The 72,089-nt window shown below is 42.7% G+C and overlaps 1 protein-coding gene and 1 pseudogene across 1 annotated transcript; one reads left to right on the top strand and one right to left on the bottom strand.

Moving 5' to 3' along the window:
• Positions 1–36,027: 36,027 nt before the first annotated feature.
• On the bottom strand, positions 36,028–51,231 carry LOC118835616 (zinc finger protein 501-like). The gene is made up of 3 exons (XM_036742815.1): positions 51,204–51,231; positions 50,247–50,399; positions 36,028–37,403 (listed from the first exon to the last, which is right to left on the bottom strand). Exons 2-3 carry the CDS (start codon positions 50,281–50,283, stop codon positions 36,028–36,030), a joined length of 1,413 nt encoding a protein of 470 aa, XP_036598710.1. The 5' UTR covers positions 50,284–50,399; positions 51,204–51,231.
• Positions 51,232–51,581: 350 nt separating this feature from the next.
• LOC118835614 lies at positions 51,582–52,784 on the top strand (annotated as a pseudogene).
• The last annotated feature ends 19,305 nt before the right edge of the window (positions 52,785–72,089 follow it).

The following is a 72,089-nucleotide window of genomic DNA, read 5'->3' as shown; positions in this document are numbered from 1 at the left end:
ACCCAATGACACTGGCCTCCTTGTCACTCCAGAAGAAGACAATCCATATGTCAGTTCAGAGCATTTTCTCTGGCTGTCTGGAGTTAGGAAGAAATGAGTCCATATGCTGTCTCAGTCACTAGGCCAGTATAGAGACTTCCCTCTCAGGGTGCCCCCCATCTACACTGCAGAGAGCTAGTTTGGACAAAGCTGCTGACATGTCTTCTCCCCCATTAGACTGGGAGTTCCCTGAGGCCAGGGAATGGTTTTTCCTTCCTTTGTATCCACAGTAGGTTAGAACAGTGTCCCTGCCCTTTCTAAATACTTGTGAACTTCACCCAAGAACATGTAAATGGGAAGCATTCAGAGGGACCAGGGAAGATATGTGTGACTGAGGCAGGAGGACATGAGCAGCACCAGGAGGACAATCTCTGCTCTGCTGACAGCACTGCCAAGGACCAGGGCTGGGGGAGCCTCCAGGGCTCTGCTCCAGGTCTGGCCAGGCAGGACTCAGGGTTGAGGCCTTTCCTCGACCTTCAGGGACTATAAGGGAGAGGTGGATTAAAAGACACAAAGAGGAGGGGGAGAAGGGGTGTGTGTGTGTTTGTGTGTTTGTGTGTGTGTGTGTGTGTGTGTGTGTGTGTTAGGCCTGCAAAAAGAGAGCAAAGACACCATGTCAAAGGAATAGTGACTAAAGTGGCCGTCCCTGAGGTGACTCAGTTGTAATAAAGATAAACTTAAAACACAAACACAGGAAGGCAGCAATTTGGGGGTGGAGGGAGGTTAGTGTTCCAGATCCCAAAGGGCCAATAAATCAGTTTAAAACAGCAGAGAGCAGGGCAGGGTTGTTACTCCTGCATTCACCTTCATACCTACTTTGGTAAAGAAACAATCCGTAGGTGAGGTATTACCAGCCTCACAGACAATCCTCTGGGTCTCTGGAAATGGCCTCTTTGGCTGATGTTGGCCAAGTCTGAGGACAGAGTGCACTCACCTGGGCTGGGGGTCTGCAGCTCCCAGGGGCCATTGTCTCTGGCTCCAGGCTCCCTGTTGGGGCCAGGCCTTGGTCCTCTGCAGGCTTAGCAGGGGAGGCTGAGGGATTCCAGAGTGGGTGAAGTCTCTTCTCTTCCAGAGCAGCAGGCTGGCAGATTTAGGCAGGGTGGAGTCCCACAGGAATTACAAAGGCTAGGCCCTGCCCTCCAGGGAGAGACACCAACCTACAGAGGGGGCAGGGCAGCAGAAAGGGTAAGGTTTGGGAATCGAGATGGTCTAAACAGGAAGACTACTCCCCTCCCCATCCTCCTACCAAGAACCAAGAGGCAGAAGGGGCATTGGGATCCCAGGTGGGAGAGGACCAGCCACAGCCTCAGTGGCACCAGAGCCAGAGCTCTCCCTCCAACTGGTCCTCTGCCCTCCTGCCTCCCCTCTCCCAACAAACACACAAACAGAACCTAAATTCTCCCTCATTACACCTGCCTGACACTGATAACCACTTAACTCATTCTGTATTGCCTAGGGGTTGTGTCTTGGCTTTCTTTATGCATGACCAGCACCTCCACACCTCCCCTAGCGCCCACCAAGCCCCTTCTCCCCCTTCTCTTGATATAAGAGGAAGGGAAGGTTTGAGGCCAGGGAGGGCTCTGGGATGGAGCTGCCAGGAAGGACCTGGGGTAACCTAAGGAGGGAGACACAATCCTGTCAAGCCGCAGTGGGGCTTTGAGCTCAGAAAAATATGGGGGCAGGGCAGGAGGCCCAGATAAGGAAGGCTCTGGGAGGCCTGACACTGTAACAACAGTGGGGGGAGGAGAGGGGACATCAGAGTGACAGAAGGGTCCCAGGAGGGCAGCTGAGTCTGGGAAAGAAGAATGACTGTGTCCTGGGTCCACCTAGGAGCTGGGGAGGGCTCCTCGGATCCTCTTTGGGGCTTAGGCTTGCAGGCTGCTCATCTGGGTCCACCTAGGAGCTGGGAAGGGCTCCTGGGACCCTCTTTGGGGCTTACGCTTGCAGGCTGCTCATCTGGGTCCATCTAGGAGCTGGGGAGGGCTCCTGGGACCCTCTTTGGGGCTTAGGCTTGCAGGCTGCTCATCTGGGTCCCTGGAGGGAGACTGGGGGCAGGGAAGAAAGGCCTGGGATCTGACAGGGAGCCAGCTGGAGAGCGCAGGTCCAGGAGAGGGAGGCCAGCCAGGGCTTTGGTGTCTGGGGAGGTCCTGGGGGCGAGGAGGCAGCACTCCTGGTCCTTACAGGGAGCCAGCGCTGCTGGGGGGACATCCGAATCTCTGAACGGGAGCTGGGGGCAGGGGGACAGGACACTGGGGTCCTGATAAGGAGGCTGAAGGAGGTCCTCCTGGGTCCCTAAGGGGAGGTCTTCAGGTCGGCCAAGTGTGACTCAGTGGTAAAGCTGGGGAAGGGGCCCCAGGACGTTCGGGAGGGGCTGGGGAGCCTGGACAGAACGCAGAGGCTGGGAGCTTGCCAGGGAGCCGGCTTTGGGAGAGGAGGGCTCCTAGCAGCGCTGGAGGACACTGAGCACGAGGCCACATGGGGAGGAAAGGGCGGCCAGCGGAAGCGGAGGGCTGCATACATTCCGGACTCAGACCTACCTGGAGCAGCAGGCGCAGGGCAGGCTTCCGGTAGGAACGCGGATCTCAGCTCCAAAGGAAGCAGGAAGTGTAATCACAGCTCCAAAGAAAGAAAGCAGCCTGACGTCAGCCCCACTGGCTCCACCTTCCAGCCAGCCCATTCAGGCCGGGTCCTCCCAGTCCCAGAGCGCCGCCCTGTCCTAGCCTGCTGAGGCCCGGGATCTTCCCCTGCCTCCGATGGCTCCCAGAGCCAGGTCCTCACACCCTGCCTCCCTCTCCTCCCCAAGCCCTGTTCTCCATCACGAGGAATGCTTTGGCCACCGCATTAAGTCCTTTCCACTCTACGCCCCTTCCGAGTCTCCAGGCTGCACCCCGGGGCTCAAATTCCACCTGGACCTCCGCTCACCCAGCTGGTCGTCTGCAAGACTCCCTCTCCCACAACCTCCCTTCTTCCCACAACCTCCCTCCCTCCCTCTGCTCTCGGACTCAGACCCTCCTCCTTCTGAGCAGAATCTCCTGGTCTTCTTCAGCTCTTCCCCCACACTCCTTCCAAACCTGGATACACAGACCCTCCCTTCCTCCCGACTCTCCCAACCATTCCCCTCCCCCACCAGGCAGGTGTCCCCTTCTTCCCTGCAGTCTCGACCCCAGAGCTGCCCACCCCAATTTAACCCTCTCCTCCAGCTTGGGAACATTTGCACAGCCCTGGGGGCCTTTCCCTCTGTCTCCTTATTCTTCCCTAAGGGACATTCTCTCACTGGAAGACATGTGGAAGTCAGGACCCCTGGGTGCCAAGCAGGTGCTTGTAAAATGAGCCCTTCTGCCTTTTTATGTAACCAGAGAGACATGTTAAAGCAGGGAAAGAAAACCGTCTTTTAAAGTTTATTCACAATGTATTAAAGTAATTTTATATGAAAAACCTTGATCCAATCTTGAGATTTTATAAACAATTATTCAAACAAACAAAGCCTGTATATCCCAGGTAAAAAAATCAAATTCCCCCAAATGTCATTCATCTCTGTATATATAGTCCTTGGATATTCTGGAAGTTCATTACTTTGAGCTAATTTGTGGTCTTGTGCTTTACTAGCTTCAGGATCAAAAGAAAATGTAAGTATTGAGAATCATTTAATAATAATTTAGTAACATCGGTAAGGGCCAGAGCCTGAACTAATCAACCAGAAGAAGAGCCTGGACCTAATGATGGGGGTGTTTGGGTGCTTGTGCTTGCACCCCAATTCTAACATTTCTCCTAAGCCTCTGCTTGAGTGCCTGTGCCTGGACCCCAATTCCAAAATCACATCTCTCCCTAGCTTCAAAGCATTGGCCCTAGCAGTTCCTCTCCAATTCAAGGGCAGCATGCCTTAGCAAAACCCTTATCTCTCCTCCTGATACTGTGGCCAGTTGCACCTATAGATTTATTAGTTTGGATTCCTTGTGTACTAATTCTGTGCTAATTGGCTGTGCACTGGCATATAACAATATTTACTACTTACTGACCTTACTGATATGTATCCTAGACATGGTCAAATGCATACTCCTATACATTCATCTTATCTAACAAGATGTTTGATGAGAGCCACCTGGATATTTCCAGTCAGCCCTGACTTTCAGGGTCAAAACCATACCTCTTCCTAGCCCTGCCCCCTTGGGCTATTTCCATTGAACGCTGGGTAAGGTACCTGAGCAGTAGGTACAAAATGTGCATGTTCCTTTAAGAACTGATCACCCCTTAACCACTCCATAATCCCACCCCAAAACACCTAATTGACGTGTTTTACCCCTAAATCTCTTATATAAACTTTTCCTGCATCCTTGTAAGGTTGCAGGTTCCCTAAGAATTCTTGCCCACTCTAAAGCCTAATAAATCTTTGCCACCTTGACTTAAAGAATGCTTGAGATTGTGAATTCATTCCAGATAGCCCTGACCCTCTCCAGTACTCCTGTCATTGAGGGGCACTCTCCCTCAACCCTCAACACTAACAGCCTCTTTGTTTTCTGAATTTGCTCATAGAATACCTCTTACTATGTCAACAAGGCCAGATGGAGCTGACTTAAGAGCATTCTTTCCTCTATCTATGGCCATTAAGGATGAGTCCCTTAACCAGAGACATTATCTTAAATAATGTGACTTTTTCTTATTCTAATATTTGGTGGACATATACTATGTTATGGCATGTTAATGATAAATAAACACAGAGATCCTGGGTTGTGATTTCAATGGACACTTTGTCAGCTCTCTTGTTTTATTGTATTTACAACCTATTCAATTAGGAAAGTCCTTTTCTTGTATCATGGTTAAACATACATGGAGATCATAAATTTAAGTAACACAGACATGCTGAGTTGGAACTGTTCTAAAACATATTTAAGCCTTCTCAGCCTTTTATTCTGTAGTCAGAACTTATGATCTGGCTCCTTGTACCTACAAGTCTGCTAGCTTTGCTAGCTTTAAGGAAATAAACAATATGAATTTACACATCACCTAGCTTTTCTTAGTCCTTTGACCAAACTTTCTGGTTGACACCTTGTATTAATCACGAAAAAGTTTGGAAACTGGTTAGTTGGAATTTTGGGAGAAAACTCCTGAAGCTTTAGGTAACTCCAGGAACTCACTCATGCTAAAAACCTCCCCCTAATCCTGATCACTTATCACTCCCCATTTCTCCCCAGAGTTAAGATGGTATCTCGGTGTGGGAATTTTTAACAGCCATAAGGGTTCTTGTTAACTCCTCTCATCCCAGATCAGATTAAGAGAACGCTGTAGAATTGTAGGGAAAACTTAAATCACCCTTCCCCATCTGGCAGAAGGAGGGGAGGGGCAGCAATTCACAGACTGGCAGTAGCTCTGTGCCCCTGGGCACCTTGTAGCTCACCCTTCTCAGCAAAGCTTGGAAATGTCACACAGTTCTTAGACATTCTGCTCACCTTGTCCCAGCAGCTGCAAACCACCCCAGGCTCAGTGAATTCTGCAGTTGTGGGGGAAGGGAAAGGTGGATGGATTGGGCCTGTGGCTAGCATTCCCTAAGCCCAGCCTCCAATAATTATCGCCACTGGGAAACCAGCCTCTGCTCTTGGTAAAGTTCACACTTCTCTGTTCCAGTTGCAGAAAATGTATTTTACCTCTGTCTAAGAACTGGGTGACTGTGTTGGTAAGCAAAATGGGCTCTTAGCACTTAGTTCACCCAAGTGCCCTTGAAGAGTTTGGCTTTGAATGAAATTATTTTGATAGTATTGTGAAGTACAACATCTAACTCTGGTGATACTTTTTGGGCTACAAGTGCCTCCTGTTGGATGATACAGTGTTCATTGCGATCAGCTTTAACTTTTACAATAAATCCAACATTCTCACCCATCATTGCTCCAGCTCAGTCTGTACAGCCTCCCATACAATTTTTCCACTGTAACTTCATTATGAAAAATTCATCTACTCTAAGATATATATCTTCCTCTCTTATGTGCCCTTCCAAAGGGTGACAAAAGAATAAGTCCTTCTGTATGCTTCCTTCTATGAACATAGCTTACATAAAGTAACAACTGTGCCATGTTAGAAATATCAGTTGTTTCATCTAACTGAATTCCAAACTTTGGCCTGCCATTAAGCCTGGTAATAAGTGGCTGGAATTGGTCATTACTAATTTCAGAAATTCTTTTAGAAACAGTGTCATTCAATAAAGGTATTTTATGAATTTCATCCCCATACTTTATCCTAGGAACTAATTCTGATATTTTAATAGCAGCAGGTAACATGAGATTTCTCCTATCCCATAGGGCTTTTTAGTTTTTGCAATTAAATAAGTTTCATAAGATGCAAATACATACTTTCTGTTGAGAGTAACAAATTTCTTAAAACATTGTCTTTCTTTGTTTGAAGGTTTTAAAAGTAGTTCAAAATAATCCTTTGGTTTATTGCAGCATGCTGCATGCTTGGTATTAAGATGTTTTAGTTTGGCTGGTTTCATTCTCTCTTTGGCCAAAACTTCATTACAAATTAAGCAAAGAGGTTTTTCCACACCATCATTATGACTAGAAGTAAATCCATATTACAGAAATGAAATGATTCAACATATTTTCTTTTTCTTGCCAAGTTAGGTGTACTACAACCTAGTAGCAAAAGACACTGCTGCATTGTCATCAATATAATTACCTCTTCTGTCTACATTTAGCCACTTATCCATAACCAAAAAATGTTTTTGTCCTAAAATACAAATCAATATTGCTAATAATTTCTCAAATAAATGCTAGCTTTAGCTTATGAAATTACATTTCTTTGTGCTTAATTTAAAAATTGATGTTCATTTTTACATACACATACAGTGGTGATGGTGGAGAAATATTACTAAAGGGCTTTTGTCTTTACTTATTATAATTAAATTCTTATGTTTCTGTAAAAGAAGGAGATTTTTAAAATCAAATGTTCTAACATAATACAATCCAAAGAGATAGTAATTTAATACTTACATGCTGAGAAATCATGGTAGGAAAATATTAAAAGTCTTTATTTTTCATAATTAAACTATTATGTTTCTATAAGAGCAGAAAACTTTGTATGTACAGTAAAAGCACTCAATTCATAACATACGATAATCTCAAATCTGAGCCAAAGTGGTTCTGGCAGGCTTTGCTGGCGTTCTGTAGCATGATAGCATATACAGTGCAAAGTGCACATGTTGTGTGTTCAGAAACAAGGCTACAGGGAAGTCATACAATGCAACATGGGCAAACACTGCCAGATACACCTTGGATACATTATGTGTTTGATTTTGAATTAATTTTGGGTCATTGTGCATTCACGAACCTTTCACTGTTGCCAGATTTTTCACGACCCCACCTATTCAGTTATGTCACCCCATATGGAGTCATGAACCACAATTTAAGAAGCTCTGGTATGGAACACCATCTAACATTGTAGACTAAGATCAGCTTTAACTGACTACATGCTTTAGATTGAAAAGCTCACCTCAAACAGATGAGAGGAACCATGAAGAAGATACATTTTGCTATTATGGAGAAGGGAAGGGTTCATTCCCAAACAAAGGATAGGGGAGATCATAGAATATAAAATTAGCAATTTTGATAACACAAAAATAGCAAGGCATCTAAAATTGAGAGGGAATCAATTGGGGAAAAGATTTTCAGGAATTTTCTTTGGTAGCACAGCCTTCCCTCAATCAAATCAAATACAACTGCAAGTCATGTTATCATTTCCCTGATGCCATGGTCCTCCTCAAAAGAAGGACAAACGCGACTGGTGAGTAGACCAAGTTGCCTGAATAGTGACCCAGTTAGTTGGATAACTCAGCTTGTCTTCTCCCTCTCCTTCTCCTCTCCAAAGGAAGGTAAATTTTGATGGCCAGAAGCTGCCCACTTTACTTGGGGTTTACTGGTTGATTTCTTTCTTTCTTTCTCTTTCTCTCTTCCTTCCTTCCTCCCTTCCTTCCTTCCTTCCTTCCTTCCTTCCTTCCTTCCTTCCTTCCTTTCTTTCTTTCTTTCTTTCTTCCTTCCTTCCTTTCTTCCTTCCTTCCTTCCTTCCTCCCTCCTTTCCTTCCTTCCTTCCTTCTTTCCTTCACAAAACATTAAACCCAGTTCACTCTGAAGCTCAAAGATTGGACCACAATAGGTCCTTGTCCAAGCTCCACTTAATGGCTGTATTTTGGGACTTCCTGGCTTAGAATGAATGTCAATGGTAACTGTTTCTCTTTGCAACAGCAACCTTGAGGGTCTTCCCCTCCCAGCTTGAGGTTTTTATCTTTTTTTTTCTAATTAAAGGGGCCATCCCTTGATTCACTTCTTAAAGAGGTCTGTTCACTGAATGGGCATTATCTCACTCTAAGTGAGTACATGAAAAGGCCTGAACCTAAAAGGGTCAGGGTCTTCCATTGCATCCTGGCTCATCTCCAGTCATCCTGGTGAATATCAGGTCCCTGGATCCAGATGGCTCTGGAGGAGAAAGTGAAGCTGGTGACCTTGCACAGCCCTCCCTCACTCAGATCCAAGTCAACTTCAAGTTATGTCATCATTTCCCTGATGTCATGGTCTTCTTTGAGAATGAAGTGATGGGGTGTTTGAGTGCTTGTGGTTGGACCCTAATTCTAACAGCCTCTGCTTGGGTGCCTGTGTTTGAACCCCAATTCCAAAACCACATCCAGTTCTAAAATCACACATCTCTCCCTAGCCTCAAAATACTGTCTCTCTAGTTCAAGGGCAGCATGCCTCAGCAACACACTTATCTCTACTCCTTTCGCAGTAGGCAGCCCTGTGTACTGATAATGGCTGTGCACTGGGTCAAGACTATATTCACTACTAACTGACCTTACTGACATGTATCCCGTATATAGTCAAATGTATACTCTCTTACATTTATTTTGTCTAACAAGACATTTAATGAAAGCTACCTAGATATTCCCAGTGAACCCTGATAGCTATTTAACTTAGTGACATTTCACAATCAAAACGACACCCCCTAGTAGTCCCACCTTGGGCTGTTTCCCACTGAACTCTGGGTAATATGCCTGCACAGTAGATACAAAAAGTGCATGTTCCTTTGAGAACTGACCACCCATTAACCACTCCCTAATCCCACCCCCAAACACCTAATTGACATGTTTCATCCCTAAGTCTCTTATAAAAGCTCTCCCTGCACCCCTCCAAGGTTGCAGGTTCCCTAAGAACTCTTGCCCACTGTAAAGCATAATAAATCTTTGCCACCTTGACTTAAAGAATGCTTGAGATTGTGAATTCATTCTGGACAGCCCCAACTGTCTCCTGTACTCAGGTCCTTGAGGGGCACTCCCCTCAACTGGGAACTCCAATCCTGGGAACTTTAGTTTTGGGATTCCTGAATCCCTGGCTTTTTCTCCCTCAACAGAAGGACAAACACAACAATAATCAATGTATATAAAAACAGATGCAACTTTATTTAAATGAACCATTCTCCACCAGAACTCTGGTCAAAAGCCTCAAACAGGCAGTTTTCTTGTTTTTTTAATTTTTATTTTGACTTCCAAGTTCTCTTCCTCCTTTCACCCTCCCCCACCCATTGAGAGGGCAAGAAATACTTGAGACATTATATATATAAAGTCAAGGAAAACATTTCCATGTTAGCTATTTCAAGAAAAATTATAAAGACAAAAAATATGCTTTAGAGTCCATGACTCCTTTCCCTGGAGGTGAATAGCGTTTTTCATCATGAGTACTTGCTAAACGTCATTTATCTTTATATTAACCTGAGTAGTTGAGTCTTTCACAGTTGATAATTGTTGCAATATGGCATTTACTCTGGACAATGTTCTCCTAGTTTTGTTCACTTCCTTTGCGTCAGTACGTATAAGTCTTCCCAGGTTTTTCTGAAACCATCCTGCTTGTCCTTCTTACAGCTGTTAAACTGAAAATTCATTTTAATTCTATTTTTAAGACTTAAGCTGGCTTAGGTTTAAGACTCTCCCACACCTGTGTAAGTCCAATCTCCTTAGTTTTCTAGCCCTGTCCTTCTCTTATATTCTGCGAAGTATATGGGGTTAGGGTTAGGGTTAGCACCTCTGCTCTGAGGTGCTTTTCAGGGCTGTTCATCCACCTTTGGTGTCTACCTCCCACTCAGCTCTCACCTGTGGCTCAAGGAAGCTGTGCCATGTGCACAGGGCACATCCTGGTAAACCCTCATGCCAGATGGACTAAACCAGGTTGAGGGTAATTGATAGAACTCAAACCGTTGGTGAGTACATACGTGAAGACTTCTCTCAGTGGAATGGATGGGTGAGAACAATTTGTCCCAGTGGCCCTGAGGGTGGCTGAAGCAGGTATTGTGGAGTGCTTAGAGCTTGGTCAGATATCAAAGACACCAAGGTCATCCACTGCATCCAGGGCTATGGCCAGTCGTTTGACTTTTGTCTTGGCACTGGACTGTTACGACTCTGGGTGAGTGAAGCCCATAACTTTGTGTAGCTGTGCCTCACCACAAAGCCATCCACACAGGAGTCTCTAGATCTGTGATGTCATTGGTCCTCTTTGAAAAGGAAGGACCAACAACAACAATGACAAGAGCATTGCACTGCGGATGGAATCTTTGTCCTTGTATGGTCTCTCTTTGTAAGCTCACCCCCTCACTAAGCACTCCCTCCAATTCCATTTGATTCAATCAAAACTTTCATTACAGACTACACCCAAGATTTCAGACTAATCCTCCCATGAAGGAGTACTCCCATCTCCTAAGGAGGAAGTAATGAGGAGGAGCTAAGGTGACTTTGAGCCAACTTTCTCATTGAAATGTCTAACACTAATAAAAGACCCTATGAGCCCTCACTCAGAGTTTTTGGGCATTGAGAGAGGCCATTGACCCAATTTATTGGTTACTACCAGCTTCACTAATGAGTTGATCACACTCAGGACCTTGTCTCTGAGTTTACCTTTGTTTCAATCATAACACAGCCCAATAGTATTCCACCACAATCATATGCCACAACTTCTTTGGCCATTCCCCAATGGATGAGCATCCCCTCAGTTTCCAATTTTTAACACCACAAAAAGAGCAGCTGTCAATATTTTTATACATACAGGTCCTTCTCCTTTTCCATGATGTCTTTGGGATACAAACCTAGTAGAAGCATTTCTGGGTCAAAGGGTATGCCCAGCTTGATAGCTCTTTGGGAAGAGTTTGAAATTGTCCTACAGACTGGTTAAACCAATTCACAGCTCCACTAACAGTGCATGAGTGTCCCTATCTTTCCACATCTCACCCAGCATTTGTCCTTTTCCTTTTCTGTCATATTAGCCAATCTGATGGGTATGGGGTTGTAACTCAGACTTGCTTCTCATTTGCATTTCTCTAATTCTTAGAGCGTTCTTTCATATGAGTATTGACAGCTTGGATATCTTCCTTTGTAGTTTTCAAAGGAAGAAAGCCAAGTTATCAACAACCACAGGAAAAAACGTTCCACATCTTTAATCACTAAACCCAGTCACCAATAATTAGAAAGATAATCAGATTGGCAAAGATGACAAGAAAATAAAAATTAGAAATGTTGGCAGGCCTGAGGAGTCTTAGCTATGTTGACACTGTTAGTGGAACAGTGAACTGGCCCTGTCATTTCTGTAAAAACAATTTGGAGCGATGCACAAAAAGTTCCTAAATTGTTCATACTCCTTGACCCAGGAATGTTTCTATTAAGCCGGTGTGCCAGCAAGATCAAGAAACAGGAAAAGAAGGCAAGTGTTAAAAATATTTTCAGTGACTCTTTTTGTTATAGGAAAGAATGGGGAAAAGGAGGTGGCCATGATGGCTGAGAAAATTATGACATGTTAATGGAATGGAATATAATTTTATAAGAAGAAATTCTGAAAGGGGCAAGTTGGAGAAATTTATTAAAATTTGTATGAACTGAAGAGTGAAGTGAGGAGGACCAGCAGAACTAAACAGAGAGTGGTAACATTACAAACCCAAACAACTTGAACAACTGAAGAACTCAGATAAATGCTACAGTAGCCAATGGGGGAGGTCCTTCCCACCCCCTTGCAGAGAGGTGATGGACTTCCTGCATACTGAGGTAGGCATTTTTGGATATAGACAGCTGGAGAAATTATTTTGCTTAACTATATAACTGTTACAAGGGTTTCATATTTTTTTTTGTTTTTCACTTGGGGGAGGCCAGGCCAGAGAGAGAAAAAATAAATGGTTGTTAATTTAAAAAGAAAATTAAGTTTAAAAACAAGCTAAAAAAAAACATGCTTCACATAATTAATACTTAACCTCTAAGGTTCTCCCTCAAATGCATGTGATTGATGAAGATGACAAGAAGAGAAAGTAAGTGTTGGAGGTCTTTGGGAAAACAGGCCCATTTATTCACTGCTGGGGAAGCTGTGACACCCAAAGTCATTAAATTGTGTATCTACTTTGACTCAGTAACAGCAATAATGGGCACATTCCCCTAAAGAAATCAAAGAAAGAGGAAAATGAGCCAACTATATGAAAATATTAATGACAGCTCTTTTGATTATGGCAACGTACTAGAAACTAAGGCACAATGTCCTTCAATAGGGGAATGACTGAATTAATGTTGTTATATGAATGGAATCGAGCATTAATGTGCCAGAAACAACAGGCAATTTCAGTGAAACATGGGAAGAAATATATGAACTGATGCAGAGCGAAGTGAGTAGAGCCAAGGGAGTAATTGCTATCAACTGGAAAGATATCACAGGTCTGACTATTGCAATGACCAACCATTATCTCAGAGGACTTATAAATAGCCAACATTCTAACTTCCTTTTAGGTCACACACAACAGAACGCATGTGTTGATTTTATTACAAAATCTGGCTTTAACCACACCACTGGCCCCAGACTCAATACAGCCACTGCCCCCAAATCCATTTCACATATTTGCACAGTTGTGTCCTTGTACTCAACCACAATCACTTCATCCATTTAGCCCAAGATAGGAGGACCACAGTACCTATCTATCCATCTTCACCAGACAGGACCGTAATAAATACCAATCAGAAAGCAGGGTGACCAGGATGTTTGACCAGGGTACCACAGAAGGGACCTCTGTCCTATTATCTAATCCCTTAAGAAATCCCTCCTGCTTTTTTAATATTCATAATTTGTGTTGTGTAATCAGATGTACACCATAAAATTGCTTGTATTTTCTTATTCAGTTGCTGGTTCCTCTTGGAACTCAATCCACTTCATGAGAGGTGTCACTCTCAATAAATGCCTATGCTTGGATTAGAAATGGCATTACCGAATTCTTTGAGATACTGCTCATCCCCCCTGCCTGGCCCTCTTCACCATCCCCCCCTACCTGGTTCTCCTTACCATCCCCCCCTACCTGGCTCTCCTCACCATCCCCCCCTACCTGGCTCTCCTCTTCATCTTCACCCCTCTTGTCCTCCCTGGTTTCTTTCAAGTCTCAGCTAAAATCCCACCTTCTCCAGGAAGCCCTTCCCTGTCCCCCTTAATTCTAGGACATTTCTTCTGTGGGTTATCCTCAGTTATAGCGAATGTCACATCAGAAATGAACAATAAAATCATTGTATTCAAGAGAGAGAGAATGCCCTCAAAACTGGCAAAAATGATGGAAGAGGAAACTATTGATACTAGATTTTTTATTTTAAAATTCACAACCATGAAATAAAATGAGCCCATTCTATTAAATTTATTATAGCATTTAATATTAAATATAATACATGCAATGTGCATGTCCCCACTGAGCACATTCACAGGTTTTCACCACTATGAATCATCTGATATAAAGTGATGATCTGTGAAGGTCTTCCCACATTGAGTCAATATAGAACTTGTCCCAAGAATGAATCTTCTGATGTCTAATGAGCTCTATACTCCATTTGAATGCCTTTCCTCGTTCAGGACAGTGATGAGATTTCTATCTATTATGAATTCCTGATGGGAAATAAGGGATGACCATTGTTGGAAGGTTTGACCACACTCATTGCATTCATAAGGTTTCTCTCCAGTGTGGATCCTCTGATGTAGAGCAAGTTTGGAGTTGAAGATGAAAGCCTTTCCACATTTATCACATTCATAAGGTTTCTTTCCAGTGTGGATTCACTGATGTTCAGCAAGACTGGACTTTTGTCTGAAAGTTTTTCTGCAATGATTATATTCATAAAGTTTCTTTCTAGTGTGTCTTCTCTGATGAAAGTTAAGGTATGAATTTTCACTGAAAGTTTTACCACATTCATGACACTCGTGAGAATTCTCTCTAGTATAAATTCTCTGAAGACAAAAAGGGATGAGTGTCGGTTAAAGGCTTTACCACATTCAATACAACCATAATGTTGCTTTCCATTTTGAATTTTCTGGTGGTCAGTGAGCTTTGAATTATGACTGAAGGCCTTTTCACCTTCATTAGAAATACAAAGCATTTCTCCAGTATGACTTTTCTGAGATCTAATTAGCTCTGAATTCAAGCTGAAGGTCTTCTCACATCCATAAGTTTGCACTTTAGGAAGCTTCTCATGAGACTCAACTACCTCTACTGGTTCAGTAAAGCTCTCCCTATATTTATGATCCTGTGAACAGCAGTTCCCTGAGGTCATTTTCTTACACTGAATTAGGGCTGAACATTGTCTAAAACTCTTTCCATCTTGATCAAATGCACAGTGACTCTTTTGTTTTTTCTCCATCATGATATCAGAGCCCCAGACACCATTTTTCATGAATCTTTGCTGTCGTGATTCTTCTGAAGAAATGTTCAACTTGGCAGTAGCCTTTCTCACTTCAAGCCTTGTCTCTCCATCTGAAGCAAACAAAGAAATATAAATAGTGACACATACTCATATACACAAATACATCCTCTTCCCTCCATTGACACAAAGTAACTGATCTGTAATCTGTTTCCCTAGGGAAAAAGAAGTCCTCAGTCATTTGAAAGTGCCATTAGTTCACATGCACAGGATGATTTCATTGACAAAGAGCTTGACACACAATAATATTGGATACTCACAACAAGCCTGCCACACAGGCAGGACCAGCATGTTTATGACATTCCCAACTCAAGCCAAGAGCTCATGATGACAGAGTGGCCTGGCCAAAAAATCTAAAAAATTTAAAAGTCTAAACATTTCTTATCCAAAAGCAGTAACTCTCATAAAGGGCCCTGATTCTGTCATCCTTCTCTCAGGAAGTGGACAGCACGCTTCACTATTGGTCCTATTGAAGCCTTCGCTTTTTGGTGGCTGAAAACCCTTTGGGTCTTCATCATAATGGTCTATGGGGTTTGAGCTAAATATTCTTTAATGGAACCTTGAAGAGGAAACAATTGCCCAGTTTTGTTATAAATATTCTAAGATAAAAATAGAAGACATTTTCCTCTTGGACAACAGGCATACATATGTTTACGTATAATAGTTTTCTTTCTGCAGTGATTCCAAACTATAGTGATCAGGCACCCAGTGATTACACCAAACCCTGACCACTTCTAAGTGCAACATGTTCCTTCAGATTTTCAATCCAACAGCAAATTGTTTCCCAAGAGCCAGAAAGGTCTGAAATTCAAGTGCAAATTGATTCCCAGTGGATGGTCCCAGGCATGCACTTGTGGTCATTTGATTGCTGTCACTACACTACAGTAGCCATTTCCAGGTGACCTTGTAAGCAGATATCATCAGCAGGGTCACCACTAGATCAAGGTGTTACAAATACTTGCACAGATGGCAGGCTCTTTGGAAGCCATGACACCAACATGGACCATCACAACCGTTCTACAAAAACAGTCCTTATATTGGTCCTCACTACAGTCTCACAGCTATTTTCTGATTTGGATTTGGCCTGTACTTAAGTTAACACTCTTCCATAGAGCAGCTTTCCAAAGGAATTCGTTGGCACCATGGGTCAGTCATCTAGAAGAGTTTACGTGAGAGCAGAGCCCGTGTGCCAGTGGTAGAAAGAAGGCAGTTATATCTGAAGAGATTCTTTCCTTAGAAAAGTACTTGTTTTCTTTTTTTACATATAAACATTGTTAGAAAAAAAACCAATCCATGCAATTGACCTTCAGGTACATTTAGCATTTAATACAATACTTATCATTGGCCAGTAGAAAAACAGCTTTCCTATAGCACCTCACAATCCATGGTGTTCATTTTGTTGACTGCATAGAGCCAAAAATCAAACATTCCCAACTCTCAGCAAGATAACTTATAAAATTCTCCTGCCATTTCCCACCTCATTCACGTCTGAAAGAACACTTTCACTGCATTCTGCTTATAAACCTAAATACAGCTGGTGGTACAATAGATAGAGGGTGGGGCCTGAAGGCAAGAAGACCCAAATTCCAGATCAGAAACTTAGTAACAATGTGACCATGGACAAGTCACAGTGTGGCCATTTGCCTCAGTTTCCCTATCTGTAAAATGGGGATGACAATACCACCTACTTCCTAGGATTCTCACAATGATCAAATCAAACAATATTTGTAAAGTCTGGGCACAGATGAGGCTCTACGTAATTGTTGGCTATTATTATTGTTTTCACTATCTTCTCCTCAGCTCTGCTCTCCTTTGTGAATTGCCAATGTCTCTGCTTGCATATATTTAAGTCCCTGCTGAATTTCATGTGTTTCCTCACCAAAATACCCTCTTTTCGCAGGATCAGCTAAGACTGAGGCTTGTGATCTGTTGCTTCTTCTCAAACCATCTCCATTTTCCTTACTGGATTGTAAACACCTTAGTAGGGATGGGATTTTGCCTTTCTTTGTATCCCCAGAGCTTGGCACAGTGCCTAGAACATAGTAGGAACTTGAGGAATTATAGGCCCAGGCCTCTACCACAATCCCTGGAATCTAGTCTCTCCCCTTTGGTCACATGCAGGTTCTGGCCTCAGTCCTGTCTTCTGTCTCCTTCTTTCACCTTATAACCTACAAGGAATTACTTTTGTCTGGTTATAATGCAAATAGGACCTGAGCAGACCCAATACTGGAGATCCAAAGGCTGCTAGAGGGTGTCCTGCTCTGGGACACCTGGGAGTCTCTATCTGCCTTCTCCCTAAACTGAGGGTGGAAGTCACCTACATGGACCTGGCTAATGATTCTCCAAGAATGGATACAAAGACTGGACCATAAAGATCATGAAAGGAACTTAGGTAGATGACTTATGCAAGCCTCAGCCTTGGATCACTTCTAGGTAAGACACTGGTCATTGGTCCTACTCATGTGCTGCTGAACGAAAAGAGAGAAAACCATGAAACCAGGTTGCCTGGGTCTACTACAGATTTTGGTAACATCCTCTCAGCTGGGCCCTGACTGGGAAAAGGCAATGGAATCCTCTGACACCTCCCTGACTCCCATTCCCACTCACCATACCAGACCTTTTCATTCCTCTCAAACCGCCCCACATGGCTTGCTCCCACCAACCCTCTCAGCTGAGAACTTGGCTTCCTATTTCACTGAAACAAATGGACACTGACCAACAACTCTCCTTATCTCACAGAAACCAGACGCCTTCTTTTCCTCCTTTATCCCTTTCTCTCACGAAGAGGGCCCCCTCCTGATTGACAAGGCAAACATTCCCCAGTGATCCCATTCCATCCCATCGGCTCCTCCAGCACATTCCCTAATCTACCACCTCAATTTTCTCACGAATTTTCAGTCTTTTACTTTCTATTGGCTGTTTTCCTACTCCCACAAATGAAACCATTTCTCCTTGGGCCTCAAACAACCCTCACTTTATCCATTTCCAGTAGATATCATCCCATGTCTCTTCCCTTTCATGGTGTAACACCAATCAACACAGCACACTTGAGGGCTGCTGCTGTGAATATATACATATTAATTTAGGGTTGAATTTCAAAATATAAGGAACTCTTTATTTACTCAAAACTAAACCTTATTCAAGAAACTAAAGCATTCACAGTTGATAACAGCATAACTTATCTCCAGGGTGGCCATATGACCTTAAAGAGAAACAAAGTATATAACATAATATAGCATACCCCCCACCTTATCCTTATGTATACAATCAGGGGATTCCAGGCCAGGGTCTTCCCTAACACAGGACATCCTCAGTGGCAGCAGAGAACACAGCACACTCCACCCCAGGTGACAGTAGATCACAATCCGCCCAATTCAAAACAAAATGTGGCAGTAAAGTCCTCTTGGGGGTGTGTCCTCCCCACACTGCTGTTGCAGTCTCCCACCTGCCAGTGTCAGGTACGCACATACTCGAATAAGACAAAGAGTTCAAATCCCAACACTGCTCCAGCCCTGCTTCCAAGACCTGAGGGGTGGTTGAGCAACAAAGCCAACAGGGTGAGTCCCAGGGGGCCACAGCACTTCCCCCATCCCACCATAGACAACTCTACGCCCTGGGTTGGTATCAGAGGTCCCCTCTCTATCAGAAATCCCAGTGTTCCAGTGTTCTCACCAGGGTTGGTATCAAAGGTCTCCTCTCTCTATCAGAGGTCTCCTCTCTCTATACATTAATAGATTGAAAGACAGCAACAGCACCTACGTTCAAGCTAAAGGGGAGCGGGGCTCTTGATAACAGCCAAATGTCCCTCCATAAGTGAGCATCCCGACTAAGCAACCTTCCTCCCAAGTAAGCTTCCTCTCCAAAGGCAATATAAATCTCCCTTAATATATATATTTTTCACCTGATGGGCTCTATGTGACTCAGCATGGAATGTATCACAACTGTGAACTGGGCCAGAGTTCAAAGCAGTAAGACATCCGTGACTGAAATACCTGCATACCTTTAGACCTGGGAACGTACCAGTTCCAAAGAATAAAGGGAACACAAGTGGTTATGCAGAGCTATTAATGTACAGGGAAGATCTTATATTCCCTTAACCCTTCACATGGCTTAACACTTGGAGATGGCCATCTACACTTGGGGTCTCCAACTCCTTTCCTCTTACTTCCTATAAAATTCTGCATTCTGGCTCTCAACTTCACTGGTCATTTGAAACTCGTCCCTCCAAAGTGACTGGTGATCTCCTCACTGCTAAACCAAAGGCCCTTTTCTCAGTCCTCATCCTTCTTGACCTCTCAGCAGCTTCTGTCACCATCGCTCACCCTCTTTACCTCAATACTCCCTTTCTTATAGCTTTTGGTGACACTCTTCTCTTTGGGTTCTCCTTCTACCATGAGCCAAACTAACCTCATTATCTTTCCCCTAATCCTCCCATCTTCCTACTTACCTAACACTATCCAGGTCACCCTCCCCATTGTCCAGACTCATAAAAGAGATGTCATCCACTGCTCACCATCTCTCACATTCACACCATCACTCTCCCTTCATCTTCAATCTCTTGGAAAGTCCTGTTGATTCCACCTTGGTAACATGTCTCATATACATCCCCCTTCTCTCCCAACACTGCCACTTTCTACATTCAGGCCCCAATTACCTCATACGTACAGTGTGGAAAAAGCCTGCTGTCTCGAGTCTGTCCCTAGACTAGTCAATGCTCTACCCAGCTGTCAAATTCACCTTCCTAGAGCTCACATCTGACCACATCACTGCCTCCTGAATGAACTGCAATGGCTCCCTAGCACCAGGGTGACATGTAAAATCCTCTTTTGGGCTGTTGGGGCCTTCTTCATCACCCCTCCCCTCCCTTTCCGGTCTTCTTTCATCTTACTCCAGTAGCAAAGGCCTCCTTTCTATGCCTTGAACAGGAGAAACCATCTCAAGTCTCCATGAGCTTTCCTTGCCTGCCCTTTATACCTGGAATCTTCCCCCTGGCTTCTCTGAAGCCCCAGCACAAACCCAACATTCGTAATAAGGCTTTTCCAGCCCTCTTTAATCTAAGTGCTTTCTCTCCCTTGACCAGCTCCAAATTAACCTATATATAGCTCTGTATATGGCTCTGTCCATGTTGTCTTCCTCACTAGCCTGGAAGCTCCTTGACACTATGGGATGTCCCTTGCTTTTTTTTGAATCCTTGGAACTAAGCAGGAGGCCTGTCACATAGTAGGCACTTAATAAATGCATGTTGATTTGAAAGCCTAGGAAAGAGCCTGTAGCAGACAGCCTAGGCCCTTTCTGGATAACTTCAAGAAGGCTCCATAACCCCTCAGTTCAAACAATGGATCTTACGGGATCATAGTTTTATCACTGGAAGGGAAGAGAAAGGCCATGGAATCCAACTGCTTCGTTTCACAGATGGGGAAACTGAGGTTAAAAGGTTCAATGACATTCCCAGGATTCCACTGCTAAAAATGTCAGAAAGAGCATGGCAAGCCAGGTCTTCCTGCCACCAAGTCTAGCACTCCCTTCAGTGTGACATGTAGCTACCCTTTGTGATAACAGCTCTCACAGACCTGTTCTCCCCTCACTCACCTGGACAGGAAGTCCTGGGGTCTTCTTGCTCCAGGATCATGGTGCTTCCCCTTGTCCTAAATGGGAGATCAAAACTTCTCTGGGAGCTGGAAGTCCTGGGCATGGGATACGGAAGGGAGGAGGATGGAGAGACATTGGTAACTTAGCTCTCTAGGGAAAGGGGGAAGGAAGGGAAGGTCATAGGAGGTTCCAGGACATCACAAGAACCTCTGCCATGATATTTATTGCTGGGAGCCATGGTGGGGGAGGGGAAGGAGATCATGTGGAAGCCAGTTTGGAAACAGGAAATTCTATTTTCTCTACTTCCTTCATAGAAGGATGGGCTGAACCCACAGATTCCATTATCCAGAAGTTAAGAGGCAGCTGGCAGTGCAGTGCAGAGGGACTTTGTCCTGAATTCAAGAAGTTCTGAGTTCAAATCTGATCTCAAACACTTATCAGTAAAGTTCCCAAGGCAAGTCACTTAACTTCTGCTTGCCTCAGTTTCCTCAACTTTGAAATGGGGGAGATAATAGCATCTAATTTACAGGCATGTTATGAGGATCAAATCAAAAAATATTTTGGCACAATGCTGGCACATAGTAGGTATGCATAAATGCTTATAGTCCCTTCCCTTCTCTTTCCATCATTTGTGCTAGAATTCTGAGGATTTAGGAAGGAAGCCCAAGGACACCTTGGCTATACCCGGCATCTGATGGTAAGGCCAGGAGCTGTGAGGCCCAAATTTGTGTTTGTCAACAAGAAGGACCTTCCAAAGACCACATCCAACCCAAAGAGGAAGAGGCTGCTTTGGCAGGAAGGGGCTTCCCTTCATTTCCCCTCTCCAAGGAAAAGGTGCCTCAGTAGTTTTCAGCTATTTGGCAGACCTAATACATGTTCAGGGAGAGGTCAGACTAGGTACAACCTCTGACATCACTTCCAAGTCTAAGATTCTTCAACACTGGCTTGATCTTTGACCTCAGGCTTCCTAGAACCAGTAAGAACCAGTAACCACCAGGGGCAAGAAAGGAAACCCTCAGCTCCCTGTTACACACTGCTAAGACCTTTTACAGGAAACCAGGCAGCAGGAGGACCCTGTCTCTTAGACACAAGAGAGCTACATTTTGGCCTTTCAATCATTGAAAAATGCTCCAAACCCTGAACACTAGGGAGACCAGGAAGGCAGTTCCTTTGATGGTCAATTCATAGCTCCAGGGGAAGTGTCCTTACCCAGGGACAGCAGGTTCTGGGCATTCTCCACCATGACCTCCTTGTACAGCTCTTTCTGAGAAGGGTCCAAGAGGCCCCACTCCTCTGGGGTGAAGTCCACAGCTGCATCCTGGAATGTCACCAAATCCTAAACCATCAAAAGCCACAGGACTTAGAGCTGAGAGACACTTCAGAATTGATCTAGTCCAACTGCCTGAGTGGCTGAAGTAAGGTCTCATCCAGATGAAAGCAGAGAAACACCAATCACAATCTGTACTAAACTTAGCAGCATGAGACTGTTGCCAGCCAAGGGGAAAACAGCCATCAATTTTTATATGGAGGATTGAGGTATCTCTGGGTACGAGGTGTCAGGGCCAAAGCATCTCCTGCCTTTGCTGGATGGTTGCTTTCATTTGTTAATGGCATATATTCATTCATTGTGTGGTATTTAGTGATAAAGAAATCAGTGATCAGGAAGGGGAAAGGAGGTTTTCTTCACTTATTATGAAGGTGATATTTTATTAACCAAAGTTAATGAGAAATGAGGAAGACATTGCCAGTTTCCTTATGAAAAATGAAGGGTGTTAATAGATCCCCCAAACTCTGGAATCTGGGAGAACAAGAGTCAAGAGAATGGATCAGAGCAGACTGATGAACAGCACACAGGACAGCTTGGCCAGATCTGAAAATACACTGACACATGGGATATCTCATCCTTTTTCCAACGTCTTCAGTGTAGAACATGTGTTGGGCCAATGTGCTAGGAATCTCATACTCTTCCATCTCCTTTTCTTCCACTTCCATTATGCAGTGATCTGACTCACCTTCTATTACTTTGCCTCATTCTCTATCATGCAGATAAAATTCTTTTCACTTTTTTTATCATTATGCTATGTTCTTTAAAGCAACAGATTTATGCTTCATTTGGAATCTGTATTTCACTTTTAACTTCCTTTACTTCCATTATGTATCTGCTGAACAATTAGGGAATTTACAGACATTTCCCACTTTTGGAGATTCCTAAAAATTTCCTTTTCTCTAATCTCTTCACTCCCTGATCTTCCCTTCCCATCATTTATTCAGAGTGTGGGCTCTCACTGGAGGATGGCAGGCTTTTGCTGATTGACAATTGGCTCCCTAACTGACTCCCAACAGAAACCTCCAAGCTTCTTTTCCTTCTCTTCTCCACCCTCCCATGCTCATCCTTTACCACTGTGGGGTTGGGCCATGAACTTTTACTTAAGGAGCGAGCCCAGCTGGCCCACCTCATTTCTGACATGGCTACACCACTTTGGGACTTAATGAGACTGGCTTCCCCACAGGGCCCCAACCTCTGGGACCTTCTCTCATCCTGTAGACTTTTCAGCTTCCTTTTCACGTAGTCTTCCTTAACGAGATTGAAGGCAGGGACTGTCTTTCACTTTTTTTTATTCCATTTCCCAGCCCTCAGCACTGGGCATGTCACACAGTAGGTACTTAATAAATGGTGAATTGACTATTGACCTCCCAACCACTCCCATGTCAGCCCTCCCTCCTTACTGTCCTTTCCCAGCCAAAGCCATCCAAGCTGACCTAGCTCTGCTCCCAGCTGCGTTTCAGACCTGTGACTAGCACATTGCAACAGCTCTCAAATTTACCCCCTTCTCTCCTCTGATACTGCAACCACCTGGGTACCAGCTCGCATTGTCTCACTCTTGGACTATGCCATGGCCTGCTGCTGGTCAGCTAGTCTCCAGACTCTTCCCACTCCAATGCATCCCCCATTTGGTCAACAAAGGAATTTCCCTAAATCACAGGTCTGGTCCTATGACTCCTCTATTCAGTAACCTCCAATGGCTCCCTATCACCTCCAGGATCAAGTACAAAATCTCCTGCATTCAAAGCCAACCATGGCCTAGACATCACCCGGTATTCCAGTCTTCTGAAAGCTTTAGTTCCTGCCACCTCCTCAGTGACTCAATGACACTGACCTCCTTGCCACTCCAGAACAAGACACTCCATCTGTCAGTTCAGAGCATTTTCTCTGGCTGTCTGGAGTTAGGGAGAACTGAGTTCAGATGCTGCCTCAGACACTAGGCCAGTATAGAGTCATCCCTCTCTGGATGCCCCCCATCCACACTGCAGAGAGCTTGTTTTGACAAAGCTGCTGATATGTCTTCTCCCCCATTAGACTAGGAGCTCCCTGAGGCCAGGGACTGGTTTTTCCTTCCTTTGTATCCACAGGAGGTTAGCACAGTGACCCTGCCCTTTCTAAATGCTTGTGAACTTCACCTCAGAACAGGTAAATGGGAAAGATTTAGAGAGATCAGGAAAGATGTGTGTGACTGAGGCAGGAGGACATGAGCAGCACCATGAGAACAATCTTTGCTCTGCTGACAGCACTATGAATGACCAGGGCTAGGGGAGCTTCCAGGGCTGTGCTCCAGGCCTGGCCAGGCAGGACTCAGGGTCAAGGCCTTTCCTGGACCTTCAGGAGCTATAAGGGAGAGGGGGGTTAAAAGAAAGAAAGAGGAGGGGGAGAAGGGATGTATTTGCGTGTGTATGTGTGTGTGTGTGTGTGTGTGTGTGTTCTGTCTATGCATGTATGCATGCTAGGAATGCAAAAGGAGAGCAAAGATACAGTATCTAAGAAATAGAGACTAATGAGTGAAGTGGATGTTCCTGTGGTGACTCAGTTGTAATAAAGATAAACTTAAAAGGCAAACACAGGAAGGCAGCAACTTGGGGGTGGAGGAAGGTTAGTGCTCAAGATCCCAAAGGGCCAATAAATCAGTTTAAAACTCAGGAGACAGCAGGGCAGTCTTGTTACTCCTGCATTCACCTTCATACCTACTTTGGTAAAGAAACAATCCGTAGGTGAGGTATTACCAGCCTCACAGACAATCCTCTGGGTCTATAGAAATGGCCTCTTTGGCTGATGTTGGCCAATTCTGAGGACAGAGTGCACTCACCTGGGCTAGGGGTTTGCAGCTCCCAGGGGCCGTTCTCTCTGGCTCCAGGTTCCAAGCCTGGATCAGTCCTTGGTCCTTTGCAGGCAGAGCTGGGGAGGCTGAAGGATCCCAGAGGGACAGAGGTCCTTCCTTTCTCTTCCTTTGCAGGCAGCTGGGCTACAGGGATTTAAAGAAGGTGAGGTCCTGCAGGAGTTACCAAGACCCTGGCCCTGCCATCTAGGCAGAGACTCCAGTCACCTGAGGGAGGGAGGAAGCTGGCAGGGTGTTGCAACAATCTGGCTGGCAGCTTCTGTGGGGGTATAAGATTCACCCACAGCCAGCACCCAGAAAGCTGCCAACAGCACAGGTTCTTGCAATCTGCTTAATTAAGGAAAGCAAGGTGAAGGTTGACAAGCTTACTTTTAATTCAGCATTCAAATATCATTCAGTTACTTCAGGGGAAAAAGCCAGCACCCTGAACTTCAAAACAAAATGCAAACAAATTACAGACATCAACAGACTTTGTCTGATTCAAATCCCAACACAGAGTTACCAGAGTTCAACAGAGTCTCAGCATCCGGGTTTACAAGCTGGAGGGCTCCTTAGCTACAGCTGTCCGAAGTCTCTTCATCAACACCATCTCCAGAGCCCGGGCACAAATGGCTCTGTCCTCCCTTCTTATAGGGCTTCAGACATCATCAAACATCATCTGAATCACCAGAGCTCAGGCTCTGGTGATTGGTTCTTGAGTTGGCCCCTCACCTTAGGACCCTGGGATGTTCACATCCACATGGATTACGTTAACACCTAATGGGGTTTGGGCCTGGGGCTTAGCACCTAGTAAAGCTCACTGAGATAAACTGAGTCACTCAAAGAAAACAAAGGCCATTCTGGTTACACAGGGTCAGGCTTGGAAATGAAGGTGGTCAGAACAGGAAGAGTACTCCCCTCCCCCTCTTACTGATTCTCTTCTGCCCCCTCCTCCTGCAGAGAGCCAGGAGACAGAAGAGGTTTTGGGATCCTGAGTGGGAGGAGAGCAGCCAGAGCCTCAATGGCTCCTGAGCCAGAGCTCTCCCTCCAACTGGTCCCCTGTCTCCCTGCCTCCCCTCTCTCCAACAAACACCCAAACAGAATCTGAATTCTCTGTCATTACAACTGCCTGACAAGGACAATCACTTCACTCATTCATTTATATTCCCTAGGGGCCATGTCTTGGCTTTCTTTTATACACACACACAGACACAGACACAGACATAGACACACACACACACACACACACACACACACACACACAGACACACACACACACACACACCCTTCTCCCCCCTCCTCTTGATATAAGAGGAAGGGAAGGTTGAGGACAGGGAGGGCTCCAGGATGGAGCTTCCAGGAATGACCAGGGCAAGCCTGAGGTGAGAGACACAATCCTGTATGGGATTCAGTCACTTGGCAGGGGACCAGGGCAGGGAAGGCTCTGGGAGGCAGCATACTGTAACAAAGCTGGGGGGAGGAGAGGGGACATCTGAGGGACAGAAGGGTTCCAGGAGGGCAGCTGAGCCTGGGTAAGAAGAATGACTATGTCCTGGGTCTACTTGGGAGCTGGGGAGAGCTCCTGGGACCCTCTTTGGAGCTTAGGCTTAGAGGCTGCTCATCTGGGTCTCCAAAATCTACAGGGAACTGAGCCAAATATATAGGAATACAAGTCATTCCCCAATTGAGAAATGGTCAAAGGATATGAACAGACAGTTTTCAGAGGAAGAAATTAAAGCTATCTATGGGCATATGAAAAAATGCTCGAAACCACTACTGATTAGAGAAATGCAAATCAAAACAACTCTTAGATACCATCTCTCTCCTGTCAGATTGGCTAAAATAACAAATCAGGAAAATGATAAATGCTGGAAAGGATGTGGGAAAATTGGTGGAGTTGTGAACTGATCCAGCCATTCTGGAGAGCAATTTGGAACTATGCCCAGAGGGCTATAAAAATGTTCATACCCTTTGACCCAGCAATACCACTTCTGGGATTGTATCCCAAAGAGATCACACAAGTGGGAAAAGGACCCATATGTACAAAAATATTTATAGCGGCTCTTTTTGTGGTAGCTAAGAATTGGAAATCAAAGGGATGCCCATCAATTGGGGAATGGCTGAACAAGCTGTGGTATATGAAGGTAATGGAATACTATTGTGCTATAAGAAATGGGGATGATATGGACTTCATAACAACCTGGAAAAACCTACATGACATAATGCTGAGTGAGTGGAGCAGAGCCAGGAGAACATTACACACAACCACAGATGAAGGGATTCTGTGAGAACCAACCCTGACAGACTTTGCTCTTCTCAGCAACACAATATGCAGAGACAGCTCCAAAGGACTCATGATGGAGACTGCTATCTACATCCAGAGAAAGAACTATGAAGTATGAATGCAAATCGAGGCACACTCCATGCTTGCCTTTTTCTCCCCCCCCCCTTTTTTTCTCTCTTTTGCATTTGTTGTTGGGTTGGGGTTTTTTTTTTGGTTCTGTTCTTCTTTCTCATGATTCATTCCATTGGTCATAATTCTTCTCCACAACTTGACTAGTGTGTAAATTAATTCAATGCGAAGTTATACGTGGAAGTTATATGGGATTCCATGCTGTCTTGGGGAGGGAGGGGGGGAGAGAGGGAAGAAAATCTGGAACTCAAAATTATGTAGAACCATGTGTTGCAAACTAAAAAGAAAAAGAAAAAAAAAGAAAAAAATAATGAATTTTAAAAATCATTTTTACATGTAACTGGGGTAAAATAAAATACTAAATACTAAAAATAATTGCAAAAAAAATGTCTTGTTAGACAAGATGAATGTAAGGGAGTATACATTTGACTGTGTCTAAGATACATATCAGTAAGGTCAGTAAGTAGTAAATATCATGATGACCTAGTGCACAGCCAATTAGCATGTACACAAGGAGTCAGACCAATAAATCCTTTTTTATTTTTGTTTCAGACCAATAAATTCTATATGTGCAGCTGGCCACAGCATCAGGAGGAGAGGTAAGTGTTGTTAAACCTGAAAGTTTGGTTGAAGGAAGCAAACAAGCTAGGTGATAGAAAAATCCATGTTGTTTATTATTTTCCCTTAAAGCATAGCTAAGCTAGCTTACTTGTACATACAAGGAGTCACAGCATAAGCTCTGGCTGTCTGAACAAAGGAATGAGAAAACATATATACGTTATTTTTAGCGGACTCAACAAGCCTGTGTTACCTCACTTTTATGATCCCCATGTATGTTTAACCATGATACAAGAAGAGGATTTTTCCTCAATGGAATAGATTTGTAAATACAGTAAGATAAGAGTGTTGACAAGGGTCAGTTGAAACTACAACCCAGCGTCTCTGTGTTTCATTAACATTCCATAGCATAGTATATACCCATAGAATATTAAGTGAGGTAGTCTCTCGGGATTAGGGTCTCATCTTTTAATGGCTAACAGAATGTTCTTAGGTCAGCCGGACCTGGCCTTGTTGGCAGAGAAAAGATTCTCTGAGCAACCTTTAGAGAACAAAGAAGCCCAGGTCCAGCTGATCATTAATTCGGGCCCTGGCCCTTGATTGAGATTACAAAAATGATATAAAATGGTATAAAATGTTCCACAGCGTTTTGCTAAGGTATGCTGCCCTTAACCTGGAGAAAAACTGCCTGAGACAGTATTTTGAAGCTAGGGAGAGATATGATTGTAGAACTGGATATGGTTTTGCAATTGGGGTTCAGGCACAGGCACCCAAGCACCCCATCAGGTAGGTCCTGGGGACAAGGAGATAGGTCTCCTGGTCCTCGCAGGGAGCCAGTGCTGCTGAAGGGACCACCAAATCTCTGAACGGGAGCTGGGGGCAGGGGGACAGGACACTGGGGTCCTGATAAGGAGGCTGAAGGAGGTCTTCCTGGGTCCCTAAGGGGAGGTCTGAAGTTCGGCCAAGTGTGACTCAGTGGTAAAGCTGGGGAAGGGGCCCCAGGACATTTGCGAGGGGCTAGGGAGCCTGGACAGAAGGCAGAGGCTGGGAGCTTGCCAGAGAGCTGGCTTTGGGAGACAAGGGCTTCTAGCAGCCCAGGAGGACACTGAGCACAAGGTCATATGGGGAGGAAAGAGCGGCCAGCAGAAGCATTGGGCTGCATAGCTTCCTGGCTCAGACCTGCCTGGAACTGCAGGCACAGAGCTGGCTCCCTGTAGGAATGCAGATCTCAGCTCTGAGGGAAGCAGGCAGTGAAGTCACAGCTCCAAAGAAAGAAAGCAGCTAGATCTCAGCCCCACTGGTTCCTGCTTCCAGACAGCCCACTCTGGGTGGGTCCTCCCAGTCCAGAGCCCTGGCCCCACCCAGTCCAGCTGAGACCCCAGGATCTTCCTTTTCCTCCAATGACTCACCGAGCCAGGTCCTCAGACCCCCCGCCTCTCCTCCCCGAGCCCTGCTCTCCATCACATGGAATGCCTTGGCCACTGGAATAACTCCTTTCCACTCTAGACCTCTCCCAAGCCTCCACACTCCACCGCAGGGCTCAAATTCCACCTGGGCCTCCACCCACCCAGCTGGTCATCTGGGAGAATCCTCCTCCCACAACTTCCCTCCCTCTCCTGCTCTGGGACTCAAACTTCCTTCTGAGCAGAATCTCCTGGTTCTCTTCCAGCTGTTCCCCTGCTACACTCACCTCCTTCCAAACTAGGACACCCAGACCCTCCCTCCTGAAGAGGTCAGGGAACTATTTGCTTTTAGGGGTGCTCAAGACCCCAAAATACCAGCATGCCGGGTCATGCTCGAAAGAATTCGACTCAAGCCTTCTCAGAGCCAAAGAAAAACAAAGTTTATTAATTGTTCACCATATTGGGTTGTCTTAAGAAATCTCACCCTTTGTGATGCTCCTTTTCACAAGTGCGCCAGATTCCATCTGAGGTAGACGGAATCTGAGCACCTTTCTGGAGGCAACATGAAACTTACATACACAAAGATCGTGGGAGGGATCTGGGGTGGTCCTGGGATTGATGGGAGGAGGGGTTTAGGGAAGGTCTTGAGGAAGAGCTTGATGGGACTGGGATCAGACTCCAGGAACCAAGAGAATGAGATTAGAGGTGGGAAGTAGCTGAAGGCAACCTGGAGATAACAGACAATGTATGGTAGGCTAGTTTAAGGGTAACAGATTTGGGCATGGACACTTTGACAAGATCAAGAGTGGAAACTAGCCAGGCAATGGAGTGCTAGGCTAGGATAGAGTAAAGTAGCCTAGAGATTTGGCCCTAGCAATAATGAAAGGCTTATGGCCTCAGGCAAATGTCTCATCTAGTGGGAAGATTCAAGGGGAGTTCAAGGGGAATCCCACAATCTAAACCTCATCACCTCCCTCCTGACTCTCCCAACCATTCCCCTCCCTGACCAGGCAGGTGTCCCTGTCCTCTCTGAAGTCTGGACCCCCTCTCCTCTGGTCTGGAAACATTTGCACAACTCTTGGGGCCTTTCCCCCAACTTGTTATTCTTCCATGAGGGACATTCTCTCACTGAAAGACTTGTGGATCTTGTGGGAAGTCAGGACTCCTGGATGCCAGGGCAGGTAGTACAGGTGCTTATAAAATGAACCCTTCTGCCTCTTCATATGACCAGAGAGACATGTAAAAGCAGGAAAAGAAAACCATCATTAAAAGTCTATTCACAAAAAAGCCTTAATCCAATTTTGAGATTTTATAGACAATTATTAAAATATAATCAAAGGCTGTATATCCTAGGTAAAAAAGTCAAATAAAACAAATTTACAAAAACTTTATTTATCCTCTGTATACGTCGGACCTTCAGGAAGTTCAGTACTTTGGACTACTTTTTAGTCTTGTCCTTTATTACCTTCAGGATCAAAGGAGAATGTTAGTGTATATCCCTTGGGAACTGGCGTTTACTTGACCCTGCTTCCCTAGTCCCAATATAAACATTTGGAAGCCAATCTCATATACCTAATTCTCAAGGAAAACAGTCTAATCTTATTGCTTTGCTTCAATGCTGAAAACTAAAAAATATTAAATAATAAATTATGGAATTCAATGAATGTGCCCCCCCAAGATAAAATGCTATCCTCAGGTCTAATATACACATCTCAGAGCCAATGGGCGTCACAACCATGTGACTCAAACTCATGTGAACTAGGCCTTGCCTTGACATAAGCAGGTCATCAAAGACTCCCAATTCAATCAAAGATTCCTTAGTGCTGAGAAGCACTCTAAAACAAAGACAACAAAAAGTTCACTTTGCTTGCCATTACATTTGGAAGGTAGGACTCATCAGAGGTACTTGATTACATCAGCATTCCAAAAGACAAATCAGTAAAAAAAAAAAAAATCCCACCCTAATTACCATTACACTGACATCTAGACTCTTTTGTTTTTTTTATCATGGCTTTTAGATAGTTGAAACAGTTAGGCAAAAATAACAATGTAGATGATAATTGTCAAAATGCCTATGTAGTTCTGTATCCCAAAGTATACCAGACTCTCCCCATAGAAAGTAGAAGTAAACCATTTATTCAGACACCAGAGAACCATATCCCATAACCAAATGCTCAGCTCCCACAGCCAGTCAGTCCACTTCATCACAACAGCAAGGAATCCAAAACATTCAATACAGAAAATCACAACATGGAGCCTCAACATCCCAAAACCACTCTGACGTCCTGCTGGGGTCTTCCCCAAAACAAACTCACAGTACAGCTAAGTCAGCCTCTTCAGTTCTAACAATCACAAAAGCAGCCACCAGCAGTTATAACATCTTCCTGTCTCTCTCTCTCTCAGGATTTTCTATGTCACAACTTCCTTTTCCTGTCAGGAAGATCCTCCCACCATGTAACTTAGGCTTCATGTGACATAAGCAGGTCACATGGCCCATTAATAGGTGGGAAAGATCTTCAAATCAAAATTGCTACTACAGTAGTCCAATTATTCTTTTTGTTTTGTTTTTTGGCAGGGCAATTGAGGTTAAGTGACTTGCCCAAGGTCACACAGCTAATGCATGTGTCAAGTGTCTGAGGCCAGATTTGAACTCAGGTCCTCCTGACTCCAGGGCCGGTACTCTACTCACTGTCCCACCTAGCTGCACCAGTAGTAGTCCAATTATTCTTGACATCTCCTTGATCTCTTTTCTAGGCTGCTTATTTTCCTATGGGATATTTCACATTTTCTTCTCTTTTTATTTTGCCTTATTGTTTCTAGATTACTCATGGTGTTATTACCTTCCATTTAACCAATTCTAATTTTGAAGGAGTTATCTTCTCCAGGGAAATTCTGACCCTTTTTTACCACTTAGCCAATTCTGATTTTTTTTTATATTTATTTTTTATTTTTCATTTACAATACTCAGTCCCACAAGTTTTTGAGTCCCAAATTTTCTCTCCCTCCCTCTTCCCCCCCCTCCCCCAAGACAGCATATAATCCAATGTAGGTTCTACATATACCTTCATATTGAACTGTTTTACATAATAGTCCACTTGTAAAGAAGAATTATAACCAGTGGGATGAATCATGAGAAAGAAGAACAAAACCAAAAAAGAAGAAAAAAGAAAAAAGAGAGAGAGAGCAAATAGTTTGCTTCAATCTGCATTCAGACTCTGTAATTCTTTCTCTGGATGTGGATAGCTTTTTCCATCATAAGTCTTTTGGAGCTGTCTTTGACCCTTGTATTGCAGAGAAGAGACAAGTCTATCAAAGTTAGCCATCGCAGATACCATGTGTCTGTAATTGAGTATAATGTTCTCCTGGTTCTGCTTCCTTCACTCAGCATCAGATCACATAGGTCTTTCCAAGTTATTATGAAGTCCGTCTGCTCCCCAGTTTTTTAATAGCACAATAGTATTCTATTACACTCATATACCACAATTTGTTTAGCCATTCCCCAATTGATGGGCATCCCTTTGATTTCCAATTTTTTGCCACCACAAAAAGAGCTGCTATAAATATTTTTGTACATACTGGTCCATTTCCCACTTGTGTGATCCCTTTGGGATACAGCCCTAGAAGTGGTATTACTGGGTCAAAGGGTATGCACATTTTTATAGCCCTTTGGGCATAGTTCCAAATTGTTCTCCAGAATGGCTGGATCAGTTCACAACTCCACCAACAATGTAACAAAGTTCCAATTTTCCCACATCCTCCCCAGCATTTATGATTTTCCTGTTTTGTCATGGTAGCCAATCTGACAGGAGAGACATGGTACCTAAGACTTGTTTTGATTTGCATTTCTCTAATCAGTAGTGATTTAGAGCTTTTTTTCATATGACTATAGATATCTTTAATTTCTTCCTCTGAAAATTGCCTCTCATATGCTTTGATCATTACTCAATTGAGGAATGACTTGTACTCCTATAAATTTGACTCAGTTCCCTATATATTTTAGATATGAGGCCTCTATCAGAGACACTGGTTGTAAAGATTTTCTCCCAATTTTCTGCTTCCCTCCTAATCTTGGTTGCATTGGCTTTGTACAAAAGCTTTTCAATTTAACATAATCAAAATTATCCCTTATGCAATGTTCTCTTTCTCTTGTTTGGTCATGATTTCTTCCCTTTCCCATAATCTGACAGGTAAACTATTTCTTGTTCTCCCAAATTGCTTATAATATCAGCCTTTATTCCTAAATCTTGAACCCATTTTGACTATATTTTGGTATATGGTGTGAGATATTGGTCTATGCCCAGTTTCTGCCACACTATTTTTCACTTTTCCCAGTAATTTTTGTGAAATAGTGAATTCTTAACCCAGAGCTAACCTTTTCCACTGATCCACCACTGTTTCTTAGCCAATACCAGGTAGTTTTAATGTATACTGCTTTATAATATATTTTAAAATCTGGTATAGCTAGATCACCTTCCCTAGCATTTCTGTTCATTAATTCCCTTGATATTCTGGACCTTTTGTTTTTCCAGATGAATTTTATTTTTTTATCCAGCTCTGTAAAATAATTTTTGCTAGTTTGATGGATATAGCACTGAATAAGTAATTAATTTTGGTAAAGTTGTCATTTTTTTATATTAGCTCTGCCTAACCATGAGCAACTGATGTTTTTCCATTCATTTAGATCTGACTTTGTATGAAGTGTTTTGTAATTGTGTTCATATAGGTCCTGGGTTTGTCTTGGCAGGTAGACTCCCAAATATTTTATAGTGTCTACAGTAACTTTAAATGGAATTTCTCTATCTCTTGCTATTGGGCTTTGTTAATAATATATAGGAATGCCAAGGATTTATGTGGATTTATTTTATATCCTGCAACTTTGCTAAAGTTATTATTTCAAGTAGCTTTTTACTTGAGTGATTACTTAATTTCTGCTTTGCCTCATCTAATTCCTTCAATTTCTTTTTCTTCTCTTATTGCTAAAGCTAGCATTTCTAGTACCATATTGTGTAACAGGGGTGATAATGGACATCCTTGTTTCAACCCCTGATCTTATTGGGAATGCATCTAGCTTATCCCCATTACATATAATGCTTAGGTAGATGTTACTTATAATTTTAAGCAAGACTCCACTTATTCCTATGCTTTCTAGTGTTTTTCATAGGAATGGGTGTTGTATTTTGTCAAAAGCTTCTTCTGCATCTATTGAGATAATCATATGGTTCCTGCTAGTTTTGTTGTTGATATGATCAATTATGCTGATAGTTTTCCTAATATTTAACCAGCCTTGTATTCCTGGAATAAATCCTACCTGTTCATAGTATATTATTCTCATGATAAGTTGCTGAACCAATGGGATGGAGCAAAAACAGTTCTTAGGGGAAGTTTTATATCTCTGAATGCTTCCATGAATAAAATAGAGAAAAAGGAGATCAATGAATTGGGCCTGAAACTGAAAAAGCTAGAAAAAGTACAAATTGAAAACCCTCAATTAAATACCAAATTAGAAATGCTGAAAACCAAAGGAGATTAATAAAATTGAAATCAAGAAAACTATTGAACTAATAAATAAAACTGAAAGCTGGTTTTATGAAAAAACCAATAAAATTAATAAACTTTTGGTCAATTTGATTAAAAAAGAGAAGAAAACCAAATTAACAGTATCAAAAATGAAAAGGGTGAATTCAACTCCAATGAAGAGGAAATTAAAATAATTAGGAATAATTTTGCCCAATTGCCCAAGTTAACAGAAGAAGTAAAATACCTAAATAACCCCACCTGGGAAAAACAAGTTGAGCAAGCCATCAATGAACTTCCCAGGAAATAATCTCCAGGGCCAGATGCATTTGAATTCAATCAAACATATAAAAAACAATTAATTCCCATACTTTAGAGACTATTTGGGAAAATAGGTGGAGTCCTACCAAATTCTTTTAGACACAAATATAATACTAATGCCAAATCTGATTTTTAAGGAATTCTTTTTCGGTATTTTTTCTACCTCTTTTACTAAGCTGTTTTTTCTTCTGCCACAATTTTCTTCAATTGCTTTTATTTATCTTCTCAATTTTCCCCTAACATTGTTATTGGATTTTAAAAATCTTTTGCTTTTTATTATTTCTTTGTTGAAATCTTTCAAGAATTCTCGGTGGGCTTGTGTCCAATTTGCCTTTCCTTTGGAGGCTTTGCTTGTAATCACTGGGATCCACCTCCTCATTTTAGAGATGAGTAAATTGAGGTAAATAGAGGTTGTTCCTTGCCCAGAGTTACACAACAAGCAAGCATCTCAGGGAGCATTTGAACTCAAGTATTCTTGATTCTAAATCCAGAGCCCTAAAATTATAACAAATTGCCTTACTCTAAATTGTTTTGAATAACAACCTCAATTATTAAAATAGTGACTACATTGTCCAAATCTTTTAGCCAAATATTGTGAGACTTATGACCCAAGGAAGGTTAATACCTAGCACTTAAGGAGTGACTTAATGCTTACAAAGCAATTTCCAGATATTGTCAAATTTGATCCTCACATTATCTCTCAGAGAGAGGTGTTACTAGTATACACATCCTACAATAGATGGGGTAAACTGATAGTGATAGGTTAAGTGACTGGCCCTGGGTCACACAACTAGGAAGTGTCAGAGACTGAATTTGAACTGAGGTCTTCTGATTCCAGAGGGAGCATTCTATCCATTGTGCCACATACTAAAGAAATCATTACATAAATGTCTAACAGTTACCAAAATATTTATACAGAATTTTTTGTGTCAACAAAAAAAAAAACAGGAAACAAGTATTAATCAACTGGGGAATGGCTGATGGGATTATGGGATATGAATGTTATGGAATATTATTGACAATTGAAAAACAATAGTATGTCCAAGAAAAAATCATTACATTTAAAGGGGTACATGCATAATACAAAATCTGGGATGTCTAAGATGGGGTGAAACCAGGACTACATCTCAAAGTTTTTCCACATTGATTACATTCACAAGGTCTCTTGCCAGTGTGGATTCTCTGATGTGCAACAAGATAAGAAGTGTTTGTGAAATTTTTTGTACACTGATTACAACTGTAAGTTTACTCTCCACTGTGGATTCTGTGATGTAGAGAAAAAATGGATCTGTGTGTAAAAGTTTTTTCACATTGACTGCATTTTTAAAGTTTGTCTCCAGCGTGACTTCTCTGATGATGAGCGAGACTAAAACGATGTCTGAAAGTCTCTCCACATTGACAACATTTATAAGGTTTTTCTCCAGTGTGCATTCTCTGATGATTATCAAGAGCAGACCTCTGTCTGAAACTCTTTCCACATTGACAGTAATAAGGTCTCTCTCCAGTGTGGATTCTCTGATGTACAGAGAGATTGTAACTCTGTGTGAAAGTCTTTCCACACTCAATACATTTATAAGGTCTTTCTCCAGTGTGAATTCTCTGATGTTTATCAAGCCAAGAACTATATCTAAAAGCCTTTCCACATAGGTTACACTCATAAAATTCTTCTCCAGTGTGGATTCTCTGATGGAGAAAAAGACTGGAACTCTGTGTGAAGGACTTTCCACAAAGACTACATTCATAGGGTCTCTCTCCAGTGTGGATTCTCTGGTGTTCAGCAAGACTAGTGCGCTGTCTGAAAATCTCTCCACATTGACTACAGTAATAAGTTTCCTCTCCAGCGTGGACACTTTGATGTAGAGACAGACTAGAACTCTGTGTGAAAGTCTCTCCACACTGAACGCATTTATAAGGTTTTTCTCCACTGTGGATTCTCTGATGTTTTTCAAGAAAAGAACCACATCTAAAAGTCTCTCCACATTGGTTACATTCATAAGGTTTCTCTCCAGTATGGATTCTCCAATGGACAAAAAGATGGGAACTCTGTGTGAAAGTCTTTCCACAATGAATACATTCATAAGGTTTTTCTCCAGTGTGGATTCTCTGATGTTTATCAAGATCAGAACCATATTTAAAAGTCTTTCCACATTGATTACATCCATAACGTTTAACACCAGAGTGGACTCTCTGATGTGAAGCAAGACTTCTCTTCTCTGTGAAAGCCTTACCACACTGACTGCAAGGATATGATTTCTCTACAGTGTTTCCATTTTCAATTTTCTGGTAGTCAATGAGCTTTGAATTCTGAGTGAAGGCCTTCTCACCCTCATTACATGTATAAAGCATTTCTCTGGGATCACTTTTCTGATGTCTAATTAGCTCTGAATTCAAGTTGAAGGGCATCTCACATTCATTATATTGATAAGTTTGCACTTCTGGAGGCTTCCCATGAGACTCAATAAGCCCTACCTGTCCAATTAAGCTTTCTCTATATTTATGATCTTGTAAACAGCCATTCCCAGAGGTCCTTTTTTCACAAGGAATTAGGACTGAACTTTGTCTGAAACTCTTTCCATCTTCATTAAATTCGCAGTGACTCTCTTGTTTTTTCTCAATCATGAATCTTGGCTGTGGTGATTCTTCCACAGAAATGCTTGGATCTGAAGCAATCTCCCTGACTTCAAGCTGGGTCTCTCCATCTGAAGGAAGCAAAGAAACATTTGTTTATTTATGGGCACATGCACATATAACCAAATATATCCACTTTCCTCCATTGCCAGAGAGTAACTCATTTGTAATTAATTTCCCTAGGGAAAAAAAGAGTCTTCAAACTTAAATGTGCAGAATCAATCATTTGAAAATGCCTTTAGCTCACATCCCAGATGATTTAATTTACAAGGAGTTTCACACACAACACAGGATTCTCATAACAATGCTACAATATAGGGGAAACCATCATCCACGTTACATGCCCAGCTCAGGCCATGAGCTCAGAATGGCTGAGGGACCTAACCAACATCCCTGTAGCTGAGACTGGAATTCAAACCCTGTGACTGGGCATGCTCTGTCTAGACGGTGTTTCTCTATTGTACTTTGTTTTTAAAAAGAAAAATTATTTTATTATTACATGTTTATTTGTTTGTATTTGTGAGCATGTATGTAGATCATTATGTAAGTAGTCATTTAAACAAGTACCCCCTTGGCATGTCTGGAATATCATTTTAGAGGCACTGCTGTAGAAGTATGAGTTCAAGCCCAATGAACAGTAAGAGAAATACACTAGAAAATGTAATTTGAGTCCAGACATTTTTAAAATACAAGTTTAGTTGGATTTTTAAAAGCTATACTGCTTTTCACATCCTATAGTTAAATTCATTGTGCTTATTAAAAGTGATGATTGCCAATTTGTACTCAGGTGTTTGAAAAATAGTTCCCTTGGGAAGGCATCACTAAGTTCCCTGATTGTAGGGAGTGGACCAGTATCTCACTCTGGAATAGAAGGTGACCGTAGCCAAGTACCAGGACTGGACAACGATCCCTGACACGATCAGCTCCAGCCAGTCTTCTAGTGATTACTTCCCTTCTTCATGACTGTATATCCCTCTATGTCATTGCCCTTCAGTGGCTATGTCAGGATACTTGGAGGATTCCCAGAGGTTAAGATTCTGGTTCTCTGCACTGACTGTAGGGGGCATACTTTGGGTATAAGGAAGCCTTTAAGTAGAAGTCTTCCATCATTGCCTGAGGCTCAGATAAAGTATACAGCAACTAGGATCCAGTGGCAGGATTTGAATGCATTTCTTCCAATCTTGTCCAAAACTCTCAACACTCAGACAAACAGCCCAAGGTTGAGGTGTATAGTCCGGACATGAGACAGGTGAGGGTCCCTCCTGCTGTGCAGAACACTTCAGGGTGGGAGGGAGGTACAGAAATCTTTAAGAGGGGTCTCTGAGACCCTTGTCATCTCCCACAGGTGGCCTCTTACTTGCTGGTCTCCACAGCAACATGCCCAAACACTATGGACCCTGGATCTCTGGAGACCTTCCTGAGCAAAGAATCCCACAGTCCCAGGAGGCATGTGACCCCCACAACCCAGCCTCCCCCCACTCTCCACCCCTTCACAGGATCTCCATTGCATTTCTCCAAATACTAGTTGTTATTTGTACTTTCTAATGTGCTTGGGGTTCTTCCTGTTCCTCTTTATTGATCAATTTTGATAATTTATCAGTCCTTCTTTGTAAATCATAAGCTAAGATTAAAAGCTGTTCTTTAGTAATTTTCAACTTTGTGTGTGTCCAACTTTTCTTATAGTATCTTTAGACCCAAAGATAAGCCATCTGTGGCCTATACAATAAATACTCACACTATTTCACTACCCATCATGTCTATAAGCATAGTTAATTTCCCTGGTGATCCCTTTTATTTTCTCTCTTCTGTTCTTAGGTCTAAGACCACATAACTGCAAGCCTTGTTTTGTGTATTCACTTGAGGCGTGCTATATTCTGGACTCATCCATCACTTTTTTAGGAGAGCCATTATGTGTTTCTTTTTTAAAATTTTATCTTTGAATACTTGTGCTCCTCAATGGGAATGACCGTGATTTTAAAAATCCATTTCTTTCCCATGTGCAAAAGCAGTATCTGTTACACAGAACTTTCAGTCTGTCATCCTTCTGTCAGGAACTGGACAGCATGCTTCACTACTGGTCCTACTGTAGCACCAGCCATTTGGTGGCTGATAAACCCTTTGGGCCTCCATAATAGTGGCCTAAGGGGTTTGAGCTAAAAATTCTTTAATGGAACTTGGAGCAGGAAATAATTGCCCAATTTAGTCATGCATATGTTTAAGTAAATAAAATAAATGTAAATATATCATTTGATTTAATTGTATAAATTTATTTAGTATAGGAATATGTAATGTATTAATATATAAATATAGAATAAATGTAAATACATCAATATTTTGCACTAGAACAACAAAAACCACTAATTTCAAGCACAATGGTTTTTCTGCAGTAATTCTAGACTCTCAGGACCAGGTGTACAATGCTTTTCAGATTCATGCAGCGATTATACCAAACGCTGGCCACTTCTGATTAAGTGCAACACGTTCCTTCAATTTCTCCAACTGACATCAAATTGTTTCCCAGCACTCAGAAAAGTTTGAAATTCAAGTGCAAATTGATTCCCAGTGGATGGTCCCAGGCATGCACTTGTGGTCATTTGATTGCTGTCACCACACTACGGTAGTCATTCCCAGGTTACCGTGTAGGCACAGCAAAGCTCATTCCCAGGGTAATCACCAGATTGAGGTGTTACAAATACTTGCACAGATGGCAGGCTCTTTGGAAGCCATGAATGCCTTACAAGTGATCTTGAAACCATCATGGACCATCACAACCATTCTACAAAAATAGTCCTTGTGTGACCTTGGGCAAGTCACTTAACCCCAATTGCCCTACCTTGCCCCTTGCAAATAAACAAATAAATAAATAAACAAACATATATACACACACACATATATACGCATACATATATACATAGGTACACACACACACACACAAGCAGTCTTATATTGGCCTCATTACAGTCTTAAGGTTTTTTCTGATTTCAATTTATCCTCCACTTGTGTTATTTTTCTTCAGTTAAATAAATTTTTTCCCCTTTTTTTACATTAATTCATAGTTACGGAATAAATCAGATATTACCATAAAAAAGCACAATTAACAAAATACAATTGTGCAGGAAACTGTAAATCTAGCACATACGACTTGCTGTTCCTTTCAAATATACAATGAAATTATCAGGTAAATTTTTTTCTACTTTTTTTCTTCCTCCCTCCCCCACTTTAAAGATGGCTACCATTAGACAAAAATAGGTATGTGCACGTATCTACATCTATGTATCTCACACACATGCATATATATGTGCATGTATAAACGTACATAAAATAATTCTATACATACTGATATTTATCATTTCTTAGCTGGATGCAGATAGTGCCTTTCTTTACATGGCCTTAATTTAATTTGGCTTAATTTGGGTATTTATAATCACTCAAAGCCATTCTATTTGTATTTGAGTGGGGGGTGAGGCAATAGGAGTTAAGTGACCTTCCCAGGGACACACAGCTAGTAAGTGTCAAAAGTTTAAGGCCAGATTGGAACTCAGGTCCTCCTCACACCAGGGCCGGTGCTCTATCCACTGCTCCACCTAGCTGCCCCTCAGAGTCATTCTTAAAACAGCAATGCTGGTACTATGTATGATGTTCTCTTGGTTCTACTCCTTTCTCTCTTCATTATCTTGTGCAAGATTTTGCACGACTTTCTCAGATCATTGGGCTCATCAATTCTTATAGCATGGTACTTCATAATTTCCTTCATAATCACATATCACAACTTATTTAGTAACTGGGCAGATTTCCAAAGGAATTGGTTGGCCACATAGGTCAGTCATTCAAGAAAAGTTTTTGTGAGAGTGTAGCCAGTGTGCCGGTGGTAGAAAGAAGACAGTTCTGTTCCTCAGTTCATTTGGAAAAACAAATTAAGAGATGAGAAGGGATAAGAGGAAATGGGAAGGTAGAATAGGGTAAATTATTTGACATAAAATGGTGTGAAAGAGCTTTTACAGTAGGGGAAAAGATGTGAGAAGTGGGGGCGGGGGGGGGAGAGAGGGTGAATCTTACTTTCATCACAACAGACTCAAACAGGGAATAACATCCACACTCAGTTGGGTATAGAAATCTCTCTTATTTTAAAGGAAAGTAGGAGAGGAAGGGGATAAGAGAAGGGGTGGGGGGCTGATAAGAGGGAGGCAGATTGGGGGAGAGAAAAGTCAAAAGGAAAACACTTTTGAGGGTGGGTAGGGTGAAAGGAGAGAGAGAATAAGAAAAATGGAGGGCAGGGGGAGGATGGAGGGAAATGGTCATCATAAACTTTGAAAAAATTGTTACAGCAGGTTTCTCTGATGAAGACCCCATTTCTCATATATATAGAGCTGAGTCAAATTTAGAGAAATAAGAGACATTCCTCAATTAATAAGTAGTCAAAGGATATGAATAGGCAGTTTTCAAAACAATTTTCAAAACTATCTATAGTCTTATGAAGAAATGCTCTAATTCACTATTGATTAGAGAAATGCAAATTAAAACAACTCTGAGGTACCATTCCACACCTATCAGATGGCTAAAATGACAGAAAAGGAAAATGATAAATGTTGGAGGGAATGTGGGAAAACTGAGAAATTGAAGCACTGTTGGTAACGGTATACTGACTCAACCATTCTAAAGAGCAATTTGGAATTATGCCCAAAGGACTAGAGAACCCTGCATACCCTTTGACCAAGCAATACCACTACTAGATCTATGTCTCAAACAGATTAAAAAAGAAAAATGAAAAGGACGTACATTTAGAAAAATATTTATAGCAGCTCTTTTAGTGGTAGCAAAGAATTGAAAATTGAGGTGTTGTCCATCAGTTGGGAAATGGATGAACGGTTGTATGTGATTGTGATGAAATACTGTTGTGCTATAAGAAATATCCAGCAGGATGTTTTCAGAAAAAACTGAAGACTCATATGAACTGATACAAAGTCAAATGAGCAGAACCAGAACATTGCATGCAGTACCAGCAATGTTGTACAATGATCAAGTGTGAATGATGTGGTTATTCTCAGCAATACAATGATCTAAGGCAGTTCTGAATGAAAATCCCATCCATCTCCTGAGAAAGAATGGATGGAGTCTGACTGCAGATAGAAGTATACTTTTTCTTTATTTCTTTTGTTATTTTTTGTCTGTAGTTTCTTTCACAACCTAACACGGAAATGTTTTACATAATTGTACATTTATAACCTGTATCAAGCTGTGACCAGACCCAATGCTGCAGATCCCAAAGGCTACTGTAGGGTCCTGCTTTGGGACACCTGGGAATCTATGTACCTTCTCCCTAAACTGAGGGTGGCAGTCACCTACATGGATCTGGCCAATGGTTCTCCAAGAATGGAGACAAAGACTGGACCACAAAAATCCTAAAGGAACTTGGCTTGGTGACTTATGCAGGCCTCAACATTGGATTACTTCAAGATAAGATACTGGCCTTCAGGCCTACTCACATGCTGATTAATGAAGAGAGATGATCATGAAATCAGGTTACTTGGATCCACTACAAATTTCAGTAACATCATCTCAGCTGGGCCCTGACACCTCCCTAACTGATTCCCTATCTCACCTTTTCCAGATCTTTACATTCCTACTCAGGCCTCCCATATGGCTTGCTCCTACCAATGCTCTCAGCTGAGAAGTTGGCCTCATATCTCAGGGAAATAATTATACATTTACTCTGAGCTTTCTTATCTCACATAAAATCAGATGCCTTCTTTTCCTCCTTTACCCCAGTCTCTGATGAAGGAGGGGCCTCCTGCTCTCTCAGCATATTCACTACTCTATCATCTCCATTTTCTCACTTATTTTCAATTTCTCCCTTTATACTGCCTCCTTCCAAACTGCCAGAAGTGAAATCATATCTCCTCAGGCCTCAAAAAATGCTCACTTTCAGAAGAACGCTGTCAAAACCTCACTCTCATCAGATCTGACTCAAAGAGGGAATAATATACTCAGGTATAGAAATGTAACTTACCCTATCAGAAGTTTGGAGGGAAAAGGGGAAAGAAAAATTAGGGGGTAGATAAAAAGGAGGTAAAAGGTAGTAATGGAAAAGGGAAAGAAAAGGGAGGGGGCTGATAGAAGGGAGGGCAGACTGAGGGAGGCAATGGGCAAAAGCAAAACTAGTGAGGAGGGAAGGGAAGAAAGAAGAAAGAAAAGCATAAACGGGGGAAAATAGGATGGAGAGAAAGACACAGATAGTAATCACAACTCTCAATGTGAATGGGATGAAGTCTCCCATAAAATGGAAGAAGATACCAGAGTGTATTAAAAACCATAATCCTACAATAGGTTGTTTGCAAGAAACACATTTGAAGCAGAAGGATACACATGGAGTAAAGATAAAAGGCTGGAGTAGACTATATTATGCTTCAGCTGAAGAAAAAAAAAGCAGGGTTAGCAATCCTGATCTCAGATGAAGCAAAAGCAAAAATAGATCTAATTACAAGACATAAGGAAGGAAAGGACATCCTGCTAAAAGGTACCATAGACAATGAAGTAATAAGATAAGTAAACACATGTGTACCAAGTAGTACAGCATCCAGATTCTTAAAGGACAATTACAGAGAGTTACAGGAAGAAATAGAAAGCAAAACTATACTAGTGAGGGAACCTCAAACTCTCCCTCTCAGAATTAGATAAATTTAAACACAAAATAAACAAGAAAGTACTTAAGGATGTGAATAGAATTTTAGAAAAGTTAGATATGGTAGGCCTCTGGAGAAAACTGAATGGGGATAGAAAAGAACTTGCCTTTTTCTCAGTGGTACATGGCAACTACATAAAAATTGATCATGGATTAGGGCATAAAAACCTTACAATACAATGCAGAAAGGCAGAAATGTTAAATTCATCCTTTTCAGATCAGGATGCAATAAAAAGTACATGTAACAAAGGGCCACAGAATGCTAGACTAAAAATGAATTGGAAACAAAATAATCTAATCCTAAAGAATGAGTGGGTCAAGCAACAAATCATAGAAATAATCAATAATGTCATCCAAGAGAATGACGATAATGAGAAAACATACCAAAACTTCTGGGATGCAGAGAAAGTGGTTCTTAATGGAAGTTTCATATAGCCAAATGCTTACGTGAATAAGATAGAGAACGAAGAGATCAATGGATTGGGCATGCAACTACAAAAGCCATTAAAAAAATAAATTAAAAATCCTCAGTTAAGCACCAAATCAGAAATTCTGAAAACCAAAGGAGAGATTAGTAAGACTGAAATTAAGAAAACTATTGAACTAATGAATAAAACTAAGAGCTGGTTTTATGAAAAAAAAAAAACAACCCAATAAAATAGGTAAACCTTTGGTTAAATTGATTGGAAAAAAAAAGAAGAAAAGAAAATTACCAGCATTAAATATGAAGATGGAGGATTCACCACCAGTGAAAAGAAAATTAAAACAATAATTAGGAGCTATTTTGCCCAACTGTAGGTATGCCAATAAATTTGACAATCTTACTGAAATGGATGAATATTTACAAAAACAGAAACTGCCAGATTAAGAGAAGAGGAAATGAAATACCTATATAATCCCATTTCAGAAAAAGAAATTGAACTAGCCATCAATTAATGCTCTAAGAAAAAATCTCTAGGGCCAGATGGATTTACAAGTGAATTCTATCAAACATTTAAAGAACAATTAATTCCAATACTATAAAAACTATTGGGATAATGGGCAAAGAAAGAGTCCTACAAAATTCTTTTTATGATACAAATATGGGGTTGATACCTAAACTGAGAAGAGCCAAAACAGAGAAAGAAAAGTATAAACCAATTTCCCTAATGAATATAGATGCAAAAATTTTAAATAAAATTTTAGAGAAGAGATTACAGCAACATATCACTAGAATAACACACCATAACAGGGTGGAATTTATACAATGGAATGCAGGGTTGGTTCAATAATAGGAAAACTGTCAGCACAATTGAGCCTATCAACAACAAAACTAACAGAAACCATATGGTTATCTCAAGAGATGCAGAAAAAGCTGTTGACAAGACACAATGCCCATTCCTATTAAAAAAACACTAGAGAGTATAAGAATAAATAGAGTCTTCCTTAAAATGATAAGTGGCATCTACCTAAAACTATCAGCAAACATTATATGCAATGCAGATAAGCTAGAAGCATTTACGATAAGATCGGGAGTGAAACAAGCATGTCCATTATGACCCCTGTAATCCAATAGGATACTAGAAATGTTAGCCTGAGCAATGAAAAGAACAAGAAATTGAAGGAATTACAATAGGCAAAGAAGAAATAAAGATATCCCTCTTTCCACATGATGTGATATACTTAGAGAATCAAGGAAAAAAATTACTTGAAATAAACAACAAATTGAGCAAAGTTCCAGTATACAAAATAAACCCAAGTAAATCATCCACATTTCTATACATTACTAAAAAAGCCCAATAGTAAGAGATGCAGAAATCAATTTAAAGTTATTGTAGACAGGCTCCAGCCCAGGGGCAGCAGAGGTGATGTCAGCAGCCGCAGCAGCAACTGCAGCTGCTTCCAGAGCTCCAGGCCCACAGACAGTAGGGGGAATCAAGTGGCTGATCAGAGTGGGAGTGCAGGGATCAATTTGCTTCTGCTGAGGCAGGATTCTCTTGCTTTGCTCTGCTTGGATCTGGGTCACAGTCCTGGTTGACAGTCCTTGGGGGAGGAGGAGTGCTGGGATGGCAGAGTTTGTGGAAAGGGAGTCCTCTTGGAGGACACAAAGGAGTGCTTGCACTCACAGACCAGAGCAAAGACCAGGAGAGGAGTATCATACCACCTCAGAATAGATGTAGCTGTGAAAACAGCAGCAAAAAATACCTGAAGCTTGGGACACAGCACTCTCCACTCTGGAAGCAGTCATATCCTGACAAAGAGCTCAAAAGTCAAATAATTGGCTGGGAACATAAGCAGACAGTGTAAAAGGAATCAGACTATAGAATCTTACTTTGGAGAGAAAAAAGATCAAAACATACAGCCAGAAGAATTCAATAAAGTCAAAGAGACTACATCAAAAGCCTCCAAGAAAAATATGAATTGGTCTCAGGCCAAGGAAAAGCTCAAAAAGGATTTGGAAAATCAAGTAAGAGAAGTAGAGGAAAAAATGGAAAGAGAAATGAGAGTGATGCAAGAAAATCATGAAAAACAAGTCAACAGTTTGCTAAAGGAGGAACGAAAAAATACTGAAGAAAATAACACATTAAAAAATAGACTAACCCAAATGGCAAAAGAACTCCAAAAAGCCAAAGACGGGAAGAATGCCTTAAAAGGCAGAATTAAGCAAATGGAAAAGGAGGTCCAAAAGATTACTGAAGAAAATAATGCCTTAAAAATTAGAATGGAGCAAGAGGAAGCTAGTAACTTTATGAGAAATCAAGAAATTACAAAACAGAACCAAAAGAATAAAGTTACTATAGATAATATAGAATATTTGAGAGGCTACCTGCCAAAACAAGCCCAGGAACTGTAAGAACATAACTACACTTTTCACACAAATAAAGTCAGATCTAAATAACTGGAAAAATATCACTTGTTCATAGATAGGCTGAGCTAATGAAATAAAAATGACAATTCTACCTCAATTAACTTGCTTATTCAGTACCATGCCAATCACATTAACAAAAAATTATAACAGAGCTAGAAATAAATCATAACAAAATTCTTCTGGAAGAACAAATGGTCAAGAATATTCAAGGGAATTAGGTGGCCTAGCTGTAACAGACCTTAAATTGTATTATAAAGTGGCAAGCAACAAAACCACTTGATACTGGCTAAGAAACAGAGTGGTGGATCAGTGGAATAGGTTAGGTACCTATTCCATGTCAATGACTATAGTAATCTACTGCTTGATAAACCCAAAGACTCCAACTTCTGGAATAAGAACTCACTATTTAGCAAACCTGCTGGGAAATCCGGAAGAAAGTGTGGCAGAAACTAGGCATAAAACAAGGTCTTACACCCTACACCAAGAAAAAGTCAAAATGATTACATGATTTAGGTATAAAGACTGATATTATAATAAGCAAACTAGGAGAGCAAGGAATAGTTTACCTGTCAGCTCTACAAAAAAGGGAAGAACTTATGTCCAAATAAGAGATAAAGAACATTCTGCAATACAAAACGGAAGATTCTGATTACATGAAATTAAAGAAGGTTTTCCACAAAGAAAAACAATTCCACCAAGATTAGAAGGGAAACAGAAAGCTGGGAAAAAAAATTTTTTAAAGCCAGTGCCTCTGATAAAGGCCTCAGTTCTAAAACATATAGAGAACTGAATCAAATTTCTAAGGACACAAGTCATTTCCCAATTGACAAATGGGAAAAGGCTATGAACAGGCAGTTCTCAGGAGGAAACTGAAGCTATCTATAGTTATATAAAAAAATGCTGCAAATTACTACTGATTAGAGAAATGCAAATAAAAAAAAACTAAGGTACAACATCACACCAATCAGATTGGATAAAATGATAAAACAGGAAAATAATAAATGTTAAGAGAAAATATGGGAAAATTGGAACACTAATGCATTGTTGGTGGAGTTGTGAAATGATCCAACCATTCTGGAGAGCAATTTTGAACTATACCCAAAGGGCTATAAAAATGTTCACCCTTTCACCTAGACATACTACTTTGGGTCTAACCCAAAGAGATTATAAAAATGGGAAAAGGACTCACATGTACAAAAATATTTGTAGGCACTGTTTTTGTGGTGGCCAAGAATTGGAAATCAATTGATTTCCAGCCATCAATTGGTGAACAGCTGAACAAGTTGTGGTACGTGACTGGAATGGAATATTACTGTTCCATAAGAACTGATGAGCAAGTGGAAAAACCTAAGAAAGACTTAAATGAACTGATGCTGGGGGAAGTGAAACCAGAAAAACATGGTAGACAACAACAGTCACATTGTGCCATGACTGAGTCTGACACACTGAGCTCTTCACAGCAATACAAGGATCTTAGACAACTCTAAAACACTCATGCTAGAAAATGCTGCCCACATCCAGAAAAAAGAACTATGCAGTGGGAATGCAGACTGAAGACTATTTGCTGTCTTTGTGTTTTGTTTCTTCTTTCTTGTGGCTCCTCCCATTGGTTCTAATTCTTCTTTACAACATGACTAATGGGAAAATGTGTTTAATATGTATGTACCTGTATAGCCTATAATCAGACTGCGGGCCATCTTGAGGAAGGGGGAGGAGACAGTGGGGGAGAAAATTTAAAACTCAAAATCTTATGGAAGTGAATGCTGAAAACTAAAAATAAATAAATAAATCCTTTTAAAAAATCCCTCACTTTATCCACACCTAGCAGATAGCATCCTTTATCTTTCTTCCCTTTCATGGCTAAACACCTAGAGATGGCCATCTACACTTTAGGTCTCCAACTCCTTTACTCTTACTTCCTACAAAACTCTGCATTCTGGCTCCCAACTTCACTGGTCACTTGAAACTCCTCCCTCCAAAGTGACCAGTGATCTCCTAATTGCTAAACCAAAGGCTCTTTTCTCACTCCTCAACCTTCTTGACCACTCAGCAGCTTTTGACACCATCACTCATCCCCTTTTCCTTTATACTCCCTTCCCTCTCAGTCTTGGTGACACACAGTCTCTTTGGGTTCTCCTCCTGCCATGTCCCAAACTAACCTCACTATCTTTCCCCCAACCCTCCCATCTTCCTACTTACCTAACACTATCCAGGACACCCTCCCCATTGTCCAGACTCATAAAAGAGATGTCATCCACTGCTCACCATCTCTCACATTCACACCATCACTCTCCCTCCATCTTCAATCTTTTGGAAAGTCCTGTTGATTCCACCTTCGCAACATCTCTCACATATACCATCCTTCCTCTTCTCTCCCAACATTGCCACCTTCTAGGTTCAGATGCCAATTATGCCACACCTGCAGCGTTGCAAAAGCCTGCTGTTTGGTCTCACTGTCTCCAGTCTCTCCCTAGACCAATCAATGCTCTACCCAGCTGTCAAATTCACCTTCCTAGAGCTCACATCTGACCACCTCACTGCCTCCTCAATAAACTGCAGTGGCTCCCTAGTACCAGGATGACATAAAAAGTCCTCTGTTGGGATGTTAGGGGCCTTCCTCACCTGCCCCTCTCCTCCCTTTCCAGTCTTCTTTCATCTCACTCCCCCTCCACATATAATATAATCCAGTACCAAAGGCCTCCTTTCTATGTCTTGAACAGGACAAACTATCCCCAGTCTCCATGAGCTTTCCCTGACTACCTCTCATGCCTGGAGTGCTCCTCTGGGCTTCTCTGAAGACCCAGCTCAAGACCACCCTCCACAAAGGCTTTTCCAACTATCCTTAATCTAAGTGCCTTCCCTGCCTTGAACAGCTCCAAATTAACCTGTATATAGCTCTGTATATGGCTCTGTCCATGGTGTGTTCCTCATTAGCCTGGGAGCACCTTGAGAGGAGGGCATGTCTCTTGCCTTTCTCTGAATCCCCAGCACTTAGCATGAGGCCTGGGACATAGTAGGCACTTAAGAAATGCTTGCGGACTTGAAGATATTCTAGTAAACAGACTGTATCAAACAAACTAGGTCCTTTCTAGATAACTTCAGGAGAGCTCTGTGACCCAAAGTTCCAAACAATGGATCTTATGGGATCATGGTTTTATCACTGGAACAGAACTGAAAAGCCATGCTATTCAACCCTTTCATTTTACAGATGGGGAAACTGAGGTTAAAACGTTCAGTGACATTCCCCGATTCCACTGCTAAAAATGTCAGAAATAGAATGTCAAGCCAGGTCTTCCTGCCCCCAAGTCTAGGACTTCCTTCACTGTGAAATGTGATAACCTTCACTTGTGATAACAGCCCTCACAGACCTGCTCTCCCCTCACTCACCTGGACAGGAGGTTCTGGGATCTTCTTGCTCCAACATCCACAGTGCTTCCCCTTGTCCAAAATGGTAGCTCAAACCTTCTCTGGGAGCTGGAAGTCCTGGGCATGGGATAAGGAAGGGAGGACGATGGAGAGACACTGGTAACTTAGCTCTCTCTGGGGAAAGGGTGCAGGAAAGGAGCATCACAGGAGGTTCCCAGGACACCGCAAGAACCTCTGCCATGATATTTACTGTTGGGAGCCATAGTGGGGGAAGGGAAAGAGATCATGTGGAAGCCAATTTGGAATCAGGAAATTCTGCTTTCTCCACTTCTTTCATAGAAAGATGGGCTGAAAACACAGATTCCATTATCTAGAAGTTACGAGGCAGCTGGCAGTGCAATGCAGAGAGACTTTGTCCTGGATTCAGGAAGCTCTGAGTTCAAATCCAATCTCAAAAACTTATTAGCTCAGTGCCCCAGGCAAGTCACTTAGCCTCTGCTTGCCTCAGTTTCCTCAACTGTGAAATGGGGATAATAACATCATCTAACTCACAGGTTCCTTATGAGGATCAAATTAAATAATATTTTTGGCACAATGCTGGCACATAGTAGGTATACATAAATGCTTATATTCCTTTCCCTTCCTTTCCCACCATTTCTGTTGACATTCTGAGGATTTGGGAGAGGTCAGGCTAGGTACAACCTCTGAGATTTGTGTGAGATTCTCCAACACTGGTTTGACCTTTGACCTTAGGCTCCCTAAAACTAGTAAGGGACAGCTTCAGGTGCAACAAAGGAAACTCCTAGTTTTCTGTCACACGTTGGAAAGGCCTTTCATAGGAAAACCAAGCAGCAAGAGGATTCTCTCAGACACAAGAGATCTGCGTTTTGGCCTTCCCAATCATTCCTAAACACTAGGGAGAAAATGAGGACAGTTCCTTTGATGGTCAATTCACAGCTCCAGAGGAAGTGTCCTTACCCAGGAAGAGCAGGTTCTGGGCATTCTCCAGCATGACCTCCTTGTACAGCTCTTTCTGAGAAGGGTCCAAGAGGCCCCACTCCTCTGGGGTGAAGTCCACAGCCACATCCTGGAATGTCACCAACTCCTAAAGCATCAAAAGTCATAGGACTTAGAGCTGAAAGACACTTCAGAATTCACCTAGTCCAACACTCATCAATTTACTTGAGGAAACTGAAGCGCAGAGAAAAGATCTGCCCAAAGGTCACATCCTTGATGAGTGTCAGAGCCAACACTTAGAAACACAGTTGTGAAAATCCAATGGATTATGGAGAACATCTTTTCATACTTGCAGTAGAATAAAATTGAGAAATGGACTACTAAGAATTTCTTCGCCATATGGAATTAGAGACGTCATGTGATCTATTAGAGGACCTTTGGAGGAGAAAGAGAGAAGGTGAAGGGAAAATTCTCCCTCCTCAGAACAGGCATAAAGGCTAAATCATAAGGAAAATTCCCTCAATTTCAAGCTGAGGAACAAACTAAAAACCCCTTCATCCGCCCAGCGGTGGCAGTTCCCACCAACACAGTTATACAGAGCATCATTGCAGCTCTGACTGTCAAAGGGAAAGAGAGTGGAGGCAGGGGGACCATGGAATTCATGCCTATCAGCAGCAGACAGGCCCCTGCCCATCCTCCTGCTTCCCAGCCTCCAACCAAGGACATGAATTGGCCAAAAGGGCAGAAGTGGTAGCAGAGAACATGGAACCAAAACCTCCAACTCGAGATGCGACCCTCACAACACCACTGGGAACCCATTCCAGTCCAGGATGGGAGCTGGAAGTGAGGCAGCAGGCTGCCTTCTTGATGAGAATCTGACCAATATTCAGTGTTCAGAAAGATGAGTTCTCACAGACAGGATTCCTACAGCACCAAGCAAGAGAAAGCGGATTCTGTATCAGAGAAGCTATCTTATTCCTACACAGCCATGATCCATTCTGCCATCAACAACACTGAACAGAAACTCATGACCTTGAAAGACAGTGATACATGGACTGAGGATCACGTTCCCTATTTGAGTACATTGCCAAACCAGGCTGGTAGCCTTTGGAGCCAGGGTCTCCCCCATTGTCTGAGTGCTTGGAATCATAATACAAGCGTTCCATCCCTGACCTCCACAGAAACCTGGGCTTCAAAGCTGAGCTCCCCTTGACTATAAGGCAGAAGATGAAGCCACTACTCCCAAGGGTCAGCTCATATCTAGTACCCATCCAGTTCCCGGTGAAGCTGGCTCTGGTGCTGCAACCTCCGGGGAAGGTGCCATTGCCCCAGGCTGCCTCTCTCCTGAGCTCAGAACTTGTCCATCACAGCTAGTGAGTACCCATTGCCCCCAAGATGCTGCTAGCTGATGAGGGACTATCTCCCTTTTCCACTTCTGGATCACTGAAAGAGGAATAAGTCCTCCCTGGGGAAGGGCTATCTCCTTTGTTTCAGGCTCTGTCTGTCAAAGAAGATCTCCAGCTCATGGAAGAGATATCCCAGGTCACTGGAAGAGTGGCCCTCTCCCTTTCTGGTGGTCAAGGAGAAGATACCACACCCTGAGCAGGACCCTTCCCTTCTCTCTGCCTCCAGACCCAAGAAGACTCAGGTCTTCAACAGGCCTCAAGTCCCCACCATGGGTGTCTCTGACATGCTCAAGATTAAGTGGAGGGAAAGCAGGAAGATGACCTGACCCAGAAGTTAACAGCCCCTTATCTGACCTAGCTAAGAACAGCCAGATCCCTGGACCCTCCAGACAAAACACAGATCCCCTCTTCCTCCCAGAGGCATCAGAGCCCACTTCCCAGCTCAGCCACTCTCAGGATGAAGGAGCTCCCTTTAAAACACCACTCAAAGATATGTGAAGTAAGCTATACATTTCCTCCACGCCAGCAAAGCTCTTCTCCCTATGACCCCAGACCCACGGAGGCTCACACCCCCAAACAAGGAGACAAGGCTCGATTTCAGCCCAGTGTGTGCTCCCCAGGGATCTTTCTCCCTGCTGCCAGATTCCATAGGGCAACTGGATCTCAGCACGCCCCCACTGAAGAATGCCGCTGTCTTTGAGTCACCCCAGGAGCTTCTTAATGCAGAGTCACTCGACCTGGTCTCTGACCCTTTCAACAGCTCTCCTACCTCAGATCCTGAAGCCCCTCAGCCTGGCCCCCCTCAGATTCATATCTCCAGCTTTTCTGTTCACTGACTGAAGGCCTGGTTCTGGACACAATGAACAACAGACTTAGCAAGATGCTGTTGGACATCAGTTTTCCTGACTTGGAGGAGGATCCCCTGGGCTCTGACAATATTAGTTGGTCTCAGTTTATCCCTGAGTTATGGTACAGCCAGCATTCCCCACTAGTCCACTAGTTCAGGTTTGACAAATGGCTGGGTATCTAAGGGTCAGACCACTTCACACACACTGTACCAGGGCAGCAGGGCTGCCAGTAGTTGGTGAACCTGTCTGCTTCTCTCAGCTCTGTTTATCCCAATTAGGTCAAGGCAGCCAGTCACGTTCTAGCTGTCTCCTGATCCGGCTGACTACAACCTGGACTCCTGAGGGCTGGTCACTGTCTATCCTGGGGCTTCCCCTAAGAAAATCTGGCCTCTTTACGTCCATCCCCAGCCTGGCCTCCTCACCAGGTGCTAATGGGTGGGACCAGCAGCACAAAGGCTCAAAACCAGAGGAGGCACTTCCAGCCTTATTTAGGCCTAGAAGCTTCTTCATCTTTCCTCTACTCCCCTCTCAGTGGCCCTTCCAGGGATCAGTATGGTGGGGGTTGCCAAGGGGTGGGGAGGATGATGCAGGGGATTTGTTCATTTCCATGGCTTACTTTTGGTCTTCTCTGGGAGATAAGAGCTTTAGCTTCATGCCTCAAGGATTTCTCTGGGTCAGAAATGCAGTTCTCCATGTTTCTTAACCCACCATGCGTTCAGAATAGGAGATCTGTACTCCCCACACTGGACTCCTCCAATAACTTTCCTGCTGAGGATGGGGGTGATCATGAGGTCACCCTTACTTAAGCTGGATCCCCTCCATTTGCACTTCAGCTTTATAACCAACCCCACCCCTCCACAAGCCAAAGTTTCATCATTTATATTAGGCCAGAGATTTGGGCACACCCAGTTATAACTACCTACTCAATAAAGGCCAGGGAGCAGATGTTGGGTTTTGTGAAGAAGAAAAAAATCCCATGTAGAGTTGGTGAAATGCTAGAAGGCATTTGGATCATGGGGGCAGGGGGCAGGGAGGGAGGAGACAGGTGGTGGGATGGGAGTTTCCTGTGACCATTGAAAAGAGCATAAAGAAAAAGAAAAGATGGAGTTTTCTTCCTGGGTGGCTGAAATCGTCTTACCCAGATGAAAACATGGAAAGCATTCTAAAGAGATAGAAATCACAATCTGGACTAAACTTAGCAGCATGAGACTTTTTACAGTCAAGGGAAAAAGAGCCATCAATTGTCATATGGAGGGCTGGAGGTGGCTCCAGGTATGATGTGTCAGGGCCAAAACACCTCATTCCTTTGCATCATGATTGCTTTCATTTGTTAATGGCATATATTCATTCACTGTGATATTTAGTTATAAAGAAATCAGTAACCAAGATGGGGAAAGGAGATTTCCTTCATTTATTATAAATGTAATATTTTAATAACCAAGGGTTGGATTTGAGCTAATATATGAGAAAGACACTGCCAGTTTCCCTATGAGAAATGAAGTGTATTAATAGACCCCTAAAACTCTGGAAATTGGGAGAACAAGTCAAGAGAATGGATCAGAGCAGAATGATGAACAGCACACAGGACAGCTTGGCCAGATCTGAAAATACGCTGATGTGTGGGATGGCTCATCCTTTTTTCCAACGTCTGTCCTCAATGTGGAACACGTGTTTGGCCAATGTGCTAGGAATCTCATACTCTTCCATCTTTTCTTCCACTTCCATTATGCAGTGACCTGACTCACCTTTCTCCAGTTTGTATTACTTTGCCTCATTCTCTATCATGCAGATAAAATTCTTTTTACTTTTTTTAATCATTTGCTATGTTCTTTAAAACAACAGATTTATGCCTTATTTGGAATCTATACTTCAGTTTTAACTTCCTTTACTTCCATTATGTAACTGCTGACCAATTAGGGAATCTATAGGTCTTTTCCCACTTTGGGAGATTCCTAAGAATTTCCTTTTCACTAGTCTCTTTGGTCCTTGCTCTTCCCTTTACAGTATTTATTCACAGTGTGGGCTCTCACTGGAGGATGGCAGGCTTTTGCTGATTGACAATTGGCTCCCTAACTGACTCCCATCCAAAACTTCTAAGCTTCTTTTCCTTCTCTTCCCAACTCCTTCCTTCTCCACCCTCCCACACTCATCCTTTACAACTGTGGGGTTGGACCATGAACTTTCACTTAAGGAGATAGCCCAGCTGGCCCATCTCATTTCTAATACGGCTGCACCACTTTGGGACTTAATGAGACTGGCTTCCCCACAGGGCCCCAGTGTCTGGGACCTTCTCTCATCCTGTAGACTTTTCAGCTTCCTTTTGTATGTTGTTTTCCCTCACTAGATTATACTGTCCTTTCCCAGCCAAAGCCATCCAAGCTGACCTAGCTCTGCTCCCAGCTGCCTTTCAGACCTGTGAATTGTACCTTGCAACATCTCTCAAATGCACCCCCTTCTCTCCTCTGATACTGCAACCACCTGGGTACTGGCTCTCATGGGATCATCCTTGGACTGTTGCTATGGCCTGCTGCTGCTCAGCTGGCCTCAAGACTCTCCTCACTCCAATGCATCCCCCATTTGGTCAACAAAAGAATTTTTCTAAATCACAGGTCTGATCCTGTGACTCCTCTACTCCATAACCTCCAATGACTCCCTGACACCTCCAGGATCAAATACAAATTCTCCTGCATTCAAAGCTCACCATGACCTAGACATCATTTGGTATTCTAGTCTTCTTAAAGCTGTATTTCCTGCCACCTCCTCAGTGACTCAATGACAGCAGCCTCCTTGCCACTCCATCTGTCAGTTCAGAGCATTTTCTCTGGCTGTCTGGAGTTAGGAAGAAAGGAGTCCAGATGCTGCCTCAGACACTAGGCCAGTATAGAGCCTTCCCTCTCAGGATGCCCCCCATCCACACTGCAGAGAGCTTGTTTGGACAAAGCTGCTGACATGTCTTCTCCCCATTAGACTGGGAGCTCCTTGAGGCCAGAGACTGGTTTTTCCTTCCTTTGTATCCACAGTAGGTTAGCACAGTGACCCTGCCCTTTCTAAATGCTTGTGCACTTCACCTAAGAACAGGTAAATGGGAAGGATTCAGAGAGGCCTGGGAACATGTGTGTGAATGAAGCAGGAGGACATGAGCAGCACCAGGAGGACAATCTCTGCTCTGCTGACAGCACTGCCAAGGACCAGGGCTGGGGGAGCCTCCAGGGCTCTGCTCCAGGCCTGGCCAGGCAGGACTCAGGGTTGAGGCCTTTCCTCGACCTTCAGGGACTATAAGGGAGAGGTGGATTAAAAGACACAAAGAGGAGGGGGAGAAGGGGTGTGTGTGTGTGTGTGTGTGTGTGTGTGTGTTAGGCCTGCAAAAAGAGAGCAAAGACATCATGTCAAAGGAATAGTGACTAAAGTGGACGTCCCTGAGGTGACTCAGTTGTAATAAAGATGAACTTAAAACACAAACACAGGAAGGCAGCAATTTGGGGGTGGAGGGAGGTTAGTGTTCCAGATCCCAAAGGGCCAATAAATCAGTTTAAAACAGCAGAGAGCAGGGCAGGGTTGTTACTCCTGCATTCAACTTCATACCTACTTTTGTAAAGAAACAATCCATAGGTGAGGTATTACCAGCCTCACAGACAATCCTCTGGGTCTCTGGAAATGGCCTCTTTGGCTGATGTTGGCCAAGTCTGAGGACAGAGTGCACTCACCTGGGCTGGGGGTCTGCAGCTCCCAGGGGCCATTGTCTCTGGCTCCAGGCTCCCTGTTGGGGCCAGGCCTAGGTCCTCTGCAGGCTGAGCAGGGGAGGCTGAGGGATTCCAGGGGGGGTGAAGTCTCTTCTCTTCCAGAGCAGCAGGCTGGCAGATTTAGGCAGGGTGGAGTCCCACAGGAATTACAAAGGCTAGGCCCTGCCCTCCAGGGAGAGACACCAACCTACAGAGGGGGCAGGGCAGCAGAAAGGGTGAGGTTTGGGAATCGAGATGGTCTAAACAAGAAGACTACTCCCCTCCCCATTCTCCTACCAAGAACCAAGAGGCTGAAGGGGCATTGGGATCCCAGGTGGGAGAGGACCAGCCTCAGCCTCAGTGGCTCCAGAGCCAGAGCTCTCCCTCCAACTGGTCCTCTGCCCTCCTGCCTCCCCTCTCCCCAACAAACACACAAACAGAACCTAAATTCTCCCTCATTACACCTGCCTGACACTGATAACCACTTAACTCATTCTGTATTGCCTAGGGGTTGTGTCTTGGCTTTCTTTATGCATGACCAGCAACTCCACACTTCCCCTAGCGCCCACCAAGCCCCTTCTCCCCCTTCTCTTGATATAAGAGGAAGGGAAGGTTTGAGGCCAGGGAGGGCTCTGGGATGGAGCTGCCAGGAAGGACCTGGGGTAACCTAAGGAGGGAGACACAATCCTGTCAAGCCGCAGTGGGGCTTTGAGCTCAGAAAAATATGGGGACAGGGCAGGAGGCCCAGATAAAGAAGGCTCTGGGAGGCCTGACACTGTAACAACAGTGGGGGGAGGAGAGGGGACATCAGAGTGACAGAAGGGTCCTAGGAGGGCAGCTGAGTCTGGGAAAGAAGAATGACTGTGTCCTGGGTCCACCTAGGAGCTGGGAAGGGCTCCTGGGACCCTCTTTGGGGCTTAGGCTTGCAGGCTGCTCATCTGGGTCCACCTAGGAGCTGGGAAGGGCTCCTGGGACCCTCTTTGGGGCTTAGGCTTGCAGGCTATTCATCTGGGTCCACCTAGGAGCTGGAGAGGGCTCCTGGGACCCTCTTTGGGGCTTAGGCTTGCAGGCTGCTCATCTGGGTCCCTGGAGGGAGACTGGGGGCAGGGAAGAAAGGCCTGGGATCTGACAGGGAGCCAGCTGGAGAGCGCAGGTCCAGGAGAGGGAGGCCAGCCAGGGCTTTGGTGTCTGGGGAGGTCCTGGGGGCGAGGAGGCAGCACTCCTGGTCCTTACAGGGAGCCAGCGCTGCTGGGGGGACATCCGAATCTCTGAACGGGAGCTGGGGGCAGGGGGACAGGACACTGGGGTCCTGATAAGGAGGCTGAAGGAGGTCCTCCTGGGTCCCTAAGGGGAGGTCTTCAGGTCGGCCAAGTGTAACTCAGTGGTAAAGCTGGGGAAGGGGCCCCAGGACGTTTGGGAGGGGCTGGGGAGCCTGGACAGAACGCAGAGGCTGGGAGCTTGCCAGGGAGCCGGCTTTGGGAGAGGAGGGCTCCTAGCAGCGCTGGAGGACACTGAGCACGAGGCCACATGGGGAGGAAAGGGCGGCCAGCGGAAGCGGAGGGCTGCATACATTCCGGACTCAGACCTACCTGGAGCAGCAGGCGCAGGGCAGGCTTCCGGTAGGAACGCGGATCTCAGCTCCAAAGGAAGCAGGAAGTGTAATCACAGCTCCAAAGAAAGAAAGCAGCCTGACGTCAGCCCCACTGGCTCCACCTTCCAGCCAGCCCACTCAGGCCGGGTCCTCCCAGTCCCAGAGCGCCGCCCTGTCCCAGCCTGCTGAGGCCCGGGATCTTCCCCTGCCTCCAATGGCTCCCAGAGCCAGGTCCTCACACCCTGCCTCCCTCTCCTCCCCAAGCCCTGTCCTCCATCACGAGGAATGCTTTGGCCACCGCATTAAGTCCTTTCCACTCTACGCCCCTTCCGAGTCTCCAGGCTGCACCCCGGGGCTCAAATTCCACCTGGACTTCCGCTCACCCAGCTGGTCGTCTGCAAGACTCCCTCTCCCACAACCTCCCTCCCTCCCTCCCTCTGCTCTCGGACTCAGACCCTCCTCCTTCTGAGCAGAATCTCCTGGTCTTCTTCAGCTCTTCCCCCACACTCCTTTTCTTCCAAACCTGGATACACAGACCCTCCCTTCCTCCTGACTTTCCCAACCATTCCCCTCCCCCACCAGGCAGGTGTCCCCTTCTTCCCTGCAGTCTCGACCCCAGAGTTGCCCACCCCAATTTAACCCTCTCCTCCAGCTTGGGAACATTTGCACAGCCCTGGGGGCCTTTCCCTCTGTCTCCTTATTCTTCCCTAAGGGACATTCTCTCACTGGAAGACATGTGGAAGTCAGGACCCCTGGGTGCCAAGCAGGTGCTTGTAAAATGAGCCCTTCTGCCTTTTTATGTAACCAGAGAGACATGTTAAAGCAGGGAAAGAAAACCATCATTTAAAGTTTATTCACAATGTATTAAAGTAATTTTATATGAAAAGCCTTGATCCAATCTTGAGATTTTATAAACAATTATTCAAACAAACAAAGCCTGTATATCCCAGGTAAAAAAATCAAATTCCCCCAAATGTCATTCATCTCTGTATATATAGTCCTTGGATATTCTGGAAGTTCATTAGTTTGAGCTGATTTGTGGTCTTGTGCTTTACTAGCTTCAGGATCAAAAGAAAATGTAAGTATTGAGAATCATTTAATAACAACTTAGTAACATCGGTAGGGGCCAGAGCCTGAACTAATCAACCAGAAGAAGAGCCTGGACCTAATGATGGGGGTGTTTGGGTGCTTGTGCTTGCACCCTAATTCTAACATTTCTCCTTAGCCTCTGCTTGAGTGCCTGTGCCTGGACCCCAATTCCAAAATCACATCTCTCCCTAGCTTCAAAGCATTGGCCCTAGCAGTTCCTCTCCAATTCAAGGGCAGCATGCCTTAGCAAAACCCTTATCTCTCCTCCTGATACTGTGGCCAGTTGCACCTATAGATTTATTAGTTTGGATTCCTTGTGTACTAATTCTGTGCTAATTGGCTGTGCACTGGCATATAACAATATTTACTACTTACTGACCTTACTGATATGTATCCTAGACATGGTCAAATGCATACTCCTATACATTCATCTTATCTAACAAGATATTTGATGAGGGCCACCTGGATATTTCCAGTCAGCCCTGACTTTCAGGGTCAAAACCATACCTCTTCCTAGCCCTGCCCCCTTGGGCTATTTCCCATTGAACCCTGGGTAAGGTACCTGAGCAGTAGGTACAAAATGTGCATGTTCCTTTAAGAACTGATCACCCCTTAACCACTCCATAATCCCACCCCAAAACACCTAATTGACGTGTTTTACCCCTAAATCTCTTATATAAACTTTTCCTGCATCCTTGTAAGGTTGCAGGTTCCCTAAGAATTCTTGCCCACTCTAAAGCCTAATAAATCTTTGCCACCTTGACTTAAAGAATGCTTGAGATTGTGAATTCATTCCAGATAGCCCTGACCCTCTCCAGTACTCCTGTCATTGAGGGGCACTCTCCCTCAACCCTCAACACTAACAGCCTCTTTGTTTTCTGAATTTGCTTGTAGAATACCTCTTACTATGTCAACAAGGCCAGATGGAGCTGACTTAAGAGCATTCTTTCCTCTATCTATGGCCATTAAGGATGAGTCCCTTAACCAGAGACATTATCTTAAATAATGTGACTTTTTCTTATTCTAATATTTGGTGGACATATATTATGTTATGGCATGTTAATGATAAATAAACACAGAGATCCTGGGTTGTAATTTCAATGGACACTTTGTCAGCTCTCTTGTCTTATTGTATTTACAACCTATTCAATTAGGAAAGTCCTTTTCTTGTATCATGGTTAAACATACATGGAGATCATAAAATTGAGTAACACAGACATGCTGAGTTGGAACTGTTCTAAAACATATTTAAGCCTTCTCAGCCTTTTATTCTGTAGTCAGAACTTATGCTCTGGCTCCTTGTACCTACAAGTCTGCTAGCTTTGCTAGCTTTAAGGAAATAAACAATATGAATTTACACATCACCTAGCTTTTCTTAGTCCTTTGACCAAACTTTCTGGTTGACACCTTGTATTAATCACGAAAAAGTTTGGAAACTGGTTAGTTGGAATTTTGGGAGAAAACCCCTGAAGCTTTAGGTAACTCCAGGAACTCACTCATGCTAAAAACCTCCCCCTAATCCTGATCACTTATCACTCCCCATTTCTCCCCAGAGTTAAGATGGTATCTCGGTGTGGGAATTTTTAACAGCCATAAGGGTTCTTGTTAACTCCTCTCATCCCAGATCAGATTAAGAGAATGCTGTAGAATTGTAGGGAAAACTTAAATCACCCTTCCCCATCTGGCAGAAGGAGGGGAGGGGCAGCAATTCACAGACTGGCAGTAGCTCTGTGCCCCTGGGCACCTTGTAGCTCACCCTTCTCAGCAAAGCTTGGAAATGTCACACAGTTCTTAGATATTCTGCTCACCTTGTCCCAGAAGCTGCAAACCACCCCAGGCTCAGTGAATTCTGCAGTTGTGGGGGAAGGGAAAGGTGGATGGATTGGGCCTGTGGCTAGCATTCCCTAAGCCCAGCCTCCAATAATTATCGCCACTGGGAAACCAGCCTCTGCTCTTGGTAAAGTTCACACTTCTCTGTTCCAGTTGCAGAAAATGTATTTTACCTCTGTCTAAGAACTGGGTGACTGTGTTGGTAAGCAAAATGGGCTCTTAGCACTTAGTTCACCCAAGTGCCCTTGAAGAGTTTGGCTTTGTTTCCTTTGAGTAATTCAGTGTATTTCATTGAGTCTTACTAGGTGCTAAGCCCCAGGCCCAAACCCCTATTAGGTGTAGAACCTATGTGGGTGTGGATTGGTGACTAGGGTGGGGCCCAAGGTGGGGCTGGCTAAAGGGAGGTGCTAACTCCAGAGCCATGCCCACCTTGAGTCTTACTAGGTGCTAAGCCCCAGGCCCAAACCTCTATTAGGTGCTAAACCTAATAGAGGTTTGGGCCTGGGGCTTAGCACCTAGTAAGCCTATGTGGGTGTGAAGCTCCCAGGGTACTAAGGGGTGGTGCTAACTCAAGAGCCAATCATAGCAGCCTAAGTTCTGGTCATTCAGATGACATTTGATGACATCTGAAACCCTATAAGAAGAGAAGACAGAGCCATTTGCACAGGGCTCTCACTGGTGAGGAGGCTCTGGGCAGCTGTAGCCAAGGGCCCTCCAGTTTGTAACCTGGCTGCTGGGACTTTGTTAAACTCTGGTAACTATGTATAGGGATTTGAATCAGACTAGGTCTGTCTGTCCATGTTTGTACTTTGTTTGTAATTTGCTCTGAAGTTCAGTGTGCTGGTCTTTTCCCCTGAACTAGGTGAATGATCTTTGTATGCTGAATTGAGGTGGGCTTGTCAACCCCTTAACCTTGCTTTCCTTGGTTAAGCAGATCAAAAGAACCTGTGCTTTTGCAGCATGCTGGCAGCATTCTTGTTATTGGGCTTATGTTGGTCTTATACCGCCACAACAGCTGCTAGCCGGATTGTTGAAACAGTGATGTTTCCAAGCTTTGCTGACAAGGGTGAGCTACAAGGCGCCCAGGGGCACAGAGCTACTGCCAGTCTGTTTCCTGATTGGCAAAGGGACAATAATAATAGTTGTTGTGATGGGATCAAAGTGATATAATGATTGTAATGTAATGTAACGTCTGGTACGCGTTAGACACAACACTATCATTATTAGTATCTCTCTATAATTTAATGTAATGAAGTGGTTTTTAATCCCAAAAGTAATAAGTTGAATAATTCCTCTATGAGATAATCTGGAAATGCAACTGATGTCATCTGAAGTTCATTGTTTCTGTATTTCCATAATTGTATTGTATTTCTAAAATTCTCTTAGATAGTGAAATTTGAGAAGATCACTGCTGTGTGGTAGAAACGGCATTATGGCAATTTTAAGCTGATTCTGATATATTTGAACTGAGTTTTTTAAAAAGGGTGTGATAAAATTGTGATAATTTAAAACTGTTATATTTGCTTACAAATAAGTAATAATTAATAATACTGATATTTACTATGATAGCAGATTTTCCATTTGAAATCTTGACTATTGTGAGAATATATGGTAGTTTTAAAGTTATAGCGGTCAACATATTAATGATGAGATGAATGATTCTCTGTGCAAAGTGATTGTGACAGCAATGTTGCTAGCAGCTACTGTGGCTGTGTAAGACCAACAACAACCAGCACACAGAAGGGCTGCTAACACAGGCTCTTTGATCTGCTTTTCTAAGGAAAGCAACTTTAAGGGGTTAACAATCTCAGTTTAATTAGACATATGTGTATCGTTCACTTAGTTCAGGGGAAAAGATCGGCTTCCTGAACTTCAGGGCAAATACAAACAGAAATTACAAGGATACATTATAAACAGTAAATAACACAAACCAGTCTATCGGTAACAATACATAGTTACCAGGAAGCACCAATGTCTGTCTGGGTTATCAAAGCCAGGGCAGGTTCAGGGGCTTGCCCAGAGTCTCATCACACACATTCTTTCAATGTGTGTAGCTCCAAAAGTGAAACACTAACCTTAGATCTTATATACTTATCTCAGGGCCCTGGGACGCTCGATTACATCAGTGCTGAAGGTTTTCACCCTTAACGGCCATGGACAGAGAAAGGAATGCTCTATCTGAGTTTGTTGACATAAGAAGAAGCATCTCTGAACTTACTCAGAGAACAAAGAGACTGTTAGGATCAGGCTTTTCTTCTGGTTAATTAGTTCAGGCCCTGAGTCTTATTGAAATTACAAAAATGATATAAAATGGTATAAAATGTTCCACAAGGATTTGAATCTCATACATATGACAAGTTCAAACACTAATTCTAACTCTTGCTTAGGCCATGGAATGAGAGGCCTTTTAAAAATCACAAACTAAGTTGTGTTATTATGTATCTAAACTTGAAACAACCATTATCAAAGAACAGTGAAAAGTCCCATTTAGGATGTGGGAAAGTTAGTTTATCCCTAGTAGCAATGTATACATTGTTTCCGATCCATGACTCCCAGTTGTCCTAGCGCAGAGAAACACTGCAAGACAAACAAGACCCCATTTTGCCTGCCCCATTCAAGCAGAGGCCAGACTCATTAAAGGCACTTAAGAGAAGAACAGCTCTGATTAACATTAAAGTGATTTAAAAATGCATTCACCAAAATTGATAATGGTTGTTTCAAGTTTAGATACATAATAACATTTAGGGCATTGTCACATTTCTAGATGGTGTAATTTGGCAAAGGGATGTATCAGTAGTATTGTTGAAAAAGCAGTTCCTCTTGTGTAAGATTAAGATGCTAGATGTTAGATTAAGAATTGTACAAAAAAGCAGGGGTGTGATTTTCAAGCCTGTTTCACCTAAGGAAAGGCCTAGTAAACTTGGTTATTGTGATAAGGCTAATTCAATTGGGCATGTTCTTCTTGACTTATAGAAACTAAGTGTCCTCTCCATTACAAACACCTCTTTGACTAAGGAACTTTGTGATATCTAGGAATTCTGTATAATATTTTGGGAATAAGGACATTTTACACAACTTAGTTTTAATGAATTCCAGTGTTTAAAGGTTTGTTTTTACTTTAAGGAGGAAGAGATTTCTATCATTTTAAAACTTTCCAACTAATTTTATTCATAAAGGTTTAGTGATTATTCCTCTTAACAACAGGATAAAATTTTAAACTGTTTTTAAAAAAGAGGAAATACTTGTAGAAGAGATGTTTTGAAAAATCTCTTGTGTGATTTTTAAAAGGCCTCTCATTCCATGGCCTAAGCAAGAGTTAAAATTAGTGTTTGAACTTATCATATGTATGAGATTCAAATCCTTGTGGAACATTTTATACCATTTTATATCATTTTTGTAATTTCAATAAGACTCAGGGCCTGAACTAATTAACCAGAAGAAAAGCCTGATCCTAACAGTCTCTTTGTTCTCTGAGTAAGTTCAGAGATGCTTCTTCTTATGTCAACAAACTCAGATAGAGCATTCCTTTCTCTGTCCATGGCCGTTAAGGGTGAAAACCTTGACCCCAGACAGTATCTTGAATTATGTGACTTTTCCTTATCTTAATATTTTATGGGCTTATACTATGTTATGGAATGTTAATGGCAAACTAAACAGAGATCTTGGGTTGTAATTTCAATTGACACTTTGTCAGCTATCTGATTTGTTGAATTTACAATCTATTCCATTAAGGAAAATTCTTGTCTTGTATCATACATAATTAACATACATGGGGGTCATAAAAGTGATGTAATGCAGGCTGCTGTGTTGGAACCAAAAAAATGTATTTAAGCTTCCTCATTTCTTTGTTTGGAGAGTCAGACTTGGTCTGGCCCCCATGCATGCATGTATCCGCTAAGTTTAAAGGGAATGAAGAAATAAATGTATAAGTAATATGAATTTTTCTATCACCTAGCCTGTTGTTTCCTTCAACCAGCTTTCAGGTTTAATAACCTGAAGTGCCTCATTCTTCTAGACTGAATATAATTAGAGAAGAAGAAATAAGCTTGGGAAACATCCCAGCCATGCAGGGCTAGGTTTAAACAATGCAATAAAGTTTTTCTCCCAGTTCACAAAATTCCATATTTACATTAAGTCAGGTACAGATTAAACTACCCATGCTTACATTCACATATTAGATAACCAAGAAAACTAAAACATGAACCATACAAAGCAATGCAATCATTATTAACAATGTTAACTAATATTAAATCCCTTGTATCCCAGGTACCTATTCCCAATGTCCATTTAAGCAGCACTTTTTGAATCCCACATGCATCATGTAGGTATCTGGTCCCTAGATATCCTTTCTTTGACAATTGGTTTTGTAAGAAATGGGAGGAGTTTTGTTTCCACAGAATTGAAGGTGTACTCCCCCCTCCCCCACCCCAGCTTTAGCAGAAACCAGGCCTCAGGTTGTTCAGGAGAAAGGTCAGAGGCTTGTATACATGCTTAAATGAGCCATTTGAGGAGGGCATAATGTAGGCAGTCAGGGGGTTGTATCTGGCCAATAAAGAGCCTGGCAGGAGATTCAAGGTGAGGGTCTATTAAAGGACTGGCTTCCATCTGAGTCCTTTGTACTTTCTCCTGTACTCTATTTGGGGGAGGTACCCATTTATTTAGGGGGAATAAATGTAAATTATAATTAAAACGTTCCTGACTTCCCAATGAGTCTTGCTTATTCCTAGACAATGTGAGTATGTTTCTAACAGGTTTCATTCTCAGGACAGTTCTAAAAGGGAGTTCTGCTTCTTCTGGTTCAGATCTAGAAGTTCCCAGATAATTCTTACTTAATATAAATTAGTAGAATCACTTAAATTTCATTCTCCGTTTTTGAAACTTCAGAGAATTTCAGTTTATATATCATCTGCTGTTTCTATTGTTAAACCTGAAAGTTTGGTTGAAGGAGGCAAACAAGCTAGGTGATAGAAAAATCCATGTTGTTTATTATTTTCCCTTAAAGCATAGCTAAGCTAGCTTACTTGTATGTACAAGGAGTCAGAGCATAGGCTCTGGCTGTCTGAACAAAGCAATGAGAAAACTTATATACGTTATTTTAGCAGACCCAGCAAGCCTGTGTTACCTCACCTCCGTGACCTCCATGTATGTTTAACCATGATACAAAACGAGGATTTTCCTTAATGGAATAGGGTTGTAAAGAATGTTGACAAACGTCAGTTAATATTAAGCGAGGTTAGGGGTTAAGGGGGTTAGGGTCTCATCCTTTAATGGCTAACAGGAGTAAGAATGTCCTTAGGTCAGTCTAATCTGGTCTTGTTGACAGAGGTAAGGGCATTGCCTGAGCAAACTCTAGAGAACAAAGAAGCCTAGGTCCTGGATCTTCTTCCAGTTACTCATTAATTCAGGCTCTGGGTCTGGTTGAAATTAAAAATGATATAAAATAGTATAAAATGTTCCACACTATCCTTGCCTAAATCCTGTACCTGGTATAAGAATCCTTTAAAATGTGACGGTCTGACCATAAAATGAGTTCATCTGCCTTTTAAAATTATCAGACAGATATGTTAATAAGGAAGATATAATTTTGCTTTTACCACTCTCTTATGCAATCTTTGTGCTAAAATCCAAATTTGAGATCTGCTTACCAAAACATGCTTATAGGTTGAATTTTCATGACAGATAAATTTTGGAAGCCAATCATATACATTTGTATATAATTCTTAGAGGAGCCAGTCTGATCCTGTTGCTTTTCTCAAAATCTGCTATCCTTTTTTAATTAGACATCTATCACATTACATCTTTATCTCATTGCCTAGTCTAATCATTTCCTCCTTTTGGAGGGTGTTATCTCTATACTGTATTTATTTGGTCATGAATATAGGTTACAATTGTAAACTATTCATTCTTGCATCCCATTATATTAACTCAGAGATGTTCCAATATCTGTCTATTACCTAATAGATTTAGCATTGTGCTTATAAAACTTTTTGATAATATAAAATTGCTATAAAAGGAAGGACAATGTCATATATCTTACCAGAAGGAAAGAACTTCCTTAGCTCTCTTTGATTCCAGGCATGAGTCATATCTGACAGCCAATCATATAGTCATTAGATGCTGGGCTTAGGAGTAATCAGGTGAGGAATTTTCCCTTTTCAGAAAGGAAATAGCACAATTGGGAAATAGAGTTAGGAAGTTTCCACGTAGGCTGTGTCCAAGGTTGTCTTCAAAACTCTTCCCAGGCACAGACATCCACCTTTAGCAGTTCCCAGCGTGCAGGACATGCCATTCTGCTAGTGGCTTTATGACAACTATCCCTGTAATCAGAGCTTAAAACAATAGTAAATTGCAGTCCCATAAAGTCTTAAATAGCAAATAAATATGGGCTGGTATCCTTCAGATAGGGTCATTATTAATTATCAAATCAAGTTACATACTTTTTCTGTCTTCTAAAAATACTTCCTCACACTCTCTCAACATACTTAAACCATCTGCAAGTGGATCCAGAACTACTATCTAGGGACAGGAGGGGCTTGGATAACCCCCCTTTGTCCCCAAACCTCCTTATCTGCCTTAAAAACAAAAGAAGTTCCTGACTTCTATCTCACTACTGAGTAGATAGGCGTCTTTGTTTCTCAAGCTTGTTTACCCTTCTCTAATTATATTCAGTCTATGAGAAAGAGATACCTCAGGAATTAAAAATCTTTTACATATGATAAGTTCAAACACTAGTTTTAACTCTTGCTTAAGCCATGGTATTGCTACAAATTCAGATCAAGACAGCAAGGTCTCTTCTGCTTTACAACTCATTACTCTAATTCAGCAATAAATTATCTTGAAAACTTAATATGCCTTCTAAAAATCACCCAAGAGATTTTTCAAAACATTTTTCCTAAAAGTATTTCCCCTTCTTAAAAAAAAAAGTTTAAAATTTATCCTGATATTAGAGGAATAGTCACTAAACTTTCATGAAGAAAATCAGTTGGACAGCTCTCAAATGATGCAAGCAAAAATGAAAGTAAAAATAAACCTTTAAACATTTGGATTCATTCAAAAATTCCCAAAGTGCCATCACAAATTAGTCCATAAACCTCCAGATTAACATACATAAGTATATCCTTAGATGATACAGGCTTGAAAATCACACCCCTATATTTTCCCAAGGATTCTCATTTGCTCAATAGGAATTCTACGATGCAGAAACCTTTTGCACAAAGTTTATAAGTAATTAAAATATAGACAGTTTGGAAGTCTATCCTAAATTATTCATTCTTTGTTATATTTTTTCACACAATTCTTAGCCTAACATCTAAATTATGAGAGAAAGTATTATAACAACTAAATTCCTTGTTATTACAGAATTTCTGGATATCACAAAGTTCCCAAATTTTCTATTCACAAAACCTCTTATACATAATTAACAAAAATTCAAGAGGAGATCCCAAACAAGGCCTTTGTATAAATACTTGATTTATAGCAAAAAACAGTTTTAGCTGTAACTTCCTTTTAAATACAGACAAAACTTGGAAGTTTATAATTTCTTAAGTTACAGCAAGGGTCCAGCTTCATAACCCATTCATCATTTTTCTCATACAATTCTAACAACATTTAGACCATAGAAATATAATAATGCCCTAAACATTGTTATGTAGGTAAAATTTGAAACTACCCATTATCAAATTAGATGAATAAGTGATCAGGGTTGGGGGAAGTATTTTAGCACCAGTGAGTTCCTGGAGTTACCTACAGGCTCAGGAGTTTTCTCCCAAAGTTCCAACTAATAAGTTTCCAGACTTTTAAATAATTAATCCTACAATCTGAACAGACTCACAGCACGCAAGACATAGACACAGACACACACTGACAGACAAATTGGCAATTAACAACAGGACAAATACAAACTGAGCTCACAATTAATTGACAGAGAGAGAGAGGGAATTAGAGGCTTGCTAGAAATCCTGATCATGAATTGACTGTTACTATTCCAAGGAAAGGGGTTTGGGGAATTTTCAAGGATCTAAGACCTGACAGGGTAGGAGCAGATGGGGGTCAGATCCTCAACCTTTGCTGGGAGCACCTTTATGGTCTTTGGGGGAAGCTTTGGTGTCCCTGATGCTTCTGACTTTCCATAACCTACATCCAGAGGATAGCTGTCTTCCTCGAGAACAAAGCCCTTCAAGGAAGAGGGGAGGGGGAGGGAGGCAACTGCAACAGAGCAAAGTTATTCTCCTCAGGACTAGACCAGGGAAGGGAAGGCAAAGAGGGAGGGGGTGATGGCAAAGTGCAGTTATCCTCCCCAGAAGCAGAGCCTTTAAGGGAAGGGAGGGAGGAAGGAAGCAAGGCATAGGGCAGAGGGAGTGGAGGAACAGCTACAGCTGGAGTTGTTGGAGAAGAGGGGAGAGTGAGATGGAGAGAATGAGCCAATACTGGGGATGATGCTGAAGCAGCTTCGTGAGTCTTAAAGGAAGAGGCTTCTGCCTTTTGTTCTTGCTCAGCCATCTTGGCAAACCCGTGATGAAAACATTCCCACCCCTGGCTACAGGTTCTGTTGGCCTTTCAACTTCATTTGGCTTTAAGATAAAGTGACTTTGACCAGTTCAAAAGAGCCCTATCATGGTCAACATAATTTGGGCTATCTTTAGTTAGCAGACACTAGCACTGGCAATACTTGTGCTAATTTTTTCCTGAAATCGATCAGTACTTCCAGGGGATCTATACAGAGCATTTGACTGCAGAGTTTATCCCTGCCCCCTGAGCTAGCTTTAAAGGGAATTTTGGACTTCAATCAAACTAGTGGGAGTCCTTTGGAAGCTGGGAATAGTGGGAACTTACCCAACCCTGGCAAGGCTAAGACTCCAAGAAAAAATGAATCCTGAGGCACTTGAGTCTAGTGTTGGTGAGGTTGGGATACTGTTCTGCCATTCCATCAGTTCCATCTGCAGTCTATGGCACCATAACTGTTGACCTGAAAGTTTGGTTCAAGGAGGCAAACAGGCCAGGTGACATATAAATTCATATAGTTTATTCCCTTAAAGCTATCAGTAATTAAAGTGGGACTTTTTTTTTTTACTGTTTTCTCTTTTGGAGCACTTAATTAAGTGTCCTTGATGAGTATGGCCTGTGTTTCTTTGATTAAATCAGGAGTCTTTGATGATCTGCTTACCTCAAGGGAAAGCCTAGTTTACATGGGTTTGAGTCAAATGTTCCTGATGCTAGAAGCTTTTAGGTCACATGGGTTTGGTTTGCATGTGGTGATGCCCTTTGACCCTGAACAGGGTATATAAACTCAGAAGTTGGTGTTTTGCCTTTGGGGTTCTCATTCACTGGAAGAGTGTTGATGTGGAGACCCTGAGCAGCAGTTGTTAAGAGCTCCCCAGCGTTGGGAAAACCCAGATGTTGATGGCTCCCAGGCAGTAACTATGTATTGCTATAGACAGATGGAATTGTGCTATTTGCTCTGTTTATATAAGGTATGTTTGTGCGTTTGATTAAAGTGAGATTGTTAAGCCCTTAAAGTTACTTTCTTTAGAAAAGCAGATCAAAGAGCCTGTGCTGGCAACTGTTGGTGCTGGTCTTGTTGGGTCTTACACACCCCTACAGCAGCAGCAAGCTGTAGTAGTAATTAAGGTGGGACTTTTTGCTTTTCTTCTCTTAAGAGGCTTTAATGATTCTGGCCTTTGTTTGAATGGGGCAGATAAAGTGGGATCTTTTTGTTTTGGTTATTTCTCAGCACAGAGACAACTGGGAATCATTGATTTGTATATGATGTGATCCTGGGGATGGAGAACTTTCCCAGAACCAGCCTGGGTGAGGTCAGAGCTCTCAAGGCTCCAAAGTGGATATAATTGAGGAGAGTTTAGCATTTGATTGTTGGGGCACACTCATGAAAGGAGTGTTGAGACTCTGGGCAAGCTGCAAACTGTCCCCCAGCTTTGCAACCCAGATGTTGGTACTGGTAACTATGAATTGTGATTTGAATCAGACGAGGTCTGTCTATTGATGCTTGTAATTTCTGGTTGTATTTGCCTTGAAGTTGAGGGTGCTGATCTTTTCCCCCTGAACTGTGAATGATATTTGTATGTTTGATTAAACTGAGATTGTTAACCCCTTAAAGTTACTTTCCTTAGTAAAGCAGATCAAAGAACCTGTGTTGGCAGCTTTCTGGTTGTTGGTGGATCTTACACCCCCACAGCAGGTGCTAGCAAAATCGTTACTACAAATGGCGTAAGCTGGCAGGATCTGCATTTTAGAAGGAAAGTATGGCATTTTGGGGTACTGAGTTGGTGGCTGAATGTTTCCCAGCTATTGGGCTGCTTTTTGTACTTGTGGTGGCTATGGTTCTGTGGAGTCCCAGAGGCCTGAAGGAGAATGGCAAGTGGCAGTGACAGGAGTGGTTTCCCAGGAGCCCAGAGCAAGGGCTGTGG

This window comes from Trichosurus vulpecula, chromosome 2 (genome assembly GCF_011100635.1).
Source record: "Trichosurus vulpecula isolate mTriVul1 chromosome 2, mTriVul1.pri, whole genome shotgun sequence".
Lineage (NCBI taxonomy): Eukaryota > Metazoa > Chordata > Mammalia > Diprotodontia > Phalangeridae > Trichosurus > Trichosurus vulpecula.
Note: the sequence above shows the minus strand (reverse complement) of the source record. Positions and strands in the feature narration are given on the sequence as shown.

Coding starts and splice junctions, on each gene's coding strand:
- LOC118835616 (XM_036742815.1), bottom strand. CDS start 50,283: ATGTTGGAGCAAGAAGATCCCAGAACCTCCTGTCCAG. Junction 37,404..50,246: donor TCCCAGAACCTCCTGTCCAG/GTGAGTGAGGGG, acceptor TGCTTCCTTCAG/ATGGAGAGACCCAGCTTGAA.